The 70,367-nt window shown below is 35.3% G+C and overlaps 9 protein-coding genes and 1 pseudogene across 9 annotated transcripts in view; 7 read left to right on the top strand and 3 right to left on the bottom strand.

Moving 5' to 3' along the window:
- LOC133879432 (UDP-glycosyltransferase 74F2-like) overlaps window positions 1-1,571 on the bottom strand; it is a 3,850-nt gene extending 2,279 nt beyond the window's left edge. Inside the window, exon 1 of the mRNA XM_062318008.1 lies at window positions 750-1,571. Coding sequence (XP_062173992.1) covers window positions 750-1,397 — 648 coding nt within the window. The 5' untranslated portion in view covers window positions 1,398-1,571. The remainder of the gene's footprint in view (window positions 1-749) is intronic.
- A 9,659-nt stretch (window positions 1,572-11,230) lies between these two features.
- LOC133879433 (mogroside IE synthase-like) lies at window positions 11,231-12,879 on the top strand (annotated as a pseudogene).
- Window positions 12,880-16,317: 3,438 nt separating this feature from the next.
- Window positions 16,318-17,924, bottom strand: LOC133880214 (mogroside IE synthase-like). Its single transcript, XM_062319118.1, has 2 exons — window positions 17,244-17,924; window positions 16,318-17,122 (listed from the first exon to the last, which is right to left on the bottom strand). The coding sequence occupies exons 1-2, from the start codon at window positions 17,904-17,906 to the stop codon at window positions 16,400-16,402; spliced, it is 1,386 nt and encodes a 461-aa protein (XP_062175102.1). The 5' UTR covers window positions 17,907-17,924; the 3' UTR covers window positions 16,318-16,399.
- A 5,163-nt stretch (window positions 17,925-23,087) lies between these two features.
- Window positions 23,088-24,769, top strand: LOC133880183 (UDP-glycosyltransferase 74F2-like). The gene is made up of 2 exons (XM_062319080.1): window positions 23,088-23,741; window positions 23,864-24,769. The coding sequence occupies exons 1-2, from the start codon at window positions 23,094-23,096 to the stop codon at window positions 24,584-24,586; spliced, it is 1,371 nt and encodes a 456-aa protein (XP_062175064.1). The 5' UTR covers window positions 23,088-23,093; the 3' UTR covers window positions 24,587-24,769.
- A 2,200-nt stretch (window positions 24,770-26,969) lies between these two features.
- Window positions 26,970-30,893, top strand: LOC133879818 (UDP-glucosyltransferase 74AE2-like). Its single transcript, XM_062318593.1, has 4 exons — window positions 26,970-27,075; window positions 28,811-29,060; window positions 29,142-29,232; window positions 30,483-30,893. Exons 1-4 carry the CDS (start codon window positions 26,970-26,972, stop codon window positions 30,891-30,893), a joined length of 858 nt encoding a protein of 285 aa, XP_062174577.1.
- A 6,452-nt stretch (window positions 30,894-37,345) lies between these two features.
- Window positions 37,346-38,936, top strand: LOC133880354 (UDP-glycosyltransferase 74F2-like). Its single transcript, XM_062319309.1, has 2 exons — window positions 37,346-38,008; window positions 38,143-38,936. The coding sequence occupies exons 1-2, from the start codon at window positions 37,361-37,363 to the stop codon at window positions 38,863-38,865; spliced, it is 1,371 nt and encodes a 456-aa protein (XP_062175293.1). The 5' UTR covers window positions 37,346-37,360; the 3' UTR covers window positions 38,866-38,936.
- Window positions 38,937-45,662: 6,726 nt separating this feature from the next.
- Window positions 45,663-47,600, top strand: LOC133879354 (mogroside IE synthase-like). The gene is made up of 2 exons (XM_062317894.1): window positions 45,663-46,567; window positions 46,691-47,600. Exons 1-2 carry the CDS (start codon window positions 45,920-45,922, stop codon window positions 47,411-47,413), a joined length of 1,371 nt encoding a protein of 456 aa, XP_062173878.1. The 5' UTR covers window positions 45,663-45,919; the 3' UTR covers window positions 47,414-47,600.
- Window positions 47,601-51,541: 3,941 nt separating this feature from the next.
- Window positions 51,542-53,139, top strand: LOC133879362 (UDP-glycosyltransferase 74G1-like). Its single transcript, XM_062317903.1, has 2 exons — window positions 51,542-52,129; window positions 52,261-53,139. The coding sequence occupies exons 1-2, from the start codon at window positions 51,557-51,559 to the stop codon at window positions 52,987-52,989; spliced, it is 1,302 nt and encodes a 433-aa protein (XP_062173887.1). The 5' UTR covers window positions 51,542-51,556; the 3' UTR covers window positions 52,990-53,139.
- A 7-nt stretch (window positions 53,140-53,146) lies between these two features.
- Window positions 53,147-54,727, bottom strand: LOC133879361 (mogroside IE synthase-like). The gene is made up of 2 exons (XM_062317901.1): window positions 54,077-54,727; window positions 53,147-53,973 (listed from the first exon to the last, which is right to left on the bottom strand). The coding sequence occupies exons 1-2, from the start codon at window positions 54,725-54,727 to the stop codon at window positions 53,251-53,253; spliced, it is 1,374 nt and encodes a 457-aa protein (XP_062173885.1). The 3' UTR covers window positions 53,147-53,250.
- A 3,098-nt stretch (window positions 54,728-57,825) lies between these two features.
- Window positions 57,826-59,457, top strand: LOC133879898 (UDP-glycosyltransferase 74F2-like). The gene is made up of 2 exons (XM_062318711.1): window positions 57,826-58,516; window positions 58,639-59,457. The coding sequence occupies exons 1-2, from the start codon at window positions 57,869-57,871 to the stop codon at window positions 59,359-59,361; spliced, it is 1,371 nt and encodes a 456-aa protein (XP_062174695.1). The 5' UTR covers window positions 57,826-57,868; the 3' UTR covers window positions 59,362-59,457.
- The last annotated feature ends 10,910 nt before the right edge of the window (window positions 59,458-70,367 follow it).

The following is a 70,367-nucleotide window of genomic DNA, read 5'->3' as shown; positions in this document are numbered from 1 at the left end:
TCGATGGGCTTCCCGGGCTTGAATTCTCAGCCCTAGATTGGTGCTCCCGAGCTGGGTTCGGCCATCGAAATTCAACCAACTCAGTTGCTGCCGATAACCGACACCACCGCCGGGATGAGTAGCGAGTTTAGTCCAGCCGGTTTCGAGGGTTTCGATAACTCAGCGAGTTCTCTGTTACTAAACAGAGCAAAGGTTCTACGACCGCTGAGGTTTTCCCTCAAGTGGGTACGCTACCCACTCTGTTTCAGAAGCGAGCGGCTAGCTCTTCGGCATGGCGCTGAAAATTCGAGGACTTTGCAGGTCTTGGGTGCGACATTCAGGGAAAATTTGGGAAATTTGGAGAGTAGGAGGAAGAAGAACGAGGCAGGTGATGTTGAGGAAGCGAGATCATAAGTTTTTTTTTTTTTTTCCTTTCTTGGTGACGTGTCTTGTTTTTAGCCTTGAGAGACATCCAAGCCATCAACCGGCACCGGCTCCTCTCCAATTCTAATGAACCGGAGAAGATCCTTTTCCAAATTCTAATGGTGGGGAGTAATGGTGGGGTGCCATTACTCCACCATTACTGGTGGGGAGTAATGGCTCCTCTCCAATTTTAAAATATGACAATTCGACTATTGCAACTTTTTACCTTTAAGAATAAGATTGTAAGTGAAGTTAAAAAAAAAAAAAATAGAGTAAAAAAGAAAAGAAAAGAAAGAAGAAAACGATGAGGAAATCAGTAGTTTACAAGCCCTAGTTTGCTTGCTTACCTCTTGCTCTAGCTCATAAAACGTGTTGCAAAGGACCCAATCAGCTTTGTCAATATTGGAGAATTGTTGCACAACCATGTCAAAGAAAGCTGGGTAGGATCCGAAATCACAAATGAAGGACGGCGTATCCTGAGGTTGAAGTGGCGGCAACCCAGGAAGCAAAATTTCTGGCTCTGAAAGAGGGAGTTTAAGAACTCCTTTGTAGACATGGAACAATATGTTATCAACAGCACAAGATTGTGTGAAAAACACAGCCCCGACTAACCCAAACTTTTTGGCTACGTCTAGAGCCCAAGGCAAGAAAGCATCATAAACAATGCAGTCAACCGGGCAGCCTGAGCTAGAAAGCTTCTCAAGGAGCTGAGACAGAGTTTGCGAGCCGACTCGCCAAAAGCGTTCCAAATAGGCCTGGATGCTCTCCGCTTGCTCTATCCCGCCGTCGTCGTAGCCGTCAGAGATTGTCTCGAGAGCAATGGAGGTGGCTTCTTTATGTATGGTCTTGGAGATGGAGTAGGTGGTGACGAGTGTAACTCTTACTCCTTTGTGCTCCAAACGCTTGGAGAATTGGAGCATGGGATTAATGTGGCCTTGGGTTGGATAGGCTAAGACCAGACAATGAGCTCTGTAGGCATTCTTTTCGTTCACCATTTCTGCTTACACAACTCTTTGAGATCTCTCTCTCTCTCTCTCGTTATCTCTCTCTGCTTGTGATAAATATCTCGTCCTCTTTTGGTGAGTGACATGCATGTGGCTATGATCACCACCAGGGTTCCTGTGCGCAGCAGATAATTGAGAGGGTCATTGTGATGGAGCACCGGCCCATTTTGGCCGATCCTCACAAAAGAAAAGTGCATTAAATTTCGTGGCCTTCGTCTAATCAGTGATCAGACTTTGGAACGACATATTTATTAATTATTGTAAAGAGAAATTAATATTGGCAGAAAGAAGTCATTTTTACAACTCATTTTCTATTAGAAAAAAAAGTACTCATTAATTTCGATATGATGTTCACGTGCCAAAGCTTTATGACAACACCCCACAGGCCACAGACCTCAGATCAACGTACAGGTCTAAACAGCTTAAGAGGGAATTGAAGGTAGAATATACGTCCTTAGAGAGAATCGAATATTTATCTACAAAATTATGAAAAATGTTAGATTTACGACATCAATATAATAACGGCACAACAATCCCTTATATGAAAATGTGTTCTACACACTGGAGCTCACCCTCATGTGAAGAGTTGTTGTGCAGTTGTTGTGATGGTGTAGTATAAGAAACAAATCCCAAAATTATATTTCAAAACCACCCATTTTTAAATCGCACGTTTAACCTATAGGATTGAATCTAGTGTCGCAATCAATAATGAGAAACATCCAAAAGAGAGAAAAAGACGTTATCCGGCCATCTCGTGAATCGCGTTGACCAATAGAATTATCACCAAATAAAAATGATAAACTGATGTCTCTCCTTAAATAAAAATAAAAATAAACTAATTATTATTTAAGATTTCGTTTAAATTTACGATTTTAAAATGTAAAATTTAAAAATAACGATTTAAAAATGTACAATTTAAAAACATGATTTTTAAAAATATAGTTAAACATTTGACCTTTAAAATTACAATTTACACTTTAAAATTACGTGTCTTCAAAAAAAAAAAAAAAGCATTTCCATGCATACGATTTGAAAATACATATATTTTTTTTTAAATCGTAATTTTTTAAAAATCGCATTTTTTGTCAACGAAGTTACAATGTCAAATAATTAATTATTTTCTTACAATAGAATCAAGTTATTATTATTATTATTATTATTATTTTTAACTTAAAAATTGTAAGGACGCTCTTGGAAATTGGAAGATTGTAAGGATGCGTTTGAAATTAATTAGAAGATTGTAAAAGGATGCTTTAGAAAATAATTTGGTTTTCTGAAATGTTGATGCTACTGGCCGGTGAATAAACGACCGTTTAAAGTGGTCGGCAGAATAAACGACCAATTGGGGTAACCAGCAAGGGCAAGAGAGTCCTTTCAAAAAAAAAAAAAAAAAGCAAGGGCAAGAGTAATTACTGTATTGTCTTTTGACTCTTCGCAGTTCGCACATGTGATTATGTGAAATATGTGTACGTTGGAGCATTTATAGTAATATTAACTAAAATAGTACTTAATTACAAGATGTAATTTTTTATTTTAGTTTTTAATAATTTTTTTTGTATTATTATTTATTTATTTTTTTAAAAAAAATATTATTATTATTTTTTCAATTCTTGGGATTCTCCGTCCATTATCAGAACCACGACAACTAAATGGTGTGCATGTGGGCATATATAAATTCACCCAAACCACGTCATTTTGGATTAATAGATTATGTTTACATTGGTTTGGTTGGCTGTGTTGTTTTTTTGTGTGAAAAATGCTAAGGGTACAAATTTTTTTACAAAGAGAACTTTACAAATTGACATGGCATTATACCTAAAGACTAAAATACCCTTTTAGCAAAATACCCTTCCAGCCACGAACGGATCACTCCAGTGGTGCAATATCGTCGTCGTCCCGGCAAGAACAGCTGGATTCCGGCCGTATGTCCGGGATCCGGCCCACCCCCGGCCAGAACGGCCGGATCTCGCCCGTTTGTCCGGGATCCAGCCCATCCCTGCCCACAACTATCGGATCCTGGCCGTATGTTCGGGATCCAGGCCATCCCTGGCCATCTGTCCGGATCAGGCCCATCCCCGACCACAACTGTTGGACCCCGGCCATATGTCCGGGATCCGGGCCAACCCCGGCCAGAACGGCCGGATCTCGGCCGGCTGGCCATGATCTAGCCCTTCCCCGACCAGAAGCGTGGTTGGGGTCGGGGTCCAATCCGAGATTGTCTGGGGTGCTGGGTTTTCGGTGGTCGTGGCCGGTGTGCTGAGTTTCCGCCGGTGTGATGGTTTTCAGGGAAGTGGGTTTAACAGGAAATGAAAGGGTATTTTTGTCTGTGTACAAAAAAATTGTTTTAACTTTTTTTAATACTAAGCTGACGTGGTGCCTCTCATGAAGCTCCATGTCAGTTTGTAAAGTTTTCTTTGTAAAAATTTTTGTACCCTTAGCATTTTTCTTCTTGTGTAACACTTGGATAAAAAGACAAAAGTAATGTGAAATCAAAATATTTTTAAAAGATTAGAGCTTAAAAAAAATTAAAACAAGTTCAAAACATTAAAAATCTGCTTAAATCATTTTCAAAATCGTTCAAAATAGACTATAATAGAGATTCGACGAAGGCCAAAAAGACAAAAATAGGCCCAAACTGTTCATTACCTTAATATGCAAATAGTAAATAACAATATTTGATAACTACAATAACCACACAGATGCAATTAGTAAAAATGTTCGTATTTTGCGATTATGTTTGCAGATACCACAAATAACTGCATCTGCATGTACACTCTGTTGTCAACAACCCCACACTAGCTTCTGACACAAAGCACCTAACCTATGGCTACTTTGTGGGTTAACCTGCATTAACAAAAATAAAATAAAATAAGGGGTATGCTCTCTGATTTGTGCCAAAAAAAAAAAAAAAAAAAAATTCAGAAAACTCAAAGATCCGAAAAGCCAAATTAAAATAAAAATCATCAACTTTTCTCATGAAGTTCAGCTTTCCTTAACTCAACAGGGGCGGAGAAAGAATCTTGTTTTTAATTTGGTAGTTTTGTTAAGAAATTTAATGTGGCTGAAGCATATTTCTTATATCTAATTGTATGGAAGTGTATTTGGATATGATGATTGAATGTAGTTGAATTAAATGGAAATTGAGTGTATTGATAATCAAGTATTTGGAGAAACTTGTACCTCCAAAAATGGATTACAAAAATGGTTGAGAAGAAATATAGTGATTCATGGAGATGTTTTCACTTTCAGCCACCCAAATCTCCTTATTCAAGAGTCTGCCGCTTTCCTTCAAGCATACAACACAGTTGAAGCAAATGTAGGTGGTCATGCGATCCACTATAAGACAAAATTGACTTTAAAATGAAATAGGCTACCAGATGGATGGTACAAAATTAATTGGGATGTGGCCATTGATGCTATCACTAGACGTATGGGTATTGGTACTATTGTGAGAGATTCTTAGGGCCAGATGACTGCAGCGAGAAGCACACACATGATTTTGTGCCAGAACCGATGGTGACAGTGGCTATAGGTGCTTTAAAGGCAGCATGATTCAGTCCTGATGTGGGGCTTCATTGTGTTATCTTAGAGGGTGATTCGTTGATTGGAGTAAATATGACCAAAATGTTGTAGATACAAAAGAGGTGTTAAGAACGATAGGAAGATGATAGATCTGTCACATTGAGAGAGAGTCAAACTTTGCTGCACACGGGCTTGGAAAAACAACAATAAAACAAGTCATGGATTATCTATAGATGGAAGAAATTTCGAATAATATCCGTGAAGTTGTAATCTTAGAGCAATACACTTGAATTTTTTAAAGCTTCAGCTGTAGTTTTCTTAGTATCAAGGGTTAAATACATTTTAGCCCTCCAAACTATCACTCTTTCTCCGAATGGTCCTTCAAACTACCAATGCTTAGATTCTGATCCCCCAAACTACCACTTTTTGATTTTTTGACCCCATTTGTCCATTTATGCCGTTAATTCTAACAGAAATTGGGCCATGTACATGTCACGTGACCCTTTTAGCCCAAAACCCGAAAATACCCATCCCTTAATCGTGGGAATTTCAAAGTGTAGAGGAATATTTTTAGATTTTTGGGCTAAAAAAGTCACATGCCGTGCACATTGTAAAGACTCATCCCCAATGATACAATATTGTCCACTTTTAGCTCCCCTGAACCAAACTTCTCAGGAGGTCACCCATCCTGGTACTGCTCTCGCAAAAGCACGCTTTAACTGCGGAGTTCTGATAGGTTCATGACCATCACGACTTTAAAACGCGTTGTGTCATAAATGATGCATTTATACATATAAGCACATCCTCATTCCCAGGCAATGTGGGATGTCACACACATGACCCAATTTTTATTAGAATTGACGGCATAAATGGATGGATGTCAGGCCAAAAAAATCAAAAAGTGGTAGTTTGGGGGGACAAAATCTAACCATTTGTAATTTGGGGGGCCATTCGGAGAAATGGTGGTAGTTTGAGAGCTAAAATATATTTAACCCTAATATCAAAGAAGATTATTAAAACAATTCATATTGACATAAAAAGGCCCTACTAACATAAATGTCCAGCTACAACTCTAAGCCCATTATTTGGGTACGTAAAACGCATGACTTTAATATATAAAACGCACGCACTCTTCAGCTTCTTTAGTAACTTCTAGTTGTCTTCCATTACCCCCGACACTGCAAGTGTTGCCATGTGTGTATTGAGATCCACAGCTGCCCATTCTGGAAACCAAGCCCATGCTCCAATGGGCCTCAGTTTTTTCTGTTTCTGTACTGTTGACGTGCGCTTGACAAACCGTTTTAAAAATCAAAACAAGGAGTAATGATACATTGTGGACGTCTTACCGTCCCCCAGCACCCCTTTTGTATTAAAAAAATGTGTTTTAATGCAAAAATGTCTTTTGATGTGACATTAAATGACATTTTTGCATTAAACACCATTATTTTAGTTAAAAGAGGGTGCTGGGGGACGGTAAGACGTCCCCCATGTATCATTACTCTGAAAACAAAACCGTTTCACGCGCCGGTCTCTGTTCTGCCACCGCCTTCCTGCTGCAACTACTTTTTTTTTTTGGGCTTCTTGTTTTTCTTTGATTTCCTTTGGATTTCTGTTAGTTTTTTTTTTTGGTGGGTTTTAGGCTTGTTGCAGTGGTTTTAATAGTAATTTTAAAAGTCATATAATTTTTGAGTAAAAGAGATAGAGGTTTTACATATAGCATTCTTCGTTGGCCCAAAAACTTAAGCAGATAAGAAGATGTAAATTTCATCACTTAACCAATACTTAAACATTATTAAGTTATTAACAGTTAGAGCCTCATGCTTTTTAGAATTGCAAGTCATGATTTTAAGGTATTAAAAATGCTTTGCGATAACTGATAAGAGAAATGCTATTCAGCGTTTTCAAGTGTTTATTTTCCTGTATTTTTGTTTGTCACATTCACTACGTCTCTTTTTTTCTTTTCTTTAAATAAAAATAAAAGAACGAAGAAAATGCAATTTGTTTGGGTGTTTGATTTTTGAAATCAAAATTCAATTCTTATTTAGTGCGCGAATTTCGACGTTTGACTTTGTGAAATAAAATTAGAAAAAGTTGAATAAAATATGATTTTTTTTTTCTTTTAAAAAAAAGCAAAAATAGAATCATATTTATTTTTGAAATCATAGTTGCCAAACGAACCATTCAAGAATTCCGAATAACATTCCGATCTCTTGTGATAAAACTCATTAAGGTAGATACCAAAAGACAATAAAAATTTTCTACCATAATATTTTTTATAGCAATTAACTATTTCAACTTGTTAGAGAGTTAATATAAGATTTATCTGTTGTCTCTAAGGGTAGTTCAATCAGATGAAAACCATGCCTCATGAAGCGAAGGTTATTAGTTCGAATCCTCTCTCCTCATCTTATGTAAACATGTCAAAAAAAAAAAAAAAAAAAAAATATATATATATATATATATAAGATTCACCTATTTAAATTACAAATAATTATTATCCGAACAAAAATTTCCTATTAATCGGTCCTTATTATCCTTATTTACTTGGATATGCTTGATGATCATGAGGGATCCAGCTTCCATGCGGTAGTTTTAAACTACTGCATGGTGCTGTAATTTAAAACTACCGCATGGTGCTGCAGTGGAAAACGGTACCGTTTTCCACAAACGGTACTGTTTTCTACTTTAAAAAATTTGCAAATTTTTTAATAAATTATAAAATTATAAAAATAATAATAATTAAAAACAAAAAATATTAAAAAAAAAAAAAAAAAAACTTAAAGGGTGGCAGGCCACCCCATTATTGGCCAAGGGGGTGGCCGGATCACCCCCTTGGCCGATCTGGGGTGGATGAACCACCCCAGTCGGCTTTGGGGGTGGTCCGGCCACCCCCAAAAGGCCAAAAAACACACAAAAAAAAAGAGAGAAAAGTTTGGGGTGGCCATACCACCCCTAAAGGCCTTAAGCCACCCCCAGATCGACCGTATAGGGTGGTCAAAACCACCCCAAGGCCCTTAGGGGTGGCCCGGCCACCCCCTGATCGGTCGTATAGGGTGGTCAAAACCACCTCCAGACCCTTGGGGGTGGCCCGGCCACCCCTAAAAGGCCTAGAAACCAAAAACAAAAAAAAAAGGTTTGGGTTTTGGGGGTGGCCGGATCACCCCCAAAAGCCTATGGGGTGGCTCGGTCACCTCCAGATCGGACGTATGGGGTGGTCGAAACCACCCCAGGCCCTTGGGGGTGGTCTGGCCACCCCTAAAAGGCCTAGAAACAAAAAACAAAAAAAAAAGTTTGGGTTTTGGGGGTGGCCGGATCACCCCTAAACGAGCCACCCCCATATCGGCCGTATGGGGTGGTTGAAACCACCCCCAGGCCCTTGGGGGAGGTCTGGCCACCCCCGAAACCCCATTTTTTTTTTGGGCCTTTTAAGGGTGGTCGAACCATCCCCAAAGCCAACGAACCACCCCAAATCGCACCGGCTACCTCTTATGCTTTTTTTTTTTTTTTTTTTTTTTTTTAAAAAAAAATTATTATTATTTTTATAATTTTTAAATTTATTAAAAATTTTGCAAATTTTTTTAAGTGGAAAACAGTACCGTGTTGTGGAAAACGGTACCATTTTCCACTACCACACCCATGCGGTAGTTTTAAACTACCGTATGGAAGCCGGATCCGATCATGAGACACCATTGAGCATATATAGCTAATTGGTAAACAGCTAATTACTAAGTCCATCTAGTCAACCGACCATATATATAGGAATAGAAGCAGACATATGCTTGGATATACACGTGAGTCGACACATTTTTCATATTACAATTATATATATATAATTGGAAAAACAACTCTAGCACAACTTGAACACAATCCTCACTCACAATGTAGTAGGGCTTACGTGTATGGGCTCCACCCCATTGTGAGTGGATTGTGTTCAAAGAGAACTGATTATTGCACTACAAGAGTGTACAACAAGTGCACCATCCCCCTCACATGAGGGTGAGGCCTAAACATGTGAGCTCCACCCCATTGTGAGTGAGGATTGTGTTCAAAGAGAACTGGTTGTTGCACTACAAAAGTGCATTTGTTGTGCACTTCTTGTAAAATGATCATTTCTCGTGTTCAAATTGTATAAAGGGGTTGCACATTTAGCATTTACCCGCAAGCCATGACGCATTTGGTCCTGACAAATTTTTAGAATTATAAATACCAAAAAATAAAATAAATTAAATTAAATTAAATTATGTTTTAATGGTTTACAAAGAAATTGAGAAAACATATTTAAGAAAGTTTATTAAATTGAAAATGCTTTAGAATTCATGTTTGGGTGAGAGTGAGTTCTTATGATTCAGAGTAAAGGAAGCAACCTGCACTCGCCATGCCAGCACTATCTTAACTGCGAAAAGAAATAATATTTTTATATTTTTTATATATTTTATTTTTAAATTTACCTTTAAATAATAGGATTCATATTAAGCTTTACAAATTTAATAATGAATTGAAATCTTGTTTGTTTAATATATATATATATATATATATATATATATATATATATATATATATATATATATATATATATATATATATATACCATAACAAAGAAGCCAAAGGCTCCTCTCATGAAAAATTAATTGACATGAAAAGCTCCAAGCTTTTAAATAACAATAAATATGTTCTTACCACGTGAGTTCTACATATATAATTAATATAATAATTTTTTTTTTTAAAAAAAAGAAAGATTCAAATTAATGTACCAATTGGTATATCTAATATAAAAAACTTTAAAAAAGACAAAGCTTGATAGAAATTTTCGGTAAAGCAAACTGCAGAACTGCCCGAAGAAGAAAATTCAAATAACGTGGAAGCATGTGAGACGTGTACTACAGACAGCAGGTGCATAGTGCACCGTACTGCACATTTATTGAATTTAAAATAAAATCTTACTTATCATCTTTTATTATTTTTACAACCATACTCATATATTTTAAAAAAATTTAATTTAATATATTAATATTTTAATTTCACAAATCTACAAAAATTTCCGTATTAAGAAGATGAATCCAAGTAATTATAGACGTTATATCCATGTTCCTCTTGTATCCTTCTGACAATGACATGACTTTTAAAATCGTTATTTAATTAAAATTCAATCACAATTCTAACAGTGATTTTAAAAGTCACATAATTATTAGATGATATTGAGACAAGAGCTACAGGAATTAAAGAGAGAAGAGTAACAAGTATTCAAGAGATAAGAGTTACAAAATTATAAATTAGATTTATTGTTGTTAATTAGTGTAGAAGTAGAAAAAGCTTGTAACGTTCAGATTCTTTCTCTATACATAGAGTCTTGTATACAATCAAATAAATAAAAAAAATATGTAGTCAACAAAAGGCTTTAACGTGTAAATGTAGGTCATAAGCCAAACCATATAAAATTTGTATTTCCTTTATTTCTTTTATCTCTCTTTAAATTATTATTAGTTCTGACATATGAAAATAAAAGGGACGTAAATATAACGTCTAGAATTACTAAAAAAAAAAAAAAGAACCCATATTTTAAAAACTGTTGCAAATTTGATTCAACTGAGGAAAGAGAAGGATGCGTGCGAGGGAAAGAGATAGAGAGATATACCTTCAATGCTTCGCCAGTTAGATTTATTTAATAAATAAAATTATTTATTTCAAATAATTTTATTTAAAGATTTGGTAGTTACAAAAGAAATTACTATGCTATTAATTAGGAGTCTATTAATTTGGATTTAATGGTTACAAATTTGTGACCATTAGTTCAATGGTCCAAAATCATTATAAATATGACCCTTAATCCTTAAATCATATGCAAAATAATAATAATAATAATAATAATAATTAATAAAACATATTGCTTCTTTCTTGTCTCCTATAAATTTTTTTTGTGCAATTTTTTATGAGTGTTTCTTGTTATTCTCAAAAGTACTATATATTATAGAGTAATACTTTGGGCTTCATTGTATCTTGAAAATTATTTTGCCAAATTCCTTAGCACTTAAAAATGAGAAAAAATATATTATAAAGATATCATCGTTATAATCGAACCTTCATATTTTTTCCTATATTCTTTATATATTTCAACCATCTTCTTCCTATCGCAATGGAGAGAGTGAGAGGGCAAACTTCAAAGCGGCCATGTGTATTGATTGGCTGAGGATTTTATAAAGTTGATTGATTTGATTGGCGCACTATAATCAACAATATTGTAGCTGGAACATGCATAATTGTCAGCAGCAGTAGTTTTTTCTGTCGTCTACATTTTAAAATTATTTTGGTGATCTCTCTCATTCCCTTTATAAAAAACCTCACGATAGTGCAGTAACGAGAGAGAGAGAGAGAGAGAGATCTCGAAAGAATGGAGGGGGAAGGGAATGTGTAAAGAGCTCATTGTTTGGTCTTAGCCTATCCAGGCCAAGGCCACATCAATCCTATGATGGAGTTCTCCAAGCGTTTGGAGCACAAAGGAGTGAAAGTTAGACTGGTTATTACCAAATCCATCTCCCATACCATGGATAAAGAAGCCAACTCTCTTGCGCTCGAGACAATCTCCGACGGCTATGATGAGGGTGGGGTGGCGGAAGCAGAGAGCATCCACGCATATTTGGAGCGCTTTCGGAGAGTTGGGTCACAAACTTTGACCGAGCTCATCGAGAAACTTTCTAACTCAGGCTGTCCTGATGATTGTGTTGTTTATGATCCGTTCTTGCCTTGGGCTCTAGACATAGCCAAAAAGTTTGGGTTGGTGGGGGCAATGCTTTTCACCCAATCTTGTGCTGTTGATAATATATATTACCATGTCTACAAAGGAGTACTTAAACTCCCTCTTTCAGAGACTGAAATTTTTCTTCCTGGATCGCCACCTCTCCAACCTCAGGATATGCCGTCCTTCATTTATGATCTTGGATCCTACCCGGCTTACTTTGACATGCTTGTGGGTCAATTCTCCAACGTCGATAAAGCTGACTGGCTCCTTGTCAACACATTTTATGAGTTGGAGGAAGAGGTAAGGGCTTGTGACTATTAATTTCCTCAACTGTTTTTTCTGGTTGAAAATCTGAATGATATTGTTTGATGAGTTTATATATGCTTGTAACAGTTGATATATTGTTGATAAATTATTTCGTAGGTGGTGGATTGGATGGCAAAGATCTTTCCATTGGGGACAATAGGACCAACCATACCGTCTATGTTCTTAGACAAGCGACTTGAAGATGACAAAGACTATGGTTTGAGCATCTTCAAACCGGAAACCGATGCTTGTATGAAATGGTTAAATGGTTGTCCAAAAGGGTCAGTCGTATATGTTTCAATTCGTTCGGGAGTTTTGTAGATTTTCAAGTTGAACAAATGGAAGAAATAGCTTGGGGATTGAGAATGAGCAACAGATGCTTCTTGTGGGTTGTTAGGGCATCAAAAGAGGCAAAGCTCCCCAAAAACTTTGTGGAGGAGGCGTCTGAGAAGGAATTGGTGGTTCCTTGGTGTCCTTAGCTGAAGGTGTTAGCTCACGAGGCAGTGGGATGCTTTGTGACGCATTGTGGGTGGAATTCTACTTTGGAGGCCCTTAGCTCCGGTGTGCCGATGGTTGCAATACCATATTGGTTAGACCAGAGCACAAATGCAAAGTATACTATGGATGTTTGGAAGATGGGATTGAAAGCTCCGGTTGATGAGAAAGTGTTGGTCCAGCGAGAAATAGCAGAACATTGCATTAGGGAAATAATGGAGGGAGAGAGAGGGGAAGAGATAAAGAAAAATGCCTTAAAATGGAGGAAATTGGCCAAAGAGGCTGTTGACGAGGGCGGAAGTTCTGATAAAAACATTGAAGAATTTGTAGCCAAATTGGTTCATTCCTAAGTCCTAAGTGAGGTTGTTCCTAGCTTGGTCTAATCTAAATGGTTATATAATAATTTTGGCTTGCCCTTGTGTTGCTTTTCAATAATAACATTTGACATATGTATATTTGCTTTCCGATAGCTTCCAACTGGTATTTGGATATATAAAAAGATGAAAATAGCATCTAACTTTTAGTATTTCGTTTGGAAATTCTCCAAAATCCTGTGAAGAGGATTATTCTTCAATGAATGAGAGGAATAGGCTCAAAAGTCCACAAAATTATGAATGAACATTGCAGCACTCTTCAGTCTTCGCTTTATGGAATTGAAAAACAATATAGCGGAAGAGGAGAGAAAAAAACACAGGTGGTTTCCCAACTGCATCAAAAATATATTTGTCATGCGAAATAAAGTGATAGTTAAAAAAGTGTCGTTTTAGCGGATAAATAGTAACTCACTGGTCACAAACTGCATTTTTCTTCTTCTTCCAAAAATGGATTTGTTTGAAACTCTACTTGCATTGATCCTACAGTGGCCGAAGCGTGGGCAGCTCTTCATGCAATTATATTTGATAAGGAAATTTGGATGTTTGACATTATTTTTGAAGGTGATGCTATATATGCAGGTAAGGTTGTCAATGAGATCAATTTCGAAAACCAACCTCTAAATAGATTTGAGCATTTTATCGAGGGTATACGATTGGCGTTATGTTCTTTGCGAACCTCTCATGTTGTTTATGTGTGGAGCGAGGCAAATTCAACAACTCATTATCTAGCTCGAGCAGCTGTAACTCATGTCATAGATTCAATAATCAATATGGTTGGAGGAAATTCCACCCATTATCTATGACATTGTTCATAGGGAATGTATTGTCCCTCAATGTTGACATTTTGGTCTCATATCAATAAAATTTGAAATTTGTTTCAAAAAAAAAAAAATACTACTTTGTAGAGAATCTCAAGATGAGTACTATGATGCAGAATGAAGAAATAAAATTAGTTTAATGTGATTTTTAAAATCATTATTAAATCAAAATTTATTAGTGTTCAATTTCAAATTTAATAGTAATTTTAAAAATCACGTCAAAAAATATGAAGGCAGGAGTAGCCCGAGTAGGAATGAAAGTGTATGTAGCATTACTCTTTAAAAGAACTTATTTTCAAAAGACTTTCATAAGGGCTGAAATCGAATTGAGTCAAATTAGGTATTGAATTTTCAGATTCAATTGTTAGAGAATATATTTCCTATATTGAAAGGAAAAATATTATATTGATATTGTACGTTACTTCCTTTTTATAAGGTTGATTATAATTATGTTTGATGGTAATTAAATTAATTAGATTTGATTACTATTCTTATTTATCTTAATTCTTCTATAAATAAGAGTATTCTGTATTAATTATAAAACAATTAAGAAATAAGAGCATAATGTAGTCTTTTGCGCTTTATTCTGTAGATATAAGTCATAAAACGAACAACATAAAATCTCGTCTTGATTTTATTTCCGCTATTGCTTTCATATTTTTATATTATTATGATTTTATTCATCAACTCGACTTTAGTATATTCAAGTTCATAAAACTTTTATGTTTAAACCTTTAGGTGAGGTCAAGCTTGATCTCAAACTCGACAAGGGTTCATAGCCGAACCTTTATTGAATACTTGATCGGCTTGGCATGGTTTTTATTTTTATTTTTTTTTCCACTAAAAAGTTTTAGTTAGAAAGAGGAGCTGGTCTCTTAATGAAACTTGCAAGGTGTTTTACTTTTTATTTTGTTATTATTCTTTTTTGGTTTTATTTTTTTAATAGATTGGGCATGAATAATTGTATACATGGCATCGTTTTGGTCAGTGGCATAGCCACATTAAGGCCAGTGGGAGCTATGGCCTCCACAAGCCTTTTAAAAAAATATTATTAATAAGGGAATTAATGCTCGAAAATGGCTCCTACATACTTGTTATTATTATTATTTTTTTTTAAAAAAATAATAATAATAAGACAGGCTTGTTTGGTCATATGAGAATTAGTATTTTTTTTTTTTTTTTAATCACTCTAAAGCATTTTATGGAGCTATTGGTGAAGCATCTTCTTTTTTCTAGTGAGTAAGACAAAAACGATTATACGATATATTGTTTTGGCTGCATCAAACACTATTTGCTATTTAGAGATATATTATAAGATTCATATAAAATTTGTTTGTAGGAAATTTCAAAAGATATATGTATAAAGATAAAAGTTAACACACACACACACATATATATATATATATATGTTAGTTTAATTCTATTCATGAATAATGTCGAAATTAAAAACTATCTACTCAAAAGAAAATAAGTTAACATTCCAAAAAGTAATACATCGTTAAATTTTAATGATGAAATGTTAAATTTCAAAGATCGTTTTCTTAAATCTTTAAGAGTTGAAGTTGAAGATTATATATATATATATATATATATATATATATATATATATATATATATATATATATATTGTTTTTTTTTCAAAGATTCAAGCATGTGTATATTTGTATGTTCCGTAAAATCTCGACAAACGCTTAAATCCTAGCTATTGTTTTTCTCTTCTTTTTTTTTTCCCCCCCCCCCAAGAAAAAGAGAAGTATTTTAGGAATTTTGACATTCCTCTATTTGGATTTAATGAAAAATATTAATGGAGGGTTGAAATTATAAAAAAAAATTAAAAGATAGATACATTAATGCTCCGTTTGTTTCGGTGTAAAATGGTTTCCGTCGTAAAATAGTTTCAGGGAAGTCATTTTTCAAAAAAATATTTTCCGTCGAAATCATTTTTCAGTGTTTGGCGCATTCGGAAAATTACAAATATTTTTTATATTTTAATTTAATTATATTAATTTAAAAAAATTAAATTTTATTCACAAAAAAAAAATATTAATATAAAAATATTTTTTTATTATTATTATTTTTTTTTCTATTTGACATATACAAATTCCGGCAAAAGTTGTCGGAATCCGGCACAAAACGGCTGGATCCCGGCCAGTTGACAGGAAGCCGGCCGTCCTGGCCAGTTTCCGGCCAGCTGGCCGGAGATTCGGCCAGAACAGCCGGATTCGGCCAGATGCCGGGGATCCTGCCGCTCTGGCCAGATTCCCAGGCCGGAATCTGGCATGGTATCCCCGAAATCCGGCGACATCTACCGGACGTCGTCGAATTCCGGCTTAATTTGTCAAATTTCAGCACCGACTGGAGTCGAAATTTGACTTGTCGAAATTCGGCAATAGTCAACTGCTTGAACGTAAAGGTTGACTGCGTTGTTTAAAAGAGAATCGACTGCATCTACCATCTACGGAAAATGATTTACGCTTTTAAAAAGTGTAAATCATTTTCCGAAATTTATTAAGTATTTTTGGTCAAACGGAAATGATTTTCCGGTTGACCATTATTTTGACCCCTATTAAACACCGAAAAATATTGAAACTATTTTTCAGAAATCATTTTACGTCGAAACAAACGGAGCATTAAGGGTTAATTTCATGTAAGGGTACAGAACTATATATGATAATTCCATAGTTATTACATAAACGACATTTTTCAGAAGCCGAAATTAGGAGGACATGAACTTTTGTCTAGAGCTTAGGAGTGAACCAATTTGGCTACAAATTCTTCAATGTTCTTATCAGAACTTCCACCATCGTCTACAGCCTCTTTGGCCAATTTTCTCAATTTTAAGGCATTTTTCTTTATCTCATTCCCTCTCTCCCCCTCCATTATTTCCCTGATGCAATGTTCTGCTGCTTCTCGACTGACTAACCCTTTCTCATCAGCCGGAGCTTTTAGCCCCATCTTCCAAACATCCATAATATACTTTGCATTGGTGCTCTGGTCTGAGTATTGTGGGATTGCGACCATCGGCACACTCAAGCTGAGGGCTTCCAAAGTAGAATTCCACCCACAATGTGTCACAAAGCACCCTACTGCCTCGTGAGCTAAGACCTCCAATTGAGGACACCAACGAACCACCAATCCCTTCTCACACGTCTCCTCCACAAAGTTTTTGGGGAGCTTTGCCTCTTCTGAGGCCCGGACAACCCACAAGAAGCATCGGTTGCTCATCCTTAATCCCCAAGCTATTTCTTCCATTTGCTCAACTTCAAGAGCAGCCACACTCCCAAACGAAACATAAACAACCGACCCCTTTGGTTGATCATCTAACCATTTCATGCATGCATCGGTGTTTGGTTTGAAGATGCTGAAACCATAGTTTTTGTCACCTTCGAGTCGCTTGTCTAGGAACATTGATGGTATAGTCGGTCCTATTGTTCTCAATGGCCATATCTTTGTCATCCAATCCACCACCTACAATCAATTGTTACTCCAAGTCAAACAAAGATCATTTTAGCTATTCAATATAAATCCTCTCTTAATTCCCCCAAAACAAATTAAAAAAAAAAATGGACGAAATTTATAGTGTGCTTACCTCTTGCTCCAACTCATAAAACGTGTTGCAAAGGATCCAATCAGCGTGATCAATGTTGGAGAATTGACTCACAACCATGTCAAAGAAAGCCGGGTAGGATATGCCAAAACGATAAATGAAGGACGGCATATCCTGAGGTTCGAGTGGTGGCGACCCAGGAAGCAAAATTTCAGTCTCTGAAAGAGGGACTTTCAGCACTCCCTTGTGGACATGGTAGTATATATTACCAATAGCACAAGATTGAGTGAAAAATGTAGCCCCGACTAATCCAAACTTTTTAGCTACGCCTAGAGCCCAAGGCAAGAAAGCATCATAAACAACACAATCGACAGGACAGCCTGAGCTAGAAAGCTTTTCAAGCAGCTCAGCCAGAGTTTGCGACCCGACTCGCCGAAAGCGCTCCAAATAGGCTTGGATGCTTTCTGCTTGTGCTCTCCCGCCTTCATCATAGCCGTCAGAGATGGTCTCGAGAGCAATGGAAGTGGCTTCTTTATATATGGTTTTGGAGATGAAGTTTGTGGTAACGAGTGTAACTTTTAGTCCTTTGTGCTCCAGACGCTTAGAGAATTCGAGCATAGGATTAATGTGGCCTTGGCTTGGAAAGGTTAGGACCAAACAATGTGCTCTGTAGGCATTCCTTTCTTTCTCCATTTCTGCTTGCATAGATTTGAGACATATATCTCTCAGGTATATTAATATGGTGTATAAATTGAAGCACATGCATGGACATGTTAATATTAAAATGAACATGAAGTGCACAAATTGAACACGAATTCTGTGTTTGTTGGGGTCTTGTCAATTACTAAAGTAATTTTAATTTGCAATGAAAACATGTGCAAAATATAGGGCTCGTCGGCTAGTCAGAGAAAGTAAACCAATTCGGTAGAAGAAGTAAAACTGGAGGGCCAGGTGATTTGACTTGAAATCAACCCATTCACGTTACACTGCATCTGTTCATACATAAAAATGCAATCCTGCGCATGCATGACGCACATCTTTGGTGATGCTTTCTTAATTTCTCACTCCGATTCAATGATGTCTTTATGGTAACATGTGGAAAATATAGGGCTCGTCGGCTAGTAAGAGAAACTAAACCAATTCGTGTAGAAGAAGCAAAACTGGAGGCCGGGAGGGCCACGTGATTTGACTTGATTCATGCTCATGCATGACGTACGCCTTTAGTGATGCTTAATTCCATTGCTGTAAAATAATAAATGTACGTAAGCAAAGAAGTTTGTCGGGAGTGTCGGCTGAGTCTCACTTATATGCTTGAAGTTTTGACATGTATTTTGAGAATTAAAATATAGCAATAAGCAAGGGTTATTGAGAGAAAATTTTCATCCTTTACCTGATGCATCGTCCCCCTTTTGTAAGGTTAATCTGGTAGGTAAATTACTGCGGTTGTTCTACGTTGTGAAACATGGGGTGGTTTAGAAATAACCTCAACCGTATTGTCTACTTTCATGGCATGGTGAGTGCCTATCGACCCTTGATGGGGTGAGATAGATGTTGAGTGAGAGAGTGAGATCATAGTGGGGTTTTATCCCCAACAGGAGTTCTTTGTGATGATTTTATCATTCAAACTGTCACTATTATTATTTAACCCTTTTTATCAGTCCTGACCGTTATGTTGAGTGAAAAATTAAATCTGACCAAAATATTGCGACAATACCCTTATTTTGACTATTGAAAAATCAAAATTATCATTTTTATTTATTAATTAGTAGAAAAAGACAGGGTAATTTTTGTTTCTTAATGATCAAATAAGGGTATTTTTGAAATATTTTGATAAAATTTGATTTTGCATTCAACATAACGGTCAAGATTCATGGAATGAGCTAAATTGCAACAGATTAACAGTTTGAAGGGCCAAAGTATGTCATTTACCATCTCATTGTGGTTTATAAAAAGCGGTTGTTAGTTAAGAAAGCTAAGTTATATTTAAATTTAGGGTTAAGTACTCTTCTAGTCCCTGAATTTTGGAAACTTTATTTTTTAGTCCCTGAGTTTCAATTTGCTTCACAGATGATACCTCAGTTTTGAGAAATGACCGAATAAGTACCTCGGTTAACTTCTCCGTCCAAAAACCTAACGGACCACCACTTGTCAACCTCAAAGGTTGACACGTGGCACTAAATAAAAAAATTAAAAATTAAAAATCTTTAAAAATGAATTAAAAAAAAAAATTGAAAAAACAAAAAAAAATCATGGGGTGGCTGAGCCACCCCCTTGGCCAGTATGGGGTGGCTGAACCACCTCATTCGGCCACCCCCAAGGGCCAAAACCGATCTCAATTTTTTTTTTTTTTTTATTTGTCAAGGGGTGGTAGAAACACCCCCCATGGGGTGGTTCGGCCACCCCCATGTTTGCCAAGGGGGGTGGAAGCCACCCCTTTTTTTTTTCAAATTTTTTTTAATTCATTTTTAAAGATTTTTAATTTTTAATTTTTTTTATATAGTGCCACGTGTCAACCTCTGAGGTTGACACGTGGCGGTCTGTTAGTTTTTAGACGGAGAAGTTAACCGAGGTACTTATTCAGTCATTTCTCAAAACTGAGATATCATCTGTGATGCAAATTAAAACTCATGGACTAAAAAATAAAGTTTCTAAAACTCAGGGACTGAAAAGGTGTTTAACCCTTAAATTTATTGTTATAAGGGCCAATTAAAAGTATGATGAACACAATTTTTTTAAAAAAAAATGAATGTTCATGAACTTTAACCTTTGAGATTCCACAATTAGAATTTTAGAAGGATGTTCTTTAACATTGACCTTGTTTGATAACCTACATAACATTACACAATAGTGGCTAGTACTATTCACAATTTTGTATTGTAGTGGGTTGTTAGTTTTGGAATTAGTAAAAAGTGATGATGTGATATAAAATAAAAATAATTTGTATAAAAAAGTGAAAAAATTTGTATTGTAGTGAATTTTTTTATTTGAATAGTAATAAAAAATTATTGATGTGATATAAAAAGTGAGAATGTTTTGATGTTGATTGTTATTGAAAAATGTAAAAATAAAATAAAAAATTGTGAATAGTGCCTGCCACTATTGTGTAATGTTATGTAGGTTATCAAACAAGGCCAATTAATTCTTAGAGATTTAAGAGGATGCTCTTTGAGATTTGACGATTCATTATTAAAATTCAACGATTTATTATTTTCTGAAATGTCAACTTCTTTTCTTTTCAAATAGATAGTTTTTAATTTCAATATAATTCATGAACTTAAAATATTACAAACCCATAAGAGATAATTATGGTTTATAAACTACAAATGAACAATCATAGAATAGAAACAATCATATTTATAATAGTTTAAATGGAAATAATCATTGAATAAATCATATAATAAATTAATCATTAGATAATTCTTAATCAAAAAAATATATATTCATGGGTTGGTTGAGATTATTGCATCATCATTGTGGAATAAAAATATAGCATCTTACATTACTTTCCAACTTTTTTTTTTATACTTATATCTCTTGAAAAATTTTTAAAAACTAATTTTATATTTATCTTGAGTAATAATACATGGGGGACGTCTTACCGTCCCCACCAGCCCCTTTTAATTAAAATAATGGTGTTTTAATACAAAATGTCCTTTAATATTATATCAAAAGACATTTTTACATTAAAATATATTTTTTTAATACAAAGAGGCTGCTGAAGGACGGCAAGATGTCCCATGTATCATTACTCATTTATCTTATATTATTTTCTAAGTAATATAACTCGATCACATCAAAGAAGATGATTCTTCAAAATTCCCATTAAGATTTTTTTTTTTCTTCTAAAGGACTTGTGGGGCCACGGCCCCAATGATGCTAACGTGGCTCTGCCATTGACTATGCATGAGCTCTTTTCTCACAAAGCTGAAACATTCCCGTGAGTTCTGATCGTACACTATCGAAAATTTCTGTAGTGTCTGATTGGACTTGACGACGATGCTAATTATGTATTTTAGTTGATTAATTTTTATTATTATTATTTTACCTATTATTTTTTCAATTTTTTTTTTAAAAAAATATTATCTTTCATCGTTATTATTATTATTATTTTTTATTATTTCCTTAAATCACCAAGAGAAAAGAGTTAGAAATGCTTGCTTAAAAATAATGAATAATTGTACAGTTAGTCTCTATGGTATGTCATAATTATTTTTCACTCCCTATAGTTTAAAAAGTGCATGTGAGGTCCTTGTAATATGCAATAATTACATTTTACTCCCTGGGTCGATTTTCTGTCCACAAGTTTGACGGAATATGTTAGCCCTACATGTTAGCGCCACGTGTCGCCAATAAAATGGCAACACGTGTCCATCTTCATAAAAAATATAAATTTATTTTTAAAAAAAAAACAAAAAAAAGAAGAAGAAAAAAAAAAACTGGCAGGCAAGGGGTGGCCGGGCCACCCCCAGCCAATGGGGGTGGTTGCGCGCCACCCCTAGATCTACTAGGGGTGACCCGAAGGCCACTCCCTTGCCACCTTTTTCCTTTTTTTGTTTATGTTTTTGTTTTTTTTTTTTTGAATTTTTTTTTTAAAAAAATAAGTATTTTTATTTATTTTTTAATAAATTTATATTATTTTATTAAGATGGACGTGTTAGCGCCACGTGCTGCCAATAAGATGGCGACACATGGCGCTGACGTGGCATTTGACGGAATTTGTTAAAATTTTTAACGGAATTTGACTGTAGAGATCGATTTGTAATTATTGCATATCACAGGGACCTCCTATGCACTTTTTAAACCATAGGGAGTGAAAGATAATTATGGCATACCACAGGGACCAACGATTCAATTATCCCTAAAATTAACTAGTCAAAATACAAACTGTGTTTTAAATACAAAGATAGTTCAATACAATTTTTTATCATATTAGCTAAATATAGACAACATAAGAGGTTGTTATCTTCAACTTAATTTTCATTAGCATACACAAGTAGTCAATAGAATGAAGGACTATTGGAATAGAGGCTTACATAATTCTACACTGGCCCGATAAATAGCCAACCCAATATCTATACCGTCCAAGCATAATTTTGGGTCACATAAATAAGAGCTCGCAAGCCCATTATGCAGGACTTGAGCCACACACATCGCCAAAGAAGCAATAAATCCTCATGATTATGAGACCTCAAATTAATTCACTCTCCTAAAGAAGAAAAAGATCGTCTATCAAAGAAATCCCCTACAATACTTCAACGTGATCAAAGGCCCGATCAACCACTAAATCAACGATACTTGCTTTACACAAGCATCTAATCAACTCAAGACCATGTAATTTATATAAAGTGAACCAAAGGGTAGACCGAGTTATGCTCTCATGTCACACTCTTTACATATTTTTTTGATTTTTTTATTACTTTCAAAAATATCTCTTGCACAACAGTTACACAATTGTTATGCAAGAAACAATAAATATGAATAGAGTGTCACATGAAACGCATATGGTAGGATCTACCATGTAAAATCCATCAATGTCTCTTGATTCTTACACAATTACACAACTATAGTACATAATCATATCTCTATTACTTTACATATGTATTTTTACTGAAGCGGTGTCACGGCAGTGTAAGTATCGAAAATGGAAAGGACTTGAAATGACTTCTTTTAAAGCAAATTATAATCAAGACAAAAGGAGGCTGGTACTTGCACAACAGCAACCTTTTCCAAGACAAAATTGCAGTCTCGCAGATTCAGATTACTTATTTGATAAGTACACGTACAACGTGCCACAGTATTTCGTGTACAAGTTGTGCACTTCATGTTCGCATTGATCACCATATAAGTGCTCAGAGAGAAAGAGAGATCTCCAAGTTGTAAAAGCAGGAACATATGGAGATGGAAAAGAATGGGCACAGAGCTCATTGTTTGGTCTTAACCTATCCAGCCCAAGGCCACATTAATCCTATGATGGAATTCTGCAAGCGTTTGCAGCACAAAGGAGTAAAAGTTACATTTGTTATTACCAACTTCATCTCCAAGACCATGCATAAAGAAGCAAGCTCTATTGCGCTCGAGACAATCTCCGATGGCTATGATGAAGGCGGGTTAGCGCAAGCGGAGAGCATCTATGCCTACGAGGAGAGCTTCCGGCGAGTCGGGTCGCAAACTCTGACTCAGCTCATTGAGAAACTTTCAAGCTCAAGCAGCCCGGTTGATTGTGTTGTTTATGACTCTTTATTGCCTTGGGCTCTAGACATAGCCAAAAGTTTTGGCTTGCTCGGGGCTGTGTTTCTTACTCAATCTTGTGCTGTTGATAATATATACTACCATGTCCACAAAGGAGCACTCAAACTCCCTCTTTCAGAGACTGAAATTTTGCTTCCTGGGTCGCCGCCACTCCAACCTCAGGATTTGCCGTCCTTCATTTCTGATTTCGGATCCTACCCGGTTTACTATGACATGCTTGTGGGTCAATTCTCCAACATTGATAAAGCTGACTGGGTCCTTGTTAACACTTTTTATGAGTTGGAGCAAGAGGTAAGGTCTTCTAGTCAGCTCTTTATGAAAGATCAAGAGTTATAAGTGAAATTTTGCTAATTTGGATTCCATGTGATTTTATGCTTCTAACAATTGAATATTGTTGATAAACTATTTTGTAGGTGGTGGACTGGATGGCAAAGATACTGCCATTGAGGACAATAGGACCAACTATACCATCTATGTTCTTAGACAATCGAATTGAAGATGACAAAGAGTATGGATTGAGCATCTTCAAGCCAAACACCGATACTTGCATGAAATGGTTAAATGATCGTCCGAATGGGTCAGTCGTTTACGTTTCATTCGGGAGTATGGCTGCTCTTGAAGTTGAGCAAATGGCTGAACTAGCTTGGGGATTGAGAATGAGCAACAGTTACTTCTTGTGGGTTGTCAGGGCATCGGAAGAGGCAAAGCTCCCGAAAAACTTCGTGGAGGAGACGTCAGAGAAGGGATTGGTGGTCCGTTGGTGTCCTCAGCTAGAGGTCTTAACTCACGAGTCAGTGGGATGCTTTGTGACACATTGTGGGTGGAACTCTACTCTGGAGGCTCTCAGCTGCGGTGTTCCGATGGTTGCAGTGCCACAATGGACAGACCAACCCACGAATGCAAAGTATATTATGGATTTTTGGAAGATGGGATTGAAAGCTCCGGTTGATGAGAAAGGGTTAGTCAGTCGAGAAGCAGCGGAACATTGCATCAAGGAAATAATGGAGGGAGAGAGAGGGAAAGAGATAAGGAAAAATGCCTTAAAATGGAGGAAATTGGCCAAAGAAGCTGTTGACGAAGGTGGAAGTTCTGATAAAAACATTGAAGAATTTGTAGCCAAATTGGTTCACTCCTAAGCTCTAGACACAAGTTTCATGTCTATTTCCTAATAACCTGTGGAATGGTTCAAATCCTATCTTTAATTGCTTCTTGTTCAATTATTGCATTTGACACTTGCATATTTGCTCTTAGCCTCCAGAAAGTTCTCGATCAACTGATATTTGGAGAAAAGAATAAAATATCTTCATACTTTTGTATTGTCTTTTGAAAATTATCTAAAAACTGGTGAAGTGATAAGGATAAAAATGATTCAGGATAAATGATAATTTGATTAACTATTAAATTTAGAGGATTCATGTGTGGGTACTCATAGATTTAACAAATTTAATAATTAAATTTTAAAAAATATATATATAAAAAATATACGAGAAATATTAAACCTTCATTTCTCGTAAATACAACCTTGTAGTCAAATCTTTTTATGAATATGAACGTTAGGTGGACAATTTTTTGATTTAACCATAGTCAATGAGCAGTTGTTAAGTTACTTTATTTTGTCCACGTACGATAAAGACAGCATTGCAAATTCAAAGTACTAATGTGAGAAGGCCACAACAAACACAGAACTCGTGTACAATTTGTCAACTTTATGATCATTGTTTTTAGGGTTAAATATATTTTGGACCTTAACTAAGGGCTTTTTTTTTTTTTTTTTTTTTTTTTTTTTTTTTTTATTTTTTTATTTTTTATATAATGTTTTATGAATGAACAGGCGTGACTTTTAGACTTATCAAACTATTAATTTGTTTTAATTAAACTATTTTTCTGTCATTCTTTTAAAAGTACTTTTTTATAAAAAAAAATATTTATTTTCAAAAAAATATACTAAAATACATAGAATAAAGTTCAATTAGTATAGAAATAATTTGTATGAAATTTTGATTTTTTATTTTATTTTATTAGTATAAAAGTAATAGGGCTATTTTTAAAAAATAGCAAAACAATAATTTAATTATAACAAAATGATAATTTAATAAATCTAAATGTCACATCTGTTAATTTGTGGAGCTTTATAAAAAGTGACAGTCAGTTGCGAAGGTCATAGTATATTTAATTAACTTTGAACAGAAATTTCCTACAACCCACATGTAAAATTGACATGTGTCATTGACATGTAAGAAGCACACATTATTTAAATAGCCTGTGCTTCTTACATGCTTTTTTAATAGCATTAATAAAAAATTATGTGCTTTTTACATATTTAAAGAATACATGTCCCTTTTATACGTGGGTTATAAAAAAATTTCTACAAACAAATTTATAGTACACCAGATAGACAGGAGTAATTCTAGCCGGCGCTCCAGCGTCCCTCCCATGTCCATCCTCATCTGACGTGGCACCACGCCACATCAGACCCTTAAAAAAAAAAAAAAAAAAAAAAATTCAAAACCAAGTTAAACACAGAACATCTACCATATTCTCCCAAAAGCTTTTCCCTCCAAAACGTTCCCTCCTCCCTCTATGCCACTGATCGCCACCACCAACTGCCACAAGAACCGCTGCCAGTAGCATCCATCTCCATATCTAGCCACATGGAACCCCTCCATCTCCATCCACCGTACCACTCTGAAGAGCCAAAAGAGGTAAGGTTTTCCTCCTTTTTTTTTTTTTTTTTTTTTTTTTTTTTTTAATTTTTTTTTATCTAGAATCTTAGTTCCATTGTTCTAAATCTTGTGGGTCTGAATCTCTAATCCCTCAAACCCCTTATAGTTTGCTTAGGTATTTTTTTTTTTTTTTTTTTGTCAAAATTTGTAAAAATTGGGGTATTCCTTTCAGTGTTCTGGATTTGAATGGCTGAAGGGGCTGCACTAGTAGCTAGGCAGTTGGGTTTGTAAACCTCAAAAAACATGTTTCTACTTTTTGGCTCCTAGCCAAGCTCCAATCGTACATCCTTCTCTCTTCCTCAGTTGACAAATTTGCGTATGATTCCTATCAATTTTTCAGATTGGTGAGAATTGCTTTCCCTCTAGATGGCTTTTTTCTGAAAAAAGAGAGAACTTAAAATGTTTTGACAATTATTGACTTTTAGAAGTTCCAGTTTCTCGTCGAGTTCTTCTTCATTTAATCCCTGATTCCTCAATTGTTCAACCTTGCTTTTGTATGCAATTGTAACCTGGATAATCAAAATCAATGAGAGGGAGAGAAATGAATATCAATTTGCATAGCCAATAACTAAATAAAATGTGAGTTTAACCTAAAACTATGTAAGTTGTCCTTGAGTTGTGACCTGCTCAAAAGAGTACATTCTCTCTGTAGTCCAAGTCTACCATAGTGATCCGCATCTGTTATTGCTGCATTCTAAATTGAATTTTATCAATCAAATGCATCATGAGAGCAGTAAGATCTTAAAACCCAACTAACATATTAACTAATTAGATGTTTTCGTGCAATAACTCATAGATGGACTTGTCACCATCGATCTTGGGGAATGAATGTGAATATGATGATCCTTTGACACAACTTCCAATTGATGATGGTTTGCCCCTCGAGATTGACCCTCAAAATGGTATGTTAGTCATTTCATTATTCCTTTAATTTTGGTTCAAATATTTAGTGAATGTTATTATTCATAGTTGTTACCCCTGCACTTTTTTTAATTCTTTTTTTTTTTTTAATATATATATAGCTGGAAATGAAACTGTATGTGATGTAGAGTCGGAAGATAATGATGACAATTGCAAGTTTGATTTGAAGCTCATAGATGGAGTTAAAAAGTGGAGGAACCTAAGGAAGGAATGAAATTTAACTCTTTAGATGAATTTGCTTCTCATTATAGGACATATGCGAAGCAACAAGGTTTTGGGGTGGTACAAAAGAATAAAAAAAAGGATGCAAGCAGGTATACACATTACATCACCCTATCATGTGCTCGCCAAGGCAATAGAAAACCTAGCTCAAGTAAGCCTGTTCAAACAAGTAGAACGGGGTGTAAGGCCAATTTGAAATTCAAAGTTAATTGAGGCAAAGTGGTATGTGACCAGTATATGTACTAACCACAATATTCTGTGTATAATTCCTTTGTTAGTTCGTGTTTTCTTCACTCTTATAAATTAATGTAGATTTCAAGAAACCTTTGAAAAGTCCAGGTTCAAATTAAAACAATGGCGTAATTAGCATGGGTTACAAGCCAGTTTTTGGTAAATGGTCATAAAACTCTATGCAAGTCATGCCTTTTTTCTTCAGCATGCCACAAGTCTTCAAAACAGACTAATTTTTAAATGTGCATATTGTCGTGACTGCCAAAAAAAATTGTAACATAGGTCCTGGTTTTGGTTGAAAATGGAGAAACATGTTGGTTTTGGCCACTTTTATTTTGGTCTTTGGGAGAATGGCTCCCTTAGGAGATGTCTATTCTGTGCCATTGTGGGTTAAACTTAAGACCTAACTTTTATTAAAGGGAAAGAGGTACCACTTAGTCAAAACATGTCAACTTTTAATATAACTCATTCTCAAAAACCTCTAATATAAGTCTACGAAATAACAATTATTATAACATTATGTCCCTCTGGTAATAATGTGGCTTTTAAAATCGTCATTTAATTAAAATTCAATCACAATTCTAATGGTGATTTTAAAAGCCACATAATTATTTAATTAGATGATATTGAGACAAGAGCTACAAGAATTAAAGACAGAAGAGTAACAAGTATTCAAAAGACAAGAGCTACAAAATGATAAATTAGATTTATTGTTGTTAGTGTAGAATAAGAGACTTGTAACATTCAAGCTTTTTCTCTATAAATAGGGTCTTGTATACAATTAAATAAATTAAGGAAATATGTAGTCAACAAAAGACTTTAACATGTGGATGTAGGTCATAGGCCGAACTACCTAAAATCTATGTTTCCTATTTTCTTTATGTCTCTTTAAATTATTATTAGCTTTTACAGATGAACATAAGAGCGACATGGATATAACATTTAGAATTACTTAAAAAAAAAAAATCTATATTTTAAAAACGGTTGCAAATTTGATTCAATTGAAGGAAAGAGAAAGATGCGTGTGAGGGAAAGAAATTACTATGCCATTAAGGTGTCTATTAATTTGGATTTAATGGTTACAAATTTCTGAGCATTAGTTCAATGGCCCAAAATCAATATAAATATGACCCTAATGCCTTAAGTCATATGCCAATAATAATAATAATTAATAAAACATATTGTTTCTTTCTTGTCCTTTATAAATTTCTTTTGTGCAATTTTTCATGAGTGTTTCTTGTTATTTTTAAAAGTACTATTCAGCTCTTCTTGTAAAGCATTGTGACAAATGCCAGAGATTCTCGAGAATTATGAAGACAGCACCCGAGAAGCTCACTCTCCTCACTTCTCCATGGCCATTCGCAAAATGGGGGGTGGGCATCGTCGGCCCAATGCCTGTAGGGAAGGGGGGTTGGAAGTTCTTAGTTGTAGTTGTAGACTATTTCACTAAATGGGCCGAAGCAGAAGCATTAGCAGCTATAACTACAACGAGCATCACAAGCTTCCTCTGGAAGTCGGTGGTATGTCGGTTCGGAATCCCTCATGCGTTTGAAATAGACAATGGGAAGCAGTTTGACTGTGAACCATTCTGAAGGTGGTGTTCAGAACTTCGAATCCGAAACTACTATGCCTCAGTACTATATCCAAAGGCAAACGGGCAGGTCGAGGCAACAAACAAGACCCTGGTAAGGACATTGAAAAAAAATCTCGAAAAAAAGAAGAAAGGAGCATGGGTTGAATATATTCCAGAGGTGCTCTGGTCATACCGAACTACAAAGAGAACTCCAATGGGCGAGACACTATTCTCATTCACCTATGGGACCGAAGCTGTGATACCAGCCGAAGTGGGATCCCCGAGTTTTTGTGTTGCTTACTACAATCCTGGGTTCAATGACGAAAAAAATCCAAGTTACATCTGGATCTTTTGCAGGAAAAAAGAGATGACACTCAAGTTACATGGGCAGCATATCAAAATCGAACAGTTCGGTACTTCAACAAATTGGTAGTCCCTAAAAAGTTTAAGCTCGGAGACTGGGTACTCAGGAAAGTGAGCTTAATGACAAAAGATCCAACGGAAGGCAAAATAACACCAAAATGGGAAGGTCCTTATAAGGTAGTAGGATGCCACCAAAAAGGAGCTTATCGTCTAATGACTGAGACAGGAAAGATGCTCCCAAGATCATGGAACACTGAGCACTTGAAGAAGTATTATATGTAATTTTTTGTTTTTCCTCTACAAGATTTATCATCAATAAAGAAGATCTCTTTCCAATTCATTTCAAAAAATTGTGGATATATAAGAAATAGAACGATTCCCCCTCGAACGACTCGAAAGAGTTATGGTGGGGATACACAGAAAATCCGTACGAATCCTTTCCTCGAACAGCCCGAAAGGGTCATGGAAAGGATCCGAATAAAAGAAATCCCTCGGTTGAGGTTAAGAATTTCCCCGAGTCCTTTCCTCGGACTACCCGAAAGGCTTATGGGAGGGATATCAAGGTAGAAAAATTCCTCAGTCAGCCTAGCGCGAAAGAAAGGAAGAACTGGCAGTCCTCAGGAATTGATTGAACTCTACTACGAAGAAAGCCGCAGTCCGGAACAGATTAAAAGCACTTCATCCGAATTCTCCAAAAATGATCAAGCTACATCAACGTCCACCCGACTCCCCTCCTCGAACAACTCGAGAGAGTTATGGCGGGGATGCTCAGGGAAGAATCTGCCCGATTCCTTTCCTCGGACAACAAGAAAGGGTCATGGAAAGGATACAAAGGGAAGAAACCCCTCGGTTGGGAGTTTCCGGACGGATGAGGACTAGAATCCGCTCGATTCCTTTCCTCGGACAACCTGAAAGGGTCATGGAAATGATACAAAGGGAAGAAACCTCACTGTTAGGGCATCAGAAGAGGTAAAGCTTCCCAAAAACTTTGTGGATTAGACGTGTGAGAAGGGATTGGTAGTTCGTTGGTGTTCTCAACTAGAGGTATTAACTCACGAGACAGTGGGATGCTTTGTTACACACTGTGGGTGGAACTCTACTTTGGAGGCCCTTAGTTTTGGTGTGCCAATGGTCGCAGTCCCACTTTGGTTAGATCAGATCACGAATGCAAAGTATATTATGGATATTTGGAAGATGGCACTGAAACCTTCGGTGGATGAGAAAGGGTTAGTTAAGCGAGAAGCATTAAAACATTGCATAAGGGAAATAATGGAGGGAGAGAGAGGGAAAGAGATAAAGAAAAATACCTTCAAATGGAGGAAGTTGGCCAAAGAGGCTGTTGACGAGAGTGGAAGTTCTGATAAAAACATGGAAGAATTTGTAGGCAAATTGGTTGACTCTTATGCCTAGTCAGAACTTCATGTCCATTTCCTAGGAAATTGGGATGTTTGACATTATTCTCGAAGGTGATGCTACATATATAGGTTGTTAACGAGAGCAATTCCAAAAACCAGCCTCTAAATAGATTGGATTTTTATTGAGGTTATACAATCGGTGTTATGTTCTTTGTTGTTCTCTCATGTTGTTTATGTGCGGAGAGCGGCAAATTCAGCAGTTCATTATCTAGTTCGAGTGGCTATAACTTATGTCATAGATTCTATATATAGTTGGAGGAAACTTCACTCATTATCTATGACATTGTTCATAGGGAATGTATTATCCCTCAATGTTGACCTCTCGGTCTCTTATCAATAAAATTTGGAAATTTGTTTTAAAAAAAATAATTGTAAGAGTGCTCTTGGAAATTGGAAGATTGGAAGGATGCATTTGAAATTACTTAGAAGATTGTAAAAGGATGCTTTAGAAAATAATTTGGTTTTCTGAAATGTTGATGCTATTGGCCGGTGAATAAACGACCGTTTACAGTGGTCGGTAGAATAAACGACCAATTACTAGCGAAGGCAAGAGTAATTATATTGTCTTTTGACTCTTTGCAGTTCGCACATGTGATTATGTAAAACATGTGTCGGAGCATTTCTAGTAATATTAACTAAAATACTTAATTACAAGATGTATTTTTTTATTATTTTTTAATAATTTTTGTGTACTATTCTTTATTTATTTTTTAAATATTATTATTATTATTATTTTTTCAATTCTTGCGATTCTCTGTCCATTATCCTAACCACGACAGCTAAAGGGTGTGTATGCGGGCAGATATAAACCCCCTATATAACCCTTCCCTTTTGTTTGTAATTGTTTAGAAGAAAAAAAAAAAATCCGGATAATGGTATTAATTGCATCCACATACTATTTATATATAATATATTATATTTAATAAATTCACCAAAATTACATCATTTTGGATTAATAAATTTATGTTTACATTGGTTTGATTGGCTGTGTTGCTTTCTTATGTGCCACTTGGGCAAAAAGACAAAAGTAATGTGAAATTAAAATATTTTCAAAAGATTAGAGCTTTAAAAAAATTAAAACAAGTTCAAAACACTAAAAATCTGCTTAAATTATTTTCAAAATCGTTTAAAATAGACTATAATAAAGATCCAAAGAAGGCAAAAAAGACAAAAATAGGCCCAAAAGGCTCATTACCTTAATATGCAGATAGTAAATAATAGCATTTGATAACTACAATAATCGCACGGATGCAATTAGTTAAAATAGTCGTATTTTGCGATTTTGTTTGCAGATATCACAAATAACTGCATCTACATGTACACTCTGTTGTCAACAACCCCACACTAGCTTCTTACACAAAGCACCTAACCAATGACTACTTTGTGGGTTAACCTGCATTAACAAAAAAAATAAATAAAACAAAATAACAGGTATGATCTCTGATTTGTGCCAAAAAAAATAAAAAATTAGAAAGCTCAAAGAACCAAAAAGCCAAATTAAAATAAAAATCATCAACTTTTCCCATGAAGTTCAGCTTTCCTTAGATCAGCAGTGGCGGAGTGAGGATCTTGCTTTTAATTTGGTAGTTTTGTTAAGAAATTTAATGTGGCTAAAGCGTATTTCTTATATCTAATTGTATGGAAGTGTTTTTGGATATGGTGATTGAATGTAGTTGAATGAGATGTAAACTGGAATTGGAAAGAATGGCTATGATGGATATATAGATTCTATAATTAAATGGAATTTGAATGTATTGATAATCAAGTATTTGGAGAATCTTGTACCTCCAAAAATGGATTACAAAAAAATTATCTATGATCTATGGAAGACAATATAGAGTTTGCAGGTGCCAAATCTTGTCAATGTATTTTAATGTCAGAGCAATAAACTCTAAATTTTTAGAGCTTTAGCTCTAGTTTTTTTAGAATCAAATTATCAATGAAGAAATAGTTCGTATGGGAATTGAATTTTTAGAAATTAGAATTAAATTTTAATTCATTACACGAATTTCGAAATTTGATTTTGTGAGATAAAATTTAAAAAAATGTAAAAAAGTTGAATAAAATATGATTTATTTTTAAAAAAAATAAAGAAGAATAGAGATTGTTTCCTATTCCATTCATATATATTGACATAAAAAGGCCCTACTAACAGAGATGTCCAGCTACAACTCTAAGCCCATTATTTGGGTACGCAAAACGCATGACTTTAACATATAAAACGCACGCCCTCTTCAGCTTCTTTAGTAACTTCTAGTTGTCTTCCATTACCCCCGACACCCCATCAAGTGTTGCCACGTGTGTGTTGAGATCCACCGCTGCCCATTCTGGAAACTAAGCCCATGGTCCAATGGGCCTCAGTTTTTTCTGTTTCTGCACCGTTTGATGTGCGTTTGACAAACCGTTTTAAAAATTAAAACAAGTGAAAGCAAAACCGTTTTCGCGCACCGTTCTCTGTTCTGCCACCGCCTTCCCGCTGCAACTACTTTTTTTTTTTTTTTTTAATTATTATTATTATTATTTTTATTTTTTTTGGGTGGGTTTTAGGCTTGTTGTAGTGGTTAATTATACTGCCTTAAGTGGAGGCCAGTCTTGGCTTTTGTTCCAAGCTCCTATAAGGCCATGTCCATTATTTTGACTTGGGTGATCCAACCATTTTTCTGTGTTTAGTTTTTATTTTTCGTTCCTCACCCGTTCTCTATTGTAACTCAATAATAATAATAATAATAATAATAATAATAATAATAATAATAATAATAATAATAATGTACTATTAAGTATTAATTAGTATAGCAGTATATGTTAATATACTAACATGACTAGTTAGGTATATCGATCATATATGTTAGTCAATATTAAATAGAGTTAATTATACACAAACATGATAATTAGTTATATATATATATATATATATTGGTTCACTCTTAAGCCTAGTTGGAACTTCATGTCCATTTCCTAAGTTGTGGCTGTTTTTTCCTCCAATCTGAGTTGTTGTATAATAATTTTTATTTTTTTTCACTTTTTTATTTTTTATTTTTTTTTTTATGAAACATGTTGTGTAATAAATTTAATTAGGAAGAAGTGTTGGTCTCGGAGTAATGCTATAGTAGGATTTCTATATGTCCTTTTATCTTCTAAAGGTGTTGCGACTTTTAAAATTATTATCAAATTTGAAATTAATCGTTATTAAATTTTGATTTAATAGTAATTTTAAAAGTCATATAATTTTTTCGGTAAAAAGAGATAGAGGTTTTACATATAGCATTCTTCGTTGGTCTCATATTTGTTAAATTACTATTTGTCCCAAAACTTTAAGTAGATAAGAAAAGATAAATTTCATAACTTAATCAATATTTTAACAGTATTAACAGTTAGAGCCTCATGCTTTTTAGAATTGCAAGTCATGATTCTAACGTATTCAAAATGCTTTGCGATAACTGATAAGAGAAATGTTATTCACCGTTTTCAAGTGTTTATTTTCCAGTATTTTTGTTTGCCACATTCACGTCTCTCTCTCTCTCTTTAAAATAAAAATAAAAGAATGAAGAAAATGCGATTTGTTTGGGTGTTTGATTTTTAAAATTAGAATTCAACTCTTATTTGGTGCACGAATTTCGAAGTTTGACTTTGTGAGATAAAATTAAAAAAAGTTGAATAAAATATGGTTTGTTTAGTAAGTTGAATAAAATATGATTTGTTTTTTAAAAAGTTGAATAAAATTTAATTTTGTTATTTTAAAAAAAGCAAAAGCAAAAACATAATCGTATTTGTTTTTGAAATTATGGTTGCCAAACGAACCATTTAAGAATTCCGAATAACATTTCGATCTCTTGTGATAAAACTCATTAAAGTTGTCTTCAAAGGGTAACTCAATCAGTTAGGGATTACGCCTCATGAAGTGGAGGTCACTAGTCTGAATCCCTCCTCTACCCTCTTGTGTGGACGAGTAAAACAAAAAAAAAAAAAAAAAAAAAAATCTCATTAAGGTAGATACCAAAAGACAATAAAAATTTTCTACCATCATATTTTTGATAGCAATTAACTATTTTAACGTGATAGAGAGTTAATATAAGATTCACCTGTTTAAATTACAAATAATTTAAACAAATAATTATTATCTGAACAGAAATTTCTTAGAAACTGGTTTGTAGAAAATTTCATACAACTCACATATAAAAGTGATATATATCCTTTAAACATGTGTTTTATTAATGCTATTAAAAAAGCACGTGAGATGTACATACTATTAAAAAAACATGTAATTTTCACATGTTAAGAGACACATATCAATCTTATATGTAAATTATATAAAAAGTTTTACAAACCAATTTGTAAAAAATTTATGTCCTTATTATCCTTATTTACTTGGATATGGTCGATGATCATGAGTCACCATTAAACATATATATATATATATATATAGCTAATTGGTAAACAGCTACTTACTAAGTCCATCCAGTCAACGGACCATATATATAGGAATAGGAGCAGACACATGGTTGGATATATATAATATACTCGTGAGTCAACACATTTTTCATATTACAATTAAATATTCTTTTTAATATTTCGTACTTATGATACCAGATTGAACCTTGCGCAAGCCATGAAGTTGCATTTGGTCCTGACAGATTTTTAAAATTATAAATACCAAAAAAAAAATTAAATTAAATTAAATTATGTTTTAATGGGTTAAAAACAAAAAAGCTAAAGGCATCTCTCATAAAAATTAATGAAAAAAATATTCTTGCACAACAATATCGCACGACTTTTTCTTACATGAATTTTTCTCATGTGTCTTATATTATCCGTAAATTGTCCCACTCACATAAATTTCATCCACTCCACCCACGTATCTTGTATTTTGCACAAATCATATAATATTATTTTGCACCGATCCCTTCTCAAAATTAATTGACATGAAAGCTCCAAGCATTCAAGCTTTCACGTCAACTTTTCCCTTATTTTTAAAAAAGAAAGATTCAAACGTACCAAATAGTATTTCTAATATAAAAAACCTTCAAAAAGACAAAGCTTTGAGAGAAATTTTTGGTGAAGCACACTGCGGGACAGCACGAAGAAGAAAATTCAAAATCATAGTGCACCGTATTGCACATTTATTGAATTTTAAATAAAAAATAAAATCTTATTTATTATTTTTTATCATTTTTATAATCATATTTATAAACTTTAAAAACTGTTAATTTATTGTATAAATATATTAGTTTCACAAATTTGCTAGAAATTTCCGTATTAACGAGACGAGTAATTGTAGACGTCATACCTATATTCATCTTGTTTTCTTCTAGTAATGATGTGGCTTTTAAAATCATTATTTAATTAAAATTTAATCACAATTTTAACGGTGATTTTAAAAGCTACATAATTATTAGATGATATTGAAACAAGAGCTACAAGAATTAAAGAGAGAAGAGTAACAAGTATTCAAGAGATAAGAGTTACAAAATGATAAATTAGATTTATTAATGTTATTGTCGAATAAGACACTTGTAACATTCAAGCTATTTCTCTATAAATAGGGTCTTGTATACAATTAAATAAATCGAAGAAATATGTAACCAACAAAAGACTTTGACGTATGGATGTAAGTCATATGCCGAACCACCTAAAATTATTATTAGTTCTTACAGATGAACAAAAGAGGAACATATGTATAACGTTTAGAATTACTCAAAAAAAAAAAAAAAAACCATATTTTAAAAATTGTTGCAAATTTGATTCAATTGAAGTAAAGAGAATGATATAATGCGTACGAGGGAAAGAAATTACTACATACGCTTATTAAGGTGTCTATTAATTTGGATTTAATGGTTACAAATTTGTGAGAATTAGTTCATGGCCCAAAATCGTTATAAATATGACCCTTATGCCTTAAGTCATACGCAAATAATAATAATAATAATAATAAAAATAATAAAACATATTAGGTTTTTTTGTCTCCTATAAATATTTTTTGTGCAATTTTTCATAAGATTGTTTCTTGTTATTCTAAAAAGTATCATTATAGGGTAACATTTCCGGCTTCATTGTATCTTGGGAATTATTTTGCCAAATCCCTTATCACTTAAAAATAAAAAAAATAAAAATACATTATAAAGATATTATTTTTACAATCGAACCTTCATAATTTTTCCTATATTCTTTATATATTTTAACCATCTTCTTCCTGTCGCAATGGAGAGAGAGAGAGAGAGAGAGAGAGAGGCCAGGGCAAATTTCAAAACGGCCGTGTGTATTGATTGGCTGAGGATTTTATAAAGTTGATCGATTTGATTGGCGCACTATAATAAACAATATTGTAGCTGGAACGTGCATAATTGTCAGCAGGAGTAGTTTTTCTTGCCGTATGCATTTTAAAATTATTTTGGCCTCTCTCATTGACTTCATAAAAAACCTCACGATAGTGCAGTAATGAGAGAGAGAGAGAGAGATCTCGAAGGAATGGAGATGGTAGGGAATGTGTACAGAGCTCATTGTTTGGTCTTAGCCTATCCAGGCCAAGGCCACATCAATCCTATGATGGAGTTCTCCAAGCGCTTGGAGCACAAAGGAGTGAAAGTTACAATGGTTATTACCAAATCCATCGCCCATACCATGGATAAAGAAGTCAACTCTATTGTGGTCGAGACAATCTCCGACGGCTATGATGAGGGCGGGGTGGCGGAAGCAGAGAGCATCCCTGCATATTTGGAGAGCTTTTGGAGAGTCGGGTCACAAACTTTGACCGAGCTCATTGAGAAACTTTCTAACTCAGGTTGTCCAGTTGATTGTGTTGTTTATGATCCGTTCTTGCCTTGGGCTCTAGACATAGCCAAAAAGTTTGGGTTGGTGGGGGCAATGTTTTTCACTCAATCTTGTGCTGTTGATAATATATATTACCATGTCTACAAAGGAGTACTTAAAGTCCCTCTTTTAGAGACTGAAATTTTTCTTCCTGGATCGCCACCTCTCAAACCTCAGGATATGCCGTCCTTCATTTTTGATCTTGGATCCTACCCGGCTTACTTTGACATGCTTGTGGGTCAATTTTCCAACGTCGATAAAGCTGACTGGGTCCTTGTCAACACATTTTATGAGTTGGAGCAAGAGGTAATTAAGGGCTTGTGACTATTCATTTCCTCTACTGTTTTTTCTTTTTTTTGGTTGAAAATCTGAATGATATTGCTTGATGAGTTTATATATGCTTGTAACAGTTGATATATTGTTGATAAATTATTTCGTAGGTGGTGGATTGGATGGCAAAGATCTTTCCATTGAGGACAATAGGACCAACCATACCGTCTATGTTCTTTGACAAGCGACTTGAAGATGACAAAGACCATGGTTTGAGCATCTTCAAACCGGAAACCGATGCTTGTATGAAATGGTTAAATGGTCATCCAAAAGGGTCAGTTGTTTACGTTTCGTTCGGGAGTATGGCTGCTCTTGAACTTGAGCAAATGGCTGAACTAGCTTGGGGATTGAGAATGAGCAACAGATGCTTCTTGTTGGTTGTTAGAGCATCAGAAGAGGTAAAACTCCCCAAAAACTTTGTGGAGGAGACGTCTAAGAAGGGATTGGTGGTTCGTTGGTGTCCTCAGCTGAAGGTGTTAGCTCACGAGGCAGTGGGATGCTTTGTGACGCATTGCGGGTGGAACTCTACTTTGGAGGCCCTTAGCTCCGGTGTGCCGATGGTTGCAATACCATATTGGTCTGACCAGAGCACGAATGCAAAGTATACCATGGATGTTTGGAAGACGGGATTGAAAGCTCCGGTTGATGAGAAAGGGTTGGTCAGGAGAGAAATAGTAGAACATTGCATTAGGGAAATAATGGAGGGAGAGAGAGGAGAAGAGATAAAGAAAAATGCCTTAAGATGGAGGAAATTGGCCAAAGAGGCTGTTGACGAGGGTGGAAGTACTGATAAAAACATCGAAGAATTTGTAGCCAAATTGGTTCACTGCTAAGTCCTAAGTTGAGGTTGTTCCTTGGTCTAGTCTGAATGGTTATATAATAATTTTGGCTATAGCTTGTAACAAATGCCTGCCCTTGTGTTGCTTTTCAATAATATCATTTAACATATGTATATTTGCTTTCCGATAGCTTCCGACTGGTATTTGGATATATAAAAAGATGAAAATAGCATCTAACTTTTAGTATTTCGTTTGGAAATTCTCCAAAATCTTGTGAAGAGGATTATTCTTCAATGAATGAGAGGAATAGGCTCAAAAGTCCACGAAATTATTAATGAACATTGCAGCACTCTTCAGTCTTCGCTTTATGAACTGTATATAAATTTGAGATAATCTAAAATTGAAAAACAACATAGTGGAAGAGGAGAGAAAAAACACAAGTGGTTTCCCAACTGCATCAAAAATATATTTGTCAACCCCAAAATTTAGAAATAAAGTGATAGTTAAAAAAGTGTCGTTTTGGCGGATAAATAGTAACTCACTGGTCACAAACTGCATTTTTTTCTTCTTCCAAAAATGGATTTGTTTAAAATTCTACTTGCATTGATCCCACAATGGCCGAAGCGTGGGTAACTATTCATGCGGTTGTATTTGTTAAGGAAATTGGGATGTTTGACATTATTCTTGAAGGTGATGCTACATATACAGGTTGTCAACGAGAGCAATTTCGAAAATCAGCCTCTAAATAGATTTGATTTTTATTGAGGGTATTCGATAGGCGTTGTGTTCTTTGCAGTCCTCTCATATTGTTTATATACAAAGAGAGGCCAATTCAGCAGCTCATTATCTAGTTTAAGCGACTATAACTCATGTCATAAATTCAATATATATGGTTGGAAGAAACTACACCCATTATCTATGACATTGTTCATAGGGAATGTATATATTATCCCTCATTGTTGACCTTTTGTTCTTTTATCAACAAAATTCGGTAATTTGTTTCAAAAAAAAAAAATTTGTAAAGACACTCTTGGAAATTGGAAGATTGGAAGGATGCGTTTGAAATTAATTAGAAGATTGTAAAAGGATGCTTTAGAAAAAAATTTGGTTTTCTGAAATGTTGATGCTACTGGCCGGTGAATAAACGACCAATTGGGGTAACCGGCTAGGGCAAGAGTAATTATATTGTCTTTTGGCGCTTTGCAGTTCGCCCAAACATGTGTTGGAGCATTTCTAGTAATATTAACTAAGGGTGCGTTTGAGATTGCGATTTCGTAGAGAAAAAGTGTGATTTTAAACCAAATTGCAGAAAATGAACCGTTTGGAAACTGCGTTTTTAAAAAATTGCGATTTGAAAACGTAGAAAAGTATTTATTCAAATTGTAGGCAATGCGGTGCTTTTTTGAAAACGCAATATTTTAAAAGGCTAAACTGTCATTTTAAAGGCTAAACTGCGATTTTGCCAAACGCTTAACTGCATTTTTAGAAATCACTTTTTTAAATTGCACGTTTTAAAATCGCTATTTTTAAAATCGCAATTTTTGAAATCGCAAACCCAAACGGACCCTAAAATACTTAATCACAAGATGTAAATTTTTTTGTACTATTCTTTATTTTTTTTAAAAATATTATTATATTATTATTTGAATTCTTGCGATTCTCCATCCATTATCCGTACCACGACAACTAAAGGGTGTGCATGTGGGCAGATATAAACCTCCAATATAACCCTTCGCTCTTGTTTGTAATTGCTCAGAAGAAAAAAAAAATGCGGATAATGATATTAACTGCATCCACATACTATTTATATATAATATATTATATTTAATAAATTCACCAAAACCACGTCATTTTGGATTATTAAATTATGTTTACATTGGTTTGATTGACTGTGTTGCTTTTTTGTGTAACATTTGGACAAAAAGACAAAATAATGTGAAATCAAAATATTTTCAAAAGATTAGAGCTTAAAAAAAATTAAAACAAGTTCAAAACACTAAAAATTTACTTAAATTATTTTCAAAATCGTTTAAAATAGACTATAATAGAGATCCAAAGAAGGCCAAAAAGACAAAAATCTGCTCATTACCTTAATATGCAGATAGTAAATAATAGCATTTGATAACTACAATAACCGCACGGATGCAATTAGTAAAAATAGTCGTATTTTGCGATTATGTTTGCAGATATCACAAATAACTGCATCCGCATGTACATTCTGTTGTCAACAACCCCACACTAGCTTCTGACACAAAGCACCTAACCTATGGCTACTTTGTGGGTTAACCTGCATTAACAAAAAATAAAAATAAAATAAAATAACGGGTATGCTCTCTGATTTGTGCCAAAAAAAAAAAAAAAAAAAAATCAGAAAACTCAAAGAATCGAAAAGCCAAATTAAAATAAAAATCATCAACTTTTCTCATGAAGTTTAGCTTTCCTTAGATCAGCAGTGACGAAGCAAGGATCTTGTTTTTAATTTGGTAGTTTTGTTAAGAAATTTAATGTGGCTAAAGCTTATTTCTTATATCTAATTGTATGGAAGTGTTTTTGGATATGGTGATTGAATGTAGTTGAATGAGATGTAAACTGGAATTGGAAAGAATGGCTATGCTGGATACATAGATTCTATAATTAAATGGAAATTGAATGAATTGATAATCAAGTTTTTGGAGAAACTTGTACCTACAAAAATGGATTACAAAAAAATTATCTATGATCTATGGAAGACAATATAGAGTTTGCAGGTGTCAAATCTTGTCAAAGTATTTTAATGTTAGGCGTGTAACGATATCCTCCCAACGGAAGAGAATATGTTGAAACGAGGTATTTTAAAAAATTCTTAGTGCATTTTTGTTTTTGTAATATGGAATGCGAAAGCGCAATACATATTTTGTGGAATTGCCCATTGACCTATGAGGTTTGGGGAGCTAGTTGCAAAAAGATGCAAAAGAGCAATGTTGGAGGAGTAAGTTTTATAGATGTGATGGGAAATTGGATTGACAAGTATACAGCGGAGGATCTAGCATTGTATGCAGTTATTATACGTAGTATTTGGTTGAGAAGAAATATAGTGCTTCATGGAGTTGTCTTCACCCATCCAAATCTCCTTATTCAAGGGTCTGCCGCTTTCTTTCAAGCATACAATACAATTGAAGCAAAGGTAGGTGGTCATGCAATCCACCATAAGACAAAATTGATTTTAAAATGGAATAGGCCGCCAGATGGATGGTACAAAATTAATTGAGATGTGGCCATTGATGCTACCACTAGACATATGGGTATTGGTACTATTGTGAGAGATTCTTAGGGTCAGATGATTGCAGCGAGAAGCACACACATGATTTTGTGTCAAAACCGGTGGTGGCAGTGGCTATAGGTGCTTTAAAGGCAGCATGATTTGGTCATGATGTGGGGCTTCATTGTGTTATCTTAGGGGTGATTCGTTGGTTGGAGTAAATATGGCCAAAATGTTGTAGGTACAAAAGAGGTGTTAAGAACGATAGGAATATGACAGATCTGTCGCATTAAGATAGAGTCAAACTTTGCTGCACACGGACTTGCAAAAATGACAATAAAACAAGTCATGAATTATCTATAGATGGAAGAAATTTCAAATTATATCTGTAAAGTTGTAACCTTAGACCGATAGACTCTAATTTTTTAGAGCTTTGGCTGTAGTTTTCTTAGTATGAAAGAAGATTATTAAAACAAATTCATATTGACATAAAAAGGCCCTACTAACAGAAATGTCGAGCTACAACTCTAAGCCCATTATTTGGGTACGCAAAACGCATGACTTCAAGATATAAAACGCACGCCCTCTTCAGGTTCTTTAGTAACTTCTAGTTGTCTTCCATTACCCCCGAGACTGCATCAAGTGTTGCCACGTGTGTATTGAAATCCACCGCTGCCCATTCTGGAAACCAAGCCCATGGTCCAATGGGCCTCAGTTTTTTCTGTTTCTGTACTGTTGATGTGCGTTTGACAAATCGAAACGAGTGAAAACAAGACCGTTTTCGGGCGCCGGTCTCTGTTCTGCCGCCGCCTTCCCGCTGCAACTACTTTTTTTTTTTTTTTGGGCTTCTTCTTGTTTTTCTTTGATTTCCTTTGGATTTCTGTTAGGTATTTTTTATTTTTTTTATTTTTTTGGTGGGTTTTAGGCTTGTTGCAGTGGTTTTACCGCCTTAAGGGGCGGCGAGTTGTAGCTTTTGTTTCAAGCACCTATAAGGCCGTATCCATTATTTTGACACATTCCATTTTTATTTTTGTTTATGCACTGAGGAGCTTAAATCGAGCTTACTGTTGGGTGATCCAACCATTTTTCTGTGTTTAGTTTCTATTTCTCTTTCCTCTCCCGTTCTCTATTGTAACTCAAAAAAAAATTTACAAAATAATTAATGTACTATTAAGTATTAACTAGTATAGCAGTATATATGTTAATATACTAACATGACTAGATAGGTATATCATATATGTTAATCAATATTAACTAGAGTTAATTATACACAAACATGATAATTAGTTATATATATATATGAAACTACTATAATATACTAAATAGTGAAAAATGCCTTCAAATGGAGGAAGTTGGCCAAAGAGGGTGTTGACGAGAGGGTGGAAGTTCTATAAAAACATTGAAAAATTTGTAGCTAAATTGGTTCACTCAAATTAAGTTCATTTCCTAAGTTGTAGCTGTTTCTTCGTCCAATCTTAGTAATGCTATAGTAGGATTTCTATCTTCTTTTATCACTAATGGTGTTATGATTTTTAAAATTATTATCAAATTTAAAATTAATTGCTATTAAATTTTGATTTAATAGTAATTTTAAAAGTCATATAATTTTTGAATAAAAGAGAGAGAGATTTTATGTATAGCATTCTTCATTGGCCAAAAAACTTAAAACAAATAAAAAGAGGTAAATATCATCACTTAACCGATACTTAAACAATACTAAATTATTAAAGGTTAGAGCCTCATGCTTTTTAGAATCGCAAGTCATGATTCTAAGGTATTAAAAATGCTTTTTAAATCTACCTTTAAATAATATGATTCATATTAAACTTTACAAATTTAATAATGAATTTAAATCTTGGTTGTTTAATCTTTTATATATATATATATATATATATATATATATATATATATAAACCATAACAAAGAAGCCAAAGGTTCTTCTCATGAAAAATTAATTGACATGAAGGCTTCAAGCTTTCAAGCTTTCACGTCAAATTTTCCTTTATTTTAAATAATAATAAATATGTTCTAACCATAACAAAGAAGCCCAAGGCTCTTCTCATGAAAAATTAATTGACATGAAGGCTCCAAGCTTTCAAGCTTTCACGTCAAATTTTCCTTTATTTTAAATAATAATAAATATGTTTTTTTTTAACGGATAGCATGTGCTACCACGTAAGTTCTACATATATAATTAATATAATATATATATATATTTTTTTAAAAAAGAAAGATTCAAATGTACCAAATAGTATATCTAATATAAAAAACTTTCAAAAAGACAAAGCTTGAGAGAAATTTTCGGTAAAGCAAACTGCAGTACTGCACGAAGAAGAAAATTCAAATAACGTGGAAGCATGTGAGACGTGTACTACAGACAGCAGGTGCATCGTGCACCGTATTGCACATTTATTGAATTTAAAATAAAAAATAAATTCTTACTTATATTCTTTTATTAGTTTTACAACCATATTCGTAAATTTTAAAAATTATCAATTTAATATATCAATATTTCAATTTTACAAATCTATTAGAAATTTTCATATTAACAAGACAGAGCTCAAGTAATTGTAATTTGTAGCCGTCATATTTATGTTTTTCTTGTGTCCATATGGTAATGATGTGACTTTTAAAATCGTTATTTAATTATAATTCATTCACAATTCAAATAATAATTTTAAAAGTTACATAATTATTAGATGATATTAAGACAAGAGCTACAAGAATTTAAGAGAGAAGAGTAACAAGTATTTAGGAGATAAGAGTTACAAAATGATAAATTAGATTTATTGTTGTTAGTATAGAAGTAGAAGAGACTTGTAACGTTACTCTTTCTCTATAAATAGAGTCTTGTATACAATCAAATAAATCAAAAAAAGATGTAGTCAATAAAAGGTTTTAACGTGTGAATGTAGGTCATAAGCTAAACCACCTAAAATCTGTATTTTCTCTATTTCTTTTATCTCTTTTTAAATTATTATTAGTTCTTACAAATAAACATAAAAGAGACATGAATATAACGACTAAAATTACTAAAAAAAAAAAAAAAAAGAAAGAAGAAGAAGAAGCCATATTTTAAAAACTATTGCAAATTTGATTCGACTGATGAAAGAGAAGGATGCGTGCGAGGGAAAGAGATAGATTTATTTAATAAATAATTATTTAAAGATTTGGGATTTACAAAATTAATGATTTGGTGGTTACAAAAGAAATTACTATGTTATTAATTAGGAGTCTATTAATTTGGATTTAACGGTTACAAATTTGTGACCATTAGTTCAATGGTTTAAAATCATTATAAATATGACCTTTATGCCTTAAGTCATATTCAAAATAATAATAATAATAATATTATAAATATGACCTTTCTTGTCTCCCATAAATTTCTTTTGTGCAATTTTTTATGAGTATTTCTTGTAATTCTCAAAGGTACTATATATTATAGAATAACATTTGAGCTTTATTGTATCTTAAAAATTATTTTGTCAAATTCTTTAACACTTAAAAATGGAAAAAAATATATTATAAAGATATCATCGTTATAATCGAACCTTCATATTTTTTCCTATATTCTTTATATATTTCAACCATCTTCTTCCTGTCGCAATGGAGAGAGAGAGAGGGCAAACTTCAAAGCGGCCATGTGCATTGATTGGCTGAGGCTTTTATAAAGTTGATTGATTTGATTGGCGCACTATAATAAACAATATTGTAGCTGGAACATGCATAACTGTCAGCAGGAGTACTAGTTTTTTCTGCCGTCTACATTTTAAAATTATTTTGGTGATCTCTCGATCTCATTGCCTTTATAAAAAACCCCACGATAGTGCAGTAACGGGAGAGAGAGAGAGAGAGAGAGATCTCGAAGGAATGGAGATGGAAGGGAATGTGTACAGAGCTCATTGTTTGGTCTTAGCCTATCCAGCCCAAGGCCACATCAATCCCATGATGGAGTTCTCCAAGCGTTTGGAGCACAAAGGAGTGAAAGTTACACTGGTAATTACCAAGTCCATCTCCCATACCATGGATAAGGAAGCCAACTCTATTCCGTTCGAGACAATCTCCGATGGCTATGATGAGGGCGGGGTGGCGGAAGCAGAGAGCATCCACGCATATTTGGAGCGCTTTCGGAGAGTCGGGTCACAAACTCTGACCGAGCTCATTGAGAAACTTTCTAACTCAGGCTGTCCTGTTGATTGTGTTGTTTATGATCCGTTCCTGCCTTGGGCTCTAGACATAGCCAAAAAGTTTGGTTTGGTGGGGGCAATGCTTTTCACTCAATCTTGTGCTGTTGATAATATATACTACCATGTCTACAAAGGAGTACTTAAACTCCCTCTTTCAGAGACTGAAATTTTTCTTCCTGGATCGCCACCTCTCCGACCTCAGGATATGCCGTCCTTCATTTATGATCTTGGATCCTACCCGGCTTACTTTGACATGGTTGTGGGTCAATTCTCCAACGTTGATAAGGCTGACTGGGTCCTTGTCAACACATTTTATGAGTTGGAGGAAGAGGTAAGGGCTTGTGACTATTAATTTCTTCTACTGTTTTTTCTGGTTGAAAATCTGAATGATATTGTTTGACGAGTTTATATATGCTTGTAAAAGTTGATATATTGTTGATAAATTATTTCGTAGGTGGTGGATTGGATGGCAAAGATCTTTCCATTGAGGACAATAGGACCAACCATACCATCTATGTTCCTAGACAAGCGACTTGAAGATGACAAAGACTATGGTTTGAGCATCTTCAAACCGGAAACCGATGCTTGTATGAAATGGTTAAATGGTCGTCCAAGAGGGTCAGTTGTTTATGTTTCATTCGGGAGTTTTGTAGATTTTCAAGTTGAACAAATGGAAGAAATAGCTTGGGGATTGAGAATGAGCAACAGATGCTTCTTGTGGGTTGTTAGGACATCAGAAGAGGCAAAGCTCCCCAAAAACTTTGTGGAGGAGACGTCTGAGAAGGGATTGGTGGTTAGTTGGTGTCCTCAGCTGAAGGTGTTAGCTCACGAGGCAGTGGGATGCTTTGTGACGCATTGCGGGTGGAACTCTACTTTGGAGGCCCTTAGCTCCGGTGTGCCGATGGTTGCAATACCATATTGGTCAGACCAGAGCACGAACGCAAAGTATACTATGGATGTTTGGAAGATGGGATTGAAAGCTCCGGTTGATGAGAAAGGGTTGGTCCGGCGAGAAATAGCAGAACATTGCATTAGGGAAATAATGGAGGGAGAGAGAGGGGAAGAGATAAAGAAAAATGCCTTAAAATGGAGGAAATTGGCCAAAGAGGCTGTTGACGAGGGTGGAAGTTCTGATAAAAACATTGAAGAATTTGTAGCCAAATTGGTTCACTCCTGAGTCCTAAGCTGAGGTTGTTCCTTGGTCTAGTCTGAATGGTTATATAATAATTTTGGCTTTTAACAAATGCATGCCCTTGTGTTTCTTTTCAATAATATCATTTGACATATGTATATTTGCTTTTCGATAGCTTCCATCTGGGATTTGGATAAAAGATGAAAATAACATCAAATTAACTTTTAGTATTCTTTTGGAAATTATCCAAAAAAACTTGTGAAGAGGATCATTCTTCAATGAATAAGAGGAATAGGCTCAAAAGTCCACAGTACCCTTCGCTTTATGGACTGTATATAAATTTGAGATAATCTAAAATTGAAAAATAATATGGTGGAAGAGGCATGGAGATAGAGAAAAACACAAGTGGTTCCCCACTGCATCAAAAATATATTTGTCAACACCAAAATTTAGAAATAAAGTGATATATAGTTAAAAAAGTGTCTTTTTGACGGATGAATAGTAACTCACGGATCACAAACAGCATTTTTTTCTTCTTCCAAAAATGGATTTATTTGAAATTCTACTTGCATTGATCTCACAATGGCCGAAGCGTGGGCAGCTCTTCATGCATTTATGTTTGTTAAGGAAATTGGGATGTTTAACATAATTCTTGAAGGTGATGCTAAATATGCAGGTTGTAAATGAGATCAATTCCAAAAACCAACCTCTAAATAGATTTGAGCATTTTATCGAGGGTATACGATTGGCATTATGTTCTTTGCGGTCCTCAAATATTGTTTATGTGAGGAGAGAGGCAAATTCAAGAGCTCATTATCTACTCGAGCGGCTGTACATCACTCATGTCATAGATTCAATATGGTTAAAGGAAACTCCACCCATTATCTATGACGTTGTTCATAGGGAATGTATTGTCCTTCAATGTTGACCTTTTGGTCTCTTATCAATAAAATTTGAAATTTGTTTCAAAAATAAAAAATAAACTACTTTGTAGAGAATCTCAAGATAAGTACTATGATGCAGAATGAAGAAATAAAATTAGTTTAATGTGACTTTTAAAATTATTATTGAATCAAATTTATTAGTGTTCAATTTTAAATTCAATAGTAATTTTAAAAATCATGTCAAAAAATATGAAGGCAGTAGTAGGAATGAAAATGGATGTAGCATTACTCTTTAAAAGAACTTATTTTCAAAAGACTCTCATAAGGGCTGAAGTCGAATTGAGCCAAATTAGTTATTGAATTTTCAGATTCAATTGTTAGAGAATATATTTCCTATATTGAAAGGAAATATATTATATTGATATTGTACGTTACTTTCTTTTTATGAGGTTGATTATAATTATGTTAGATGGTAATTAAATTAATTAGATTAGATTACTAATTTTATTTATCTTAATTCTTCTATAAATAAGAATATTCTGCATTAATTATAAAACAATTAAGAAATAAGAGCATAATGTAATTTTTTACGCTTTATTCTGTAGATGTAAGTCATAAAACGAACAACATAAAATCTCGTCTTGATTTTATTTCCACTATTGCTTTCATATTTTTATATCATTATGATTTTATTCATCAACTCGGCTTTAGTATAATCAAGTTCATAAAACTTTCATGCTTAAACCTTTAGGTGAGGTCAAGCTAGATCTCGAACTCGGCAAGGGTTCATAGCCGAACCTTTATTGAATACTTGATCGGCTTGGCATGGTTTTTATTTTTTATTTTTTTTCCACTAAAAAATTTTAGTTAGGAAGAGAAGCTGGTCTCGTAATGAAACTTGCAAGGTGTTTTATTTTTTCTTTTATTATTATTGTATTAGGAATTTTTTTTTTTTTAATAGATTGGACATGAATAATGTTATTCATGGCATCGTTTTGGTGAGTGGCAGAGCCACATTAGGGCCAGTGGGATGTGACCTCCACAAGCCTTTTAAAAAAATATTATTAATGAGGGAATTAATGTTTGCAAATGATTCCTACATACTTATTATTATTATTATTATTATTTATTTATTTTTTTAAAAAAATAATAATAATAAGACAGGCTCGTTTGGTCATTGAGAATTAGTGTCCCCCTTTTTTTTAGTGAGTAAGACAAAAAAGATTATATGATATATATATTGTTTTGGCTGCATCAAACACTACTATTTGCTACTTTGAGATATATTATAAGATTTATATAAAATTTGTTTGTAGAAAATTTCGAAAGATATACGTATAAAGATAAAAGTCGGGAAGTGTTCATAATCAAAGCAAAAAGTAAACAGTTCAACCATAGATAACTTTTTCCATGATTATTTATTTTTAGACACACACCTATGTATGTTTGTATGTTAGTTTAATTCTATTCATGAATAACGTCAAAATTAAAAACTATCTACTTAAAAGAAAATAAGTTAACATTCCAACAAGTAATACTTCCATGGATTTTAATGACGAAACTTTAAATTTCAAAGATCGTTCTTTTAAATCTTGAAGAGGTGAAGCTGAAGATCATATATAATTTATTTTCTTCAAAGATTGAAGTATGGATATTTTTGCAAGTTCCGTAAAATCCCGACAAATGCTTAAATCCTTGCAATTGTTTTTTTTTTTTTTTCTTCTTCTTTTTCTTCTTTTTTTTTTTTTTTTTTAAAAAAAAGAAAAAAGAAAAAAGAAAAATAGGTGTATTTTAAGAATTTTGACATTCATCCGTTTGAATTTAATGAAAAATACTAACGGAGGGTTGAAATCATAAAAAAAAAAAAAGGAAATTAAAAGATAAATACATTAAATTAACACTTTTTAAAGTTTAATTATGGTATGATTGCAAAAGTGATGAAAAATTAGGGGCGGTACGTGAAGTTTTCTCTTCTTAATTTTTTTAAATAACAATCTTAATATCAATTCAAAATATAAAATGAGATATGCTACTTGGTATTCTCCTCTTGTCATTTTCTATTGACGTGGCATTATCAATCCTAATTAAAAAGAAAAAAAAAATTCAATGGTAAATTGACAATTCTACGTAAACGGAGAATGACTAAAGAAGGAAAAGGGAATACAAAATAACATTTCTGTAGATCTATAAACAATTCATATAAGATACTCAAAACTACTATTTTCAACCGTTCAAGGATTTTCTTATTTGCAAATGAAATAAATATTATTTAATTTGCGGTCAAAATTGATGCATGTAACGGTGTACATAATTTTAGATTATTTGAATTTTTTAAAAAACGTCCTAACATTTATTACATATATATACACAATTAAAGAGAAATGTTTAGTTCCATTTTCACAAATCTCTTGTCAATCTTCGTACAAGAGATATGCAAATTTATCATTAGATCTAATTCAATGGTAGATTTTTTTTTTTTTTAAAAAAAAGAGAAAAAATATGTACAAAATAAAAACGAATTAAACATTTTACATAATAAAATACACTGACTTTTAGGTCATTTGACTCATTTGCTTGGTTATATCAGTGAGTCAAACAATTTCCATAGTGCGATTACTATTAAGGCAAATGATATTTATTCACACTTTATTTTTTTTTTTTTTGTATACGTATACTTTGTACACAATGTGATAGTAAATTGAACCTTCCCAAAGCCATGACGCTCTTGGACGGACTCGACAGATTTTTATATTTTTTTTCATGGTCAAGTCAAGAAAAAGGAAGCATCAATTACAAAACAATTTTCGTTTAGCACAAACTGGACAGTTTGTTCTTGTGATGGCTTCGTGACTTAGGAATGCAAACCTTCTAATCTATTCTTTCACTACAAATGCTTTCAATCAATTAAGTTGGTCCTCAAATTGTTCAAATATCTTTCTGCAGTCTACTCGATTTTTGTCGTTTTGTAATATCTCTCTGCAGACCACTTGATTGTTGTCATTTTGTTCTTGTACTGGGTGTCACAATTGTGGATGTCAAAAAAAGTTTTGTTTTAAAGAATTTTTAGAAAGTTCAATATGAATGCTATGACAACGACGTAATAGACACATAATTCATGTACAATTATTTGTGAAATTCATGTTCATTTTTAATATTAATGATACACAAAGCAGGCAAATAGACAGATAGCTAGATATCTCAAATCTGAGAAGCAGAAATGGAAAAGGAAAAGGAAAAGGAAAGGAATGGCTACAGAGCACATTGTTTGGTCTTAACCTATCCAACCCAAGGCCACATAAATCCTATGGTCCAACTCTCGAAGCGTTTGGAGCACAAAGGAGTAAAAGTTACACTGGTTACCACCCACTTCATCTCCAACACCATACATAAAGAAGCCACTTCCATTGCGCTCGAGACAATCTCCGACGGCTATGATGAGGGCGGGAGAGCGCAAGCAGAGAGCATCCATGCCTATTTAGAGCGCTTTCGGCGAGTCGGGTCGCAAACTTTGGCAGAGCTCCTTGAGAAACTGTCTAGCTCAAGCTGTCCTGTCGATTGCATTGTTTATGATGCTTTCTTGCCTTGGGCTTTAGACGTCGCCAAAAAGTTTGGGTTAGTCGGGGCTGTGCTTTTCACTCAATCTTGTGCTGTTGATAATATATACTACCATGTCCACAAAGGAGTACTTAAAGTCCCTCTTTCAGAGACAGAAATTTTGCTTCCTGGGTCGCTGCCACTTGAACCTCAGGATACGCCGTCCTTCATTTCTGATTTCGAATCCTACCCAGCTTTCTTTGACATGCTTGTGGGTCAATTCTCCAACGTTGATAAAGCTGACTGGGTTCTTGTGAACACGTTTTATGAGTTGGAGCAAGAGGTAAGCATGCACACTATAAATTTCGTCAATTTTTTTTAAAAAAAATTTTTGAGGCTAAGGAGGATACTGAAAAGCTGAATGATCTTGTTTGAGTTGGTGTAACAATTTATTGTCGATGAACGATTTTGTAGGTGGTGGATTGGATGGCAAAGAAATGGCCATTGAGAACAATAGGACCAACTATACCATCAATGTTCCTAGACAAGCGACTTGAAGATGACAAAAACTATGGTTTTAGCATCTTCAAACCAAGCATGGATGATTGCATGAAGTGGCTAAATGATCGTCCAAAAGGGTCGGTTGTTTATGTTTCTTTTGGGAGTTTGGCCGCTCTTGAAGTTGAGCAAATGCAAGAACTAGCTTGGGGACTGAGAATGAGCAACAGATGCTTCTTGTGGGTTGTCAGGGAATCGGAAGAGGCAAAGCTCCCCGAAAACTTCGTGGAGGAGACGTCCGAGAAGGGATTGGTGGTCCGTTGGTGTTCCCAGTTGGAGGTCTTAGCTCACGAGGCGGTAGGATGCTTTGTTACACATTGTGGGTGGAACTCTACTTTGGAGGCCCTTAGTTTCGGTGTACCAATGGTCGCAGTCCCACAATGGTCAGATCAGAGCACGAATGCAAAGTATATTATGGATGTTTGGAAGATAGGATTAAAAGCTCTGGTTGATGAGAAAGGGTTGGTCAGGCGAGATGCGTTAGAACATTGCGTTCGGGAAATAATGGAGGAAGAGAGAGGGAAAGAGATTAAGAAAAATGCTTTCAAAGGGAGAAAGCTGGCCAAAGAGGCTGTTGACGAGGGTGGAAGTTCTAATAAAAACATTGAAGAATTTGTAGCTAAATTGGTTCCTAGCCAAAACTAACTTCATGTCCATTTCCTAAGTTGCCGCTGTAGTGCTGTTTCTATGTCCAGTCTCAGTGGTTATGTAATAAATTTGGTATGTAAGATGCCATTGTGTACAGACTGTGCAATGATTAAAATAAAGGGAAATGGAAATGCTATGTGCATCTAAGGGTTAATTTCATGTAAGGGTACAGAACTATATATGATAATTCCATAGTTATTACATAAACGACATTTTTTAGAAGCCGAAATTAGGAGGACATGAACTTGTGTCTAGAGCTTAGGAGTGAACCAATTTGGCTACAAATTCTTCAATGTTCTTATCAGAACTTCCACCCTTCTCAACAGCCTCTTTGGCCAATTTTCTCAATTGTAAGGCATTTTTCTTTATCTCATTCCCTCTCTCCCCCTCCATTATTTCCCTGATGCATTGTTCTGCTACTTCTCGACTGACTAACCCTTTCTCATCAGCCGGGGCTTTTAGCCCCATCTTCCAAACATCCATAATATACTTTGCATTGGTGCTCTGGTCTGAGTATTGTGGGATTGCGACCATCGGCACACTCAAGCTGAGGGCTTCCAGAGTAGAATTCCACCCACAATGTGTCACAAAGCACCCCACTGCCTCGTGAGCTAAGACCTCCAATTGAGGACACCAACGAACCACCAATCCCTTCTCACACGTCTCCTCCACAAAGTTTTTGGGGAGCTTTGCCTCTTCTGAGGCCCTGACAACCCACAAGAAGCATCGGTTGCTCATCCTCAATCCCCAAGCTATTTCTTCCATTTGCTCAACTTCAAGAGCAGCCACACTCCCAAACGAAACATAAACAACCGACCCCTTTGGTTGATCATCTAACCATTTCATGCATGCATCGGTGTTTGGTTTGAAGATGCTGAAACCATAGTTTCTGTCATCCTCGAGTCGCTTGTCTAGGAACATTGATGGTATAGTCGGTCCTATTGTTCTCAATGGCCATATCTTTGTCATCCAATCCACCACCTACAATCAAACAAAGATCACTTTAGCTATTCAATATCCTCTCTTAATTCCCACAAAACAAATTAAAAAAAAAAAAAAGGGACGAAATTAATAGTGTGCTTACCTCTTGCTCCAACTCATAAAACGTGTTGCAAAGGATCCAATCAGCTTTATCAATGTTGGAGAATTGACTCACAACCATGTCAAAGAAAGCCGGGTAGGATATGCCGAAATGATAAATGAAGGACGGCATATCTTGAGGTTCGAGTGGTGGCGACCCAGGAAGCAAAATTTCAGTCTCTGAAAGAGGGACTTTCAGTACTCCCTTGTGGACATGGTAGTATATATTACCAACAGCACAAGATTGAGTGAAAAATGCAGCCCCGACTAATCCAAACTTTTTGGCTACGTCTAGAGCCCAAGGCAAGAAAGCATCATAAACAACACAATCAACAGGGCAGCCTGAGCTAGAAAGCTTTTCAAGCAGCTCAGCCAGAGTTTGCGACCCGACTCGCCGAAAGCGCTCCAAATAGGCGCGGATGCTCTCTGCTTGTGCTCTCCCGCCCTCATCATAGCCGTCGGAGATGGTCTCGAGAGCAATGGAAGTGGCTTCTTTATATATGGTTTTGGAGATGAAGTTTGTGGTAACGAGTGTAACTTTTAGTCCTTTGTGCTCCAGACGCTTGGAGAATTCGAGCATAGGATTAATGTGGCCTTGGCTTGGAAAGGTTAGGACCAAACAATGTGCTCTGTAGGCATTCTTTTCTTTCTCCATTTCTGCTTTCATAGATTTGAGACATGTATCTCTCAGGTCTATTAATATGGTGTACAAATTGAAGCACATGCGTGGACATGTTAATATTAAAATGAACATGAAGTGCACAAATTGAACACGAATTCTGTGTTTGTTGGGGTCTTGTCAATTACTAAGTAATTTTAATTTGCAATGATAACTTGTGCAAAATATAGGGCTCGTCGGCTAGTCAGAGAAAGTAAACCAATTCGTGTAGACGAAGCAAAACTGGAGGCCGGGAGGGCCACGTGATTTGACTTGAAATCAAGCCATTCACGTTACACTGCATCTGTTCATAAATAAAAATGCAATCATGCTCATGCATGACGTACGCCTTTAGTGATGCTTAATTCCATTGCTGTAAAATAACAAATGTACGTAAGCAAACAAGTTTGTCGGGAGTGTCGGCTGAATCTCACTTATATGCTTAAGTTGACATATATTTTGAGAATTAAAATATAGCAATAGCCAATAAGCAAGGGTTATTGAGAGAAATTTTTCATCCTTTACCTGATGCATCGTCCCCCTTTTATAAGGTTAATCTGGTAGGTAAATTACTGCGGTTGTTCTACGTTGCGGAACATGTGGTGGTTGAGAAATAACCTCAACCGTATTGTCTACCTTCATGTCATTGTGAGTGCCTATGGGACCTTTGATGGGATGAGATAGAGGTTGAGTGGGAGAGTGAAACCATAATGGGATTTTATCTCCAACAGATGTTCTTTATGATGATTTGGTCATTCAAACTGACAATCTATTATTATTTAACCTCTTCTATCAGTCTTGACCGTCATGTTGGATGAAAAATTAAATCTGACCAAAATATTGTGACAATACCCTTATTTTGACTATTGAAAAATAAAAATTATCATTTTTATTTATTAATTAGTAGAAAAAGACAAAGGTTAATTTTGGTTTCTTAATGATCAAATAAGGGTATTTTTGAAATATTTTGATAAAATTTGATTTTGCATTCAACATAACGGTCAAGACTGATGGAATGAGCTAAATTGTAACAAATTGATAGTTTGAAGGGCTAAAGTATGCCATTTACAATCCCATTGTGGTTTATAAAAAATGGTTGTTAGTTAAGAAAGTTAAATTATATTTAAATTTATTGTTGTAAGGGCCAATTAAAAGTATGATGAACACAATTCTTTTAAAAAAAAATGAATGTTCATCAACTTTAACCTTGAGATTTCACAATTAGAATTTTAGAAGGATGTTCTTTAACTTTAATTCTTAGAGATTTAAGAGGATGCTCTTTGAGATTTGACGTTTGGTTATTAAAATTCAACGATTTATTATTTTCTAAAATATCAACTTCTTTTATTTTGAATAGATAGTTTTTAATTTCAATATAATTCATGAACTTAAAATATTACAACCCCATAAGAGATAATTAGGGTTTATAAACTACAAATGAACAATCATAGAATAGAAACAAACATATTTATAATAGTCTAAATGGAAATAATCATTGAATAAATCGTATAATAAATTAACCATCGGATAATTCTTAATAAAAAAAATATATATTCAAGGGTTGGTTGAGATTATTGCGTCATCGTTATGGAATAAAAATATAGCATCTTACATTACTTCCCAACTTTTTTTTTTTACTTATATCTCTTGAAATTTTTTAAAAACTAATTTTATATTTATCTTATATTATTTTCTAAGTAACAAATACTGTTTAATGAAACGAAAACTATATAACTCACATCAAAGAAGATGATTCTTCAAAATTTCCATTAAGATTTTTTTTTTTTCTTCCAAAGGACTTGTGGGGCCACGGCCCCAATGATACTAACGTGGCTCTGCCATTGACTATGCATGAGCTCTTTTCTCACAAAGCTGAAACATTCCCGTGAGTTCTGATCGTACACTATCGAAAATTTCTGTAGTGTCCGATTGGACTTGACGACGATGCTAATTATGTATTTTAGTTGATTAATTTTTATTATTATTATTTTACCTATTACTTTTTCAATTTTTTTTTTTAAACAATATTATCTTTCATCGTTATTATTATTATTATTTTTTATTATTTTCTTAAATGACCGAGAGAAAAGAGATAGAAATGCTTGCTTAAAAATAACTAGTCAAAATACAAACTGTGTTTAAATACAGAGATAGTTCAATACAATTTTTTATCATATTAGCTAAATATAGACAACATAAGAGGTTGTTATCTTCAACTTAATTTTCATTAGCATACACAAGTAGTCAATAGAATGAAGGACTATTGGAATAGAGGCTTACATAATTCTATACTGGCCAGATAAACAGCCAACCCAATATCTATACAGTCCAAGCATAATTTTGGGTCACATAAATAAGAGCTCGCAAGCCCATTATGCAGGACTTGAGCCACACACATCACCAAAGAAGCAATAAATCCTCATGATTATGAGACCACAAATTAATTCACTCTCCTAAAGAAGAAAAAGATCGTCTATCAAAGAAATCCCCTACAATACTTCAACGTGATCAAAGGCCCGATCAACCACTAAATCAACGATACTTGCTTTACACAAGCATCTAATCAACTCAAGACCATGTAATTTATATAAAGTGAGCCAAAGGGTAGACCTAGTTATGCTCTCATGTCACACTCTTTACATATTTTTCGGATTTTTTTATTACTTTCAAAAATCTCTCTTGCACAACAGTTACACAACTGTTATGCAAGAGACAATAAATGTGAATCGGGTCTCACATGAAACTCATATGGTAGGACCTACCTGTAAAATCCATCAATGTCTCTTGATTCGTACATAATTACACAACTATCGTACATAATCATATCTCTATTACTATACATATGTATTTTTACTGAAGCGGTTTCACGGGAGTGTAAGTATCGAAAATGGAAAGGACTTGAAATGACTTCTTTTAAAGCATATTATAATAAAGACAAAAGGAGGCTGGTACTTGCACAACAGCAACCTTTTCCAAGACAAAATTGCAGTCTTGCAGATTCAGATTACTTATTTGATAAGTACACGTACAACTTGCCACAGTATTTCGTGTACAAGTTGTGCACTTCATGTTCGCATTGATCACCATATAAGTGCTCAGAGAGAAAGAGAGATCTCCAAGTTGTAAAAGCAGGAACATATGGAGATGGAAAAGAATGGGTACAGAGCTCATTGTTTGGTCTTAACCTATCCAGCCCAAGGCCACATTAATCCTATGATGGAATTCTGCAAGCGTTTGCAGCACAAAGGAGTAAAAGTTACATTTGTTATTACCAACTTCATCTCCAAGACCATGCAAAAAGAAGCAAGCTCTATTGCGCTCGAGACAATCTCCGATGGCTATGATGAAGGCGGGTCAGCGCAAGCGGAGAGCATCTATGCCTACGAGGAGAGCTTCCGGCGAGTCGGGTCGCAAACTCTGACTCAGCTCATTGAGAAACTTTCAAGCTCAAGCAGCCCGGTTGATTGTGTTGTTTATGACCCTTTCTTGCCTTGGGCTCTAGACATAGCCAAAAGTTTTGGCTTGCTCGGGGCTGTGTTTCTTACTCAATCTTGTGCTGTTGATAATATATACTACCATGTCCACAAAGGAGTACTCAAACTCCCTCTTTCAGAGACTGAAATTTTGCTTCCTGGGTCGCCGCCACTCCAGCCTCAGGATTTGCCGTCCTTCATTTCTGATTTCGAATCTTACCCGGCTTACTATGACATGCTTGTGGGTCAATTCTCCAACATTGATAAAGCTGACTGGGTCCTTGTTAACACTTTTTATGAGTTGGAGCAAGAGGTAAGGTCTTGTAGTCAGCTCTTCATGAAAGATCAAGAATTATAAGTGAAATTTTGCTAATTTTGATTCCATGTGATTTTATGCTTCTAACAATTGAATATTGTTGATAAACTATTTTGTAGGTGGTGGACTGGATGGCAAAGATACTGCCATTGAGGACAATAGGACCAACTATACCATCTATGTTCTTAGACAATCGAATTGAAGATGACAAAGAGTATGGATTGAGCATCTTTAAGCCGAACACCGATACTTGCATGAAATGGTTAAATGATCGTCCGAATGGGTCAGTCGTTTACGTTTCATTCGGGAGTATGGCTGCTCTTGAAGTTGAGCAAATGGCTGAACTAGCTTGGGGATTGAGAATGAGCAACAGTTACTTCTTGTGGGTTGTCAGGGCATCGGAAGAGGCAAAGCTCCCGAAAAACTTCGTGGAGGAGACGTCAGAGAAGGGATTGGTGGTCCGTTGGTGTCCTCAGCTAGATGTCTTAACTCACGAGTCAGTGGGATGCTTTGTGACACATTGTGGGTGGAACTCTACTCTGGAGGCCCTCAGCTGCGGTGTTCCGATGGTTGCAGTGCCACAATGGACAGACCAACCCACGAATGCAAAGTATATTATGGATTTTTGGAAGATGGGATTGAAAGCTCCGGTTGATGAGAAAGGGTTAGTCAGTCGAGAAGCAGCGGAACATTGCATCAAGGAAATAATGGAGGGAGAGAGAGGGAAAGAGATAAGGAAAAATGCCTTAAAATGGAGGAAATTGGCCAAAGAAGCTGTTGACGAGGGTGGAAGTTCTGATAAAAACATTGAAGAATTTGTAGCCAAATTGGTTCACTCCTAAGCTCTAGACACAAGTTTCATGTCTATTTCCTAATAACCTGTGGAATGGTTCAAATCCTATCTTTAATTGCTTCTTGTTCAATTATTGCATTTGACACTTGCATATTTGCTCTTAGCCTCCAGAAAGTTCTCGATCAACTGATATTTGGAGAAAAGAATAAAATATCTTCATACTGTTGTATTGACTTTTGAAAATTATCTAAAAACTGGTGAAGTGATAAGGATAAAAATGCTTCAGGATAAATGATGATTTGATTAACTATTAAATTTAGAGGATTCATGTGTGGATACTCGTAGATTTAACAAATTTAATAATTAAATTTTAAAAAATATATATATAAAAAATATACGAGAAATATTAAACCTTCATTTCTCGTAAATAAAACCTTGTAGTCAAATCTTTTTATGAATATGAACGTTAGGTGGACAATTTTTTGATTTAACCAAAGTCAATGAGCAGTTGTTAAGTTACCCTATTTTGTCCACGTACGATAAAGACAGCATTGCAAATTCAAAGTACTAATGTGAGAAGGCCACAACAAACACAGAACTCGTGTACAATTTGTCAACTTTATGATCATTGTTTTTAGGGTTAAATATATTTTGGACCTTAATTAAGGGTTTTTTTTTTTTATAATGTTTTATGAATGAACAGGCGTGACTTTTAGACTCATCAAGCTATTAATTTGTTTTAATCAAACTATTTTTTTGTCATTCTTTTAAAAGTACTTTTTTATAAAAAAATAAAAAATAAAAATTATTTTTTAGAATAAATACTAAAATACATAGAATAAAGTTCAATTAGTATAGAAATAATTTGTATGAAATTTTGATTTTTTTATTTTATTTTATTAGCATAAAAGTAATAGGGCTATTTTTAAAAAATAGCAAAACAATAATTTAATTATAACGAAATGATAATTTAATAAATCTAAATGTCACATCTGTTAATTTGTGGAGCTTTATAAAAAGTGACCGTCAGTTGCGAAGGTCATAGTATATTTAATTAACTTTGAACGGAAATTTCCTACAACTCACATGTAAAATTGACATGCAAGAAACACACATTATTTAAAGAATAATGATTCAATGCCACCCAAATATACAACTTTTCACCACCTTGCCTATGTGGCAAGGTGGTCCCCCACTACTTTTTGAGTTTTTTTTATTTTTTAAAAATAAATTAAGGTGGGGGACCACCTTGCCACATAGACAAGGTGGTGAAAAGTTGTATATTTAGGTGGTAGTGAATCATTACACATTATTTAAATAGCATGTGCTTCTTACATGCTTTTTTAATAGCATTAATAAAAAATTATGTGCTTTTTACATATTTAAAGAATACATGTCCCTTTTATACGTGGGTTATAAAAAAATTTCTACAAACAAATTTATAGTACACCAGATAGACAGGAGTAATTCTAGCCGGCGCTCCAGTGTCCCTCCCATGTCCATCCTCATCTGACGTGGCACCACTCCACGTCAGACCCTTAAAAAAAAATTAAAAAAAAAAAATTCAAAACCAAGTTAAACACGGAACATCTACCATATTCTCCCAAAAGCTTTTCCCTCCAAAACTTTCCCTCCTCCCTCCTCCCTCCACGCCACTGATCGCCACCACCAACTGCCACAAGCACCGCTGCCAGCCTGCCAGTAGCATCCATCTCCATATCTAGCCACATGGAACCCCTCCATCTCCATTCACCGTACCACTCCGAAGAGCCAAAAGAGGTAAGGTTTTCCTCCTCTTTCTTTCTTCTTTTTTTATTTATTTTTATTTATTTTTATTTATTTTTATTTTTTTTTATCATCTAGAATCTTAGTTCCATTGTTCTAAATCTTGTGGGTCTGAATCTCTAATCCCTCAAACCCCTTATAGTTTGCTTAGGTTTTTTTTTTTTTTTTGGTAAAAATTTGTAAAAATTGGGGTATTCCTTTCAGTCTGGATTTGAATGGCTGAAGGGGCTGCACTAGTAGTTAGGCAGCTGGGTTTGTAAACCTCAAAAAACATGTTTCTACTTTTTGGCTCCTAGCCAAGCTCCAATCGTACATCCTTCTCTCTTCCTCAGTTGACAAATTTGCGTATGATTCCTATCAATTTTTCAGATTGGTGAGAATTGCTTTCCCTCTAGATGGCTTTTTTCTGAAAAAAGAGAGAACTTAAAATGTTTTGACAATTATTGACTTTTAGAAGTTCCAGTTTCTCGTCGAGTTCTTCTTCATTTAATCCCTGATTCCTCAATTGTTCAACCTTGCTTTTGTATGCAATTGTAACCTGGATAATCAAAATCAATGAGAGGGAGAGAAAGGAATATCAATTTGCATAGCCAATAACTAAATAAAACGTGAGTTTAACCTAAAACTATTGAAGTTGTCCTTGAGTTGTGACCTACTCAAAAGAACATTCTCTCTGTAGTCCAAGTCTACCATAGTGATCCGCATCTGTTATTGCTGCATTCTAAATTGAATTTTATCAATCAAATGCATCATGAGAGCAGTAAGATCTTAAAACCCAACTAACATATTAACTAATTAGATGTTTTCGTGCAATAACTCATACATGGACTTGTCACCATCGATCTTGGGGAATGAATGCGAATATGATGATCCGTTGACACAACTTCCAAATGATGATGGTTTGCCCCTCGAAATTGACCCTCAAAATGGTATGTTAGTCATTTCATTATTCCTTTAATTTTGCTTCAAATATTTAGTGAATGTTATTATTCATAGTTGTTACCCCTGAACTTTTTTTATTTCTTTTTTTTTTTTTTTTTTAATATATATATAGCTGGAAATGAAACTGTATGTGATGTAGAGTCGGAAGATAATGATGACAATTGCAAGTTTGATTTGAAGCTCATAGATGGAGTTGAAAAGTTGGAGGAACCTAAGGAAGGAATGAAATTTAACTCTTTAGATGAACTTGCTTCTCATTATAGGACATATGTGAAGCAACAAGGTTTTCGAGTAGTACAAAAGAATAAAAAAAAGATGCAAGCGGGTATACACATTACATCACCCTATCATGTGCTCGCCAAGGCAATAGAAAACCTAGCTCAAGTAAGCCTGTTCAAACAAGTAGAACGGAGTGTAAGGCCAATTTGAATGCAAAGTTAATTGAGGCAAAGTGGTATGTGATCAGTATATGTACTAACCACAATATTCTGTGTATAATTCCTTTGTTAGTTCGTGTTTTCTTCACTCTTATAAATTAATGTAGATTTCAAAAAACCTTTGAAAAGTGCAGGTTCAAATGAAAACAATGGCGTAATTAGCATGGGTTACAAGCCAGTTTTTGGTAAATGGTCATAAAACTCTATGCTAGTCATGCATTTTTTCTTCAGCATGCCACAAGTCTTCAAAACAGACTAATTTTTAAACGTGCATATTGTCGTGACTGCCAAAAAAATTGTAACATAGGTCCTGGTTTTGGTTGAAAATGGAGAAACATGTTCGTTTTGGCCACTTTTATTTTGGTCTTTGGGAGAATGGCTCCCTTAGGAGATGTCTATTCTGTGCCATTGTGGGTTAAACTTAAGACCTAACTTTTATTAAAGGGAAAGATGTATCACTTAGTCAAAACATGTCAACTTTTAATATAACTCATTCTCAAAAACCTTTAATATAAGTCTACAAAATAACAATTGTTATAACATTATGTTCCTCTAGTAATAATGTGGCTTTTAAAATCATTATTTAATTAAAATTCAATCACAATTCTAACGGTGATTTTAAAAGCCACATAATTATTTAATTAGATGATATTGAGACAAGAGCTACAAGAATTAAAGACAGAAGAGTAACAAGTATTCAAAAGACAAGAGTTACAAAATGATAAATTAGATTTATTGTTGTTAGTGTAGAATAAGAGACTTGTAACATTCAAGCTTTTTCTCTATAAATAGGGTCTTGTATACAATTAAATAAATTAAGGAAATATATAGTCAACAAAAGACTTTAACATGTGAATGTAGGTCATAGGCTGAACTACCTAAAATCTATGTTTCCTATTTTCTTTATGTCTCTTTAAATTATTATTAGTTCTTACATATAAACACAAGAGCGACATAAATATAACATTTAGAATTACTTAAAAAAAAAAAAAAACTATATTTTAAAAACGGTTGCAAATTTTCATGAGTGTTTCTTGTTATTTTTAAAAGTACTATTCAGCTCTTCTTGTAAAGCATTGTGACAAATGCCAGAGATTCTCGAGAATTATGAAGATAGCACCCGAGAAGCTCACTCCCCTCACTTCTCCATGGCCATTCGCGAAATGGAGGGTGGACATTGTCGGCCCAATACCTGTAGGGAAGGGGGGTTGGAAGTTCTTAGTTGTAGTTGTAGACTATTTCACTAAATGGTTCGAAGCATAAGCATTAGCAGCTATAACTACAACGAGAATCACAAGCTTCCTCTGGAAGTCGGTGGTATGTCGGTTCGGAATCCCTCATGCGTTTGTAATAGACAATGGGAAGCAGTATGACTGTGAACCATTCCGAAGGTGGTGTTCAGAACTTCGAATCCGAAACTACTATGCCTCAGTACTATATCCAAAGGCAAACGGGCAGGTCGAGGCAACAAACAAGACCCTGGTAAGGACATTGAAAAAAAAGCTCGAAAAGAAGAAAGGAGCATGGGTTGAATATATTCCAGAGGTGCTCTGGTCATACCGAACTACAAGGAGAACTCCAATGGGCGAGACACTATTCTCACTCACCTATGGGACCGAAGCTGTGATACAAGCCGAAGTGGGATCCCCGAGTTTTCGTGTTGCTTACTACAATCCTGGGTTCAATGACGAAAAAAGCCAAGTTACATCTGGATCTTTTGCAGGAAAAAAGAGATGACGCTCAAGTTACATGGGCAGCATATTAGAATCGAACAGCTCGGTACTTCAACAAATTGGTGGTCCCTAAAAAGTTTCAGCTCGGAGACTGGGTACTCAGGAAAGTCGGCTTAATGACAAAAGATCCAACAGAAGGCAAAATAACACCAAAATGGGAAGGTCCTTATAAGGTAGTAGGATGCCACCAAAAAGGAGCTTATCGTCTAATGACCGAGACATGAAAGATGCTCCCAAGATCATGGAACGCCGAGCACTTGAAGAAGTATTATATGTAATTTTTTGTTTTTCCTCTACAAGATTTATCATCAATAAAGAAGATCTCTTTCCAATTCATTTCAAAAAATTATGGATATATAAGAAATAGAACGATTCCCCCTCGAACGACTCAAAAGAGTTATGGTGGGGATACACAGAAAATCCGTATAAATCCTTTCCTCGAACAGCCAGAAAGGGTCATGGAAAGGATCCAAATAAAAGAAATCCCTTGGTTGAGGTTAAGAATTTCCCCGAGTCCTTTCCTCGGACGACCCGAAAGGGTTATGGGAGGGATATCAAGGCAGGAAAATTCCTCAGTTAGCCTAGCGCGAAAGAAAGGAAGAACTGGCAGTCCTCAGGAATTGATTGAACTCTACTACGAAGAAAGCCGCAGTCCGGAACAGATTAAAAGCACTTCATCCGAATTCTCCAAAAATGATCAAGCTACATCAACGTCCACCCGACTCCCCTCCTCGAACAACTCGAGAGAGTTATGGCGGGGATGCTTAGGGAAGAATCCGCCCGATTCCTTTCCTCGGACAACCCGAAAGGGTCATGGAAAGGATACAAAGGGAAGAAACCCCTCGGTTGGGGGTTTTCGGAGGGATGAGGACTAGAATCCGCTCGATTCCTTTCCTTGGACAACCTGAAAGGGTCATGGAAATGATACAAAGAGAAGAAACCTCACGTTTGGGGGTTTTCGAAGGGATAAGGCTAAGGATATCCAGAAAAGAATCCGCCTGAATCATTTCCTCGAACAACCCGAAAGGGTTATGGAAATGATACAAAGGGATGAAACCCCTCGATTGGGGGTTTCCAAAGGAGTTAAGTAAGGATATCCCGATAAGAATCCGCCCGAATACTTTCTTCGGATAGCCCGAAGGGGTCATGGAAATGATTCAATAGAAAGAAACCCCTCAGTTGGGGGTTTCCGAAGGGATAAGGTTAAGAATTGGCCCGAGTCCTTTCCTCGGACGACCCGAAAGGGATATGGAAAGGTTACCAAGGTGAGAGTGAAGGTTCCCAGATGCTAAGGACGTGGATCATGTAAATGTAGTCTTCGTAAGGAAGAAAAGAGGTAAAGAAATTGAAAATTCAATAAACGATTTATAAAAATCTTTTATAGGTTACAAAGATTTCGAAAGAAAGAAAGAAAGATTCAGGCCCGAGGAATAGTCCTTAGTCGGCAGCTTCTTCAAGAGGGTCCTCTCGGGGATCCGGTGTGTCAGCACCCCAACTTGGAACATCAGGCATAAACTCCTTACCGAACTCTTCCATTTCCTGGACTGCTTCTTCCGGAATTCATACTACAAGAGGCCCTACAGTTTCGAGGTCGAACTTATCCTGAGAGTTCATCAACAAAGTTTGAAAATTTTCGAACCCCCAGTTGAATCCCCGACCCCAGCTCTGGTCTCGAAGGAATGACACATAGCTTAACTGCTTCAGATAGCGCTTCAGTTTCGCTTGGCCTACGTCATATCTAGCTCTAAGTTTGATTAGAAGACTCTCCGAGCGGTCCTGTGCCTTGAGAGCTTTGTCTCTCTCGGCCTCAAGCCTTTCAACCTCGGCCATCAGCTTCTCCTTTTCAGCTTCGGCATTTTCAGTGTTCTTGCACGCTTCGAAGCATTTATTTTGCACGGCTTGCAGGCGAGAAGCCAGTTGATCCAAACGATCAAGTTCAGTGGAAAGACTCATGACAGAGCGAGTATACCACTCATTCGCCTCAAACACTTCTTTTTCTAAACGAGCTCTGGTAGAGAGCTCCTCGGATATGATTAAGTCCCAGGAAGCAAGCTCTTCGTCCCGGGATTGAAGGAGAGCCTTCAAAGTTGTTACTTCCTTCTCTAGGACTGAGAGTTGAGCTTGCATTATGGGAACAGCAGGCTGAACTTCTTGACGATTTTCATATCTTTGCCAGAGGGCTGTTATCTTCACTAGAAGCTATATAGAAGAAGGTAAGCAAGTTAAAAAAAGAAAAAAAGAAAGGAGAAAGTGCTTAAATTTGGTTCAAGCTGAGATTTCTTTTCAGAAACTCACCTGGTAATGGGAAATAAGAATGCCCTGGGCAATTCTCTTAGGGGAGGAAGTCCTTGCATTTCCCTGGAATCCTTCGAAGGCCTCCATCAGATGACCAAGAAGGCCTCTACCCAAGACTTCGAAGGCCGCTATAAATCTAGAAGAAGAGTTAGGATCTACAAAAGGAACAGCTTTCATAGTCGGGGCTGCATCAGATTCGTTAGGCCTTGATCCAGAAGTGCTAGCCTCAGTGTTAGATCTGTTTCTATCAGAAGCTTCGGGACGCAGATCTGCCTCAAGAGTGGTGCCCTCGGTATTAACTTTTGATCCTCCAGGCACTCTGAGACGTTGGTTTACCTCGGTTGGATTTGCGCCTCCTGCTTCAAGATCAACATCCAACGTATTCTGAACCCCCGCTTGCTGAGAAATCTCTGGCACTTCGGTACTTACCCCGTCGGGTGTTCCCATCTGAGCTTCGGTCAGATCAGGAGCCGCACATAAATGTGAAGGGGGAACATGCTCCATTTCGCAGTTGTAACTTGGGGGTGGGGAAGTCCCGAGATGGTCTGTCGAAGGAGTCCGAGGAGTATGCTCTCCCACCATGTCTTCGGTGAAAACTTCGTCTCGGGGGGTGCTAACGCCCTCATCCCTCTCATCAGCAGACTCTTCACCCGAAGAGGCAGTTTCTTGTCGGATCTCTCCGGCATCAGAATACCTCATGACTGGCCTACCCCACATGCGCTCTGCGTTTGAAATTATTTCGGCCAGGTGATCTCGGCCACTGAACTTCTTTTTCCTTGCCAGGTGCTTCACCCGACGCGTGGCTTGCACTAGACTTGTTGTTGTGGAATCACCGGCATTGGTTTCCCCAAGAGGAGTATCTGAGCCTTGGTATGACGCCTCAGAGTAAGATTCGTCTCTTAAGCCAAAAGGGGGCAAAGAGTCAGCCTCTCAAGCCGGAGAGACTTCCGGAACAAAACCCCGAAAGCTCGCTGATCCCTCTTCGGTGTTGGTTCCAGCCATGGACACCCTCGGAGTAGTTCTCTTTGCGCCTAAGGCAGCTAAAGGAATGACCCGTTTCTTCCTCAAAGGAACATCCTTAGAAGTTTCTTCAGCTCTACCAAGGGGTCTCTTCTTGGCAACAGGCCTAAGAGATGGAGGTGCATCACTTCTTTTCTTGGCAGCTCTGCTTTTGGTGATGGTCTTTTTTTTTTTTTTTTTTTCCGGAATATTGTATCTGAAAAACTGCCTCAAATTCTCCTCGGTCACAAGGTTATCAGAATCAACTTCTTCAAACTTCTCAGCTTTAACTCTAACTGCAGACCAGTCGCTTATCTTCATGACATCTCCCCGATCGGATATGCTAATAGAAAGAGGTTCACTTCGGTCAGGCCGCAACAATTGCCTGGTCCTAGACATCCTGCAGTTCTTAGACAAAATAGTACCTTCGGAGCATTCCCATTCCCCAGATACTCGAAAGAACTGTTGCTCCCAGAACTTGTTGTTCGTCAACCCACTCTTCAGCTTGATGAATATAGGGCGGTGGCGGACAGACAACTCAATCATTCCCTCTGAAGTCTACCTCGGCCTATAAATGTTCAAGAATTGAAGAACATTCATCTCCTTCAACACTAGTCTCCAGAGGATATACGAAGCAAATAAGTATCTGACTAGGAGCAACCATGAGAAAGAGGACGAAATCCCGGGCGATCTCCGGGAAAGGTAGCCGGAGTCCGGCCAAGAACATCCTTTCAAATAAAGTAACCTCGCCGCCATCAATGACTCGAGTTCCAGGTGTCTGATAGAACATCTTCACAGTAGGAGGAATGTCATAGTTCAACCGCAATACACCCTCATGCCTTTCAAAGACGGCAGTTTCTACCCTGCTTTCCAGGGGAGAAAGGTCTACGTGGCCGTCAGATCTTTTTGTTCGGGCCCGAGAGGTAGGGGGAATGTTCGAGGAAGCTTTCTTGGGAGCCATTTCAGAGAGAGAAAGGAGAAATAGAAGTTTCAAGGAAAGAAAAGCTCAAGAAGATGACGACAATGGTGGATAATGAAAGAGTATGAAAGTATGTAGAAGGATGAATAGTAAAAGCGGTCATGACATTAAATATTCCTCCACACGTCCAAAATATCAAGAGGCGCATCTTTTCAGTATCTCCAAAAACTGAAACGGCGCACGTTTCAAACCAAGAATTAAATGGATCACAAAAAAATGCAACCTCGAGAATATCGCATCATGATTGTAAAGAAGTGGCTGTGTCAAGGCTTCCGTCATTTTGAGGAAAAAGCGGTAAAGTTCAAACGTTCAAACTTTCAAAAGGTGCGGCATTTATGACAAAAGTAATAGCAGGGTACGGTTTCGCAGGCGACAGATAATTCCCTTAATTTTAATTTATTTTTGAAATTAGAGAATTAGAGGGGTAACTGTTAGGGATAAAATCAACCCCGATGACACGTGGATCCTAACCGTGAGTCACCTCAGTGTTTCATCTCGGACATTTATCGTGACCCCGTATAAAGATTGTCTCGATATGGTGACACCTCGGACATACCGAATTCATTAACTGTGCAAAATATCCCAAGATTTCTTAGTATGATCGGAGCAAACATATTTCGGATATCAACGCCTCGGGGTAATATATCCCGAGATCTCCTAATGAAATCGGAGCGAACACATCTCGGATATATATGCCTCGGGGAGATATATCCCGAGATCTCCTAATGTGACCGGAGCGAACATGTCTCAGATATTTAGCCTCGGAGGATTGATTGAAGCACGCTACAAACGTCGCGGAAATATCTTCTTAAACTCGACTTTAAATTCGATTAATAAGTGATTAAATGTTAACAGGACACTGACATGAGTTCATCCCTGAAGTTAGAACACTACATAATGAGATAAGGCCCATATCCAGAAAGCCTAAAGGCTAATCTTTATCCCATAATTAATGGGATAAGGCTGTGATGGAATAGAACATGGATTAAAGACGTAGAGTGCTATCCCACTTGGATTCTGCTACCTTATTCAAATCTCCTGAAGATAAGGACGAGATCCAAACCAACTGGGACTCAAACTCTTAGTCCAGTTGGGTTTCAAGAATCCCAGTAGATTTATATCACGACCATAAGCCTATAAATAAGATGGCTACACCAGGTATTTGACATAGATTCTCTGAGCTTTTGAGATTATTGATATTCTTCAGTAAATTGGTTTGAACTGACTTAGGCATCAGAGTGGGAGAAGTCGGAACCCCTGACTAGTCGTTTGTTATTTTGCAAGTTACGATCTAAGCCAGTTAAGAGAGACAATGAATTACAAGGCGACACGTCACCATACCGGAAACTATACCAACACTTGTTATTATTATTTTTTTTTAAAAAAAAAATAATAATAATAAGACACTCTCGTTTGGTCATTTGAGAATTAGTTTTTTTTTTTTTTTTTTTTTTTTTTTTTTTTTTTTTTTTTTTTTTAAAAAAAAAATCACTCTAAAGCTTTTTATTGAACTATTGGTGAAGCATCTTCTTTTCTCTAATGAGTAAGACAAATACGATTATATGATATATTGTTTTGGCTGTATCAAACACTATTTGCTACTTAGAGATATATTATAAGATTCATATAAAATTTGTTTGTAAAAAATTTCAAAAGATATATGTATAAAGATAAAAGTTGGAAGTGTTCATAATCAAAGCAAAAAGTAAACACTTCAAATATAATTTTTTTCCATGATTATTTCTATTTAGACACACACACACCCATATATGTATGCATGTATGTTAGTTTAATTCTATTACACACACACACACACGCATATGTGTGTGTGTTAATTTAGTTCTATTCATGAATAACGTCGAAATTAAGAACTATGTACTCAAAC

The sequence above is a fragment of the Alnus glutinosa genome, chromosome 10, assembly GCF_958979055.1.
Source record: "Alnus glutinosa chromosome 10, dhAlnGlut1.1, whole genome shotgun sequence".
NCBI lineage: Eukaryota > Viridiplantae > Streptophyta > Magnoliopsida > Fagales > Betulaceae > Alnus > Alnus glutinosa.
This window is presented reverse-complemented; position numbering and strand designations above follow the sequence as displayed.

Bases quoted from the DNA above. Each gene is read 5' to 3' on its own strand.
- LOC133879818 (XM_062318593.1), top strand. From the start codon at position 26,970: ATGGACTTGTCACCATCGATCTTGGGGAATGAATGTGAATATGATGAT. The intron at 27,076-28,810 runs GTATGTTAGTCA...AGTACTATTCAG, and splicing joins CGAGATTGACCCTCAAAATG to CTCTTCTTGTAAAGCATTGT. The intron at 29,233-30,482 runs GTAAGGACATTG...TTTGTGGATTAG, and splicing joins AGGCAACAAACAAGACCCTG to ACGTGTGAGAAGGGATTGGT.
- LOC133880183 (XM_062319080.1), top strand. From the start codon at position 23,094: ATGGAGATGGAAAAGAATGGGCACAGAGCTCATTGTTTGGTCTTAACC. The intron at 23,742-23,863 runs GTAAGGTCTTCT...ACTATTTTGTAG, and splicing joins TTTATGAGTTGGAGCAAGAG to GTGGTGGACTGGATGGCAAA.
- LOC133879354 (XM_062317894.1), top strand. From the start codon at position 45,920: ATGGAGATGGAAGGGAATGTGTACAGAGCTCATTGTTTGGTCTTAGCC. The intron at 46,568-46,690 runs GTAAGGGCTTGT...ATTATTTCGTAG, and splicing joins TTTATGAGTTGGAGGAAGAG to GTGGTGGATTGGATGGCAAA.
- LOC133880214 (XM_062319118.1), bottom strand. From the start codon at position 17,906: ATGCAAGCAGAAATGGAGAAAGAAAGGAATGCCTACAGAGCACATTGT. The intron at 17,123-17,243 runs GTAAGCACACTA...AATTGATTGTAG, and splicing joins TTTATGAGTTGGAGCAAGAG to GTGGTGGATTGGATGACAAA.
- LOC133879362 (XM_062317903.1), top strand. From the start codon at position 51,557: ATGGTCCAACTCTCGAAGCGTTTGGAGCACAAAGGAGTAAAAGTTACA. The intron at 52,130-52,260 runs GTAAGCATGCAC...ACGATTTTGTAG, and splicing joins TTTATGAGTTGGAGCAAGAG to GTGGTGGATTGGATGGCAAA.
- LOC133879898 (XM_062318711.1), top strand. From the start codon at position 57,869: ATGGAGATGGAAAAGAATGGGTACAGAGCTCATTGTTTGGTCTTAACC. The intron at 58,517-58,638 runs GTAAGGTCTTGT...ACTATTTTGTAG, and splicing joins TTTATGAGTTGGAGCAAGAG to GTGGTGGACTGGATGGCAAA.
- LOC133879361 (XM_062317901.1), bottom strand. From the start codon at position 54,727: ATGGAGAAAGAAAAGAATGCCTACAGAGCACATTGTTTGGTCCTAACC. The intron at 53,974-54,076 runs GTAAGCACACTA...GTTTGATTGTAG, and splicing joins TTTATGAGTTGGAGCAAGAG to GTGGTGGATTGGATGACAAA.
- LOC133880354 (XM_062319309.1), top strand. From the start codon at position 37,361: ATGGAGATGGTAGGGAATGTGTACAGAGCTCATTGTTTGGTCTTAGCC. The intron at 38,009-38,142 runs GTAATTAAGGGC...ATTATTTCGTAG, and splicing joins TTTATGAGTTGGAGCAAGAG to GTGGTGGATTGGATGGCAAA.